This window comes from Xenopus laevis, chromosome 7L (genome assembly GCF_017654675.1).
Source record: "Xenopus laevis strain J_2021 chromosome 7L, Xenopus_laevis_v10.1, whole genome shotgun sequence".
Lineage (NCBI taxonomy): Eukaryota > Metazoa > Chordata > Amphibia > Anura > Pipidae > Xenopus > Xenopus laevis.
In genome coordinates, this window is record NC_054383.1 from 126,237,850 (window position 1) to 126,309,938 (window position 72,089).

Genomic DNA, 72,089 nt, shown 5'->3' on the forward strand with positions numbered 1-72,089 from the left:
AAGTCCTGCATGAATGTGCCAATAGAATACATCTACATATACAGACTGCTTGCAATGCTTAATATGCCATAAATACAATATGGACATGTGTAATGGTAACTTACCCTGGTGGTCTAGTGGCCGGTGGGGACGCCCGCCTCGTGGTTGTTCCTCCTCTGGTGCCGGTCTCTCCTATGGCACTTCCAGGTTTTACCTGCCGGCGAGATGACGTCATTGCGCATTTAGCGAGAAATGTAAAGGTATTTGAAGGGGCTTTGAATAAAAACTCATTGCTCATTGTTAGGTCTAACTTGTTTTGTTCCTGGCTGCTTATTCCTTGTGAATCCTGCTTGTTTATACTGGTATTGACCCTTGCATGCCTGCCTGACTATTCTGAACTCTGCAATTCTGACCCTAGCCTGCCTGACTATTCCAAACTCTCAAATCCTGATCCTTGCCTGCCTAATTATTCTGAACTCTGCCTGTACCGACCCTGCCTGTGTGACGCTATTCCGTTTGGTTCTCCTGAGTTGTTGTGGGTCCTTCCTTCCAAAATCCGTCCAGAACTCTTGCTTGGCTCCTCTCTTATATAGGGAGGAACTCCACGGCGATTTCCGCGCGATCAGACACGCTGCACAAAAATGCAGGCGTGAAGTCGGATGCGACGGAAATAAGATAAGCAAGAGGAACGTCGGATGGTGTCGCATCGTTTGTCCGATTCCACATGACTGTCGGATGTGTCTGCATCCGACAGTCGTGTTGCGTTGGATGAACGCTACGACTTCATCCAACATTCCCATCTCTTACCTTAGTTCCATCACATCCGACTTGACGCCTGCGTTTTTGCGCAGCGCGTCTGATCGTGTCAAAAGGTGGGCAGCCTGATGAAACACAGGGCACTGGCACACATAATAATTCAGCCAGTCACCTCTCATGCGAGTACAGCCAAGATTGTAGGTGATTGACAATCAGTTGGATTGGGAATGATCCCAACTATTTTGACACCCACTCATGGAACTACTAATGACTGTGGGGACAATATTGAGAATGCCTGTAAGCCCATGCCCTTATTTGGAGACATCAATCACAAAAATCTGTTGTGGGAACAGGCGGCACATTATGTGTGGCCGCAAAATTTGGCAGGAATGTCCCCCAGATGCCCCCAGAAGTCAACTTAATTTACTCATTGACTCATTTAGCTTGGTCTTACTTTTCATAGGGGAGTGTATTCCTCTTCATGTTCCAATCTGTCATTTAAACGGATGGTTCACTTTTGAGATAACTGTTAGTATGATGTATAGAGTTGTATTCTAAGAATTTGTAATTTGTTTTCATTTTTTATTATTAAAGGTTTTTGAGTTATTTAGCTTTTTATTCAGCAGCTCTTTAATTTGCATCTTAACCAATCTGGTAGCTAGGATCCAAATTCCCCTAGCAACCATGCATTGATTTGAATAAGAGACTGGAATATGGATAGGAGAGGGTCTGAATAGAAGGATCAGTAATAAAAAGTAACAATTACAATACATGTGTAGCCTTACAGAGCATTTGTTTTTTTTAGAAGGTTTTTTTAGTAGTCAGCGACGCCCATTTCAAAGTTGTAAAGAGTCAGAAGGAAAATAACTATAAAACTATAAAAAATAAATAATGAAAAACAATGGAAAAGTTGCTTAGAATTTGTCATTCTATAACATAATAAAAGTTACCTTAAAGGAAAAGTAAAGTGTAAAATAGAATAAGGCTAGAAATGCTGTATTTTGTATACTAAACATAAACTTACTGCACCACAAGCCTAATCAAACAAATGATTTATTCTTTCAAAGTTGGCCACAGGGGGTCACCATCTTGTAACTTTGTTATACATCTTTGCAAGACTAAGACTGTGCACATGCTCAGTGTGGTCTGGGCTGCTTAGGGATCGTCATAAATGATCAAAACAGGGAAACAAACAAAGCTGCTTGAGTTCTGCATGGCTGGGAAGTAAGGCGGGGGCTCCCCCTGCTGTACATAAGTATGATTGTTTCCCTGCAGTGCAGTTAGGGACCGTCTGACAATTCCTATCCACAGCGGTAAATGAAGGGAGAATTTCGCTGCGTACAGTCAGGTTTCTTATAAAAACAGTACACATTTTTTATTTAAAGTATATTGGAGATAGGTTTCTTTTTCATTAAAGAAAGTAAATGCCCTTTACATGCCCTTTAAACGCTCGTCTGTAAGAGCCCTTACAATATATGAACTAATTATGTCTAATGAGAGTCTCCCTGTAAAAACAGAAGCTAAAAGGTAGAGCCCATTAACATTCTAACTGAAGGTAGAGACTCTGCTGAGACGGCTTCAGTGTATAAATCAGTCCAGTGATTGAATAATAGTTTTCCTTGCACTGAGGGAATGTTTTGTGTTTCCATGGTGACTGTAAGATAATGCATATGATTTCTAGTAAATGCTTTTCAGCTATTCTTGGGGAATTTCCGGAATTGTAGGAATGTACAGGCTCTCTCTGCCCTTTGAGTCTTCAATGTTTTAGGATTAAACTCATCTAAAATTAGTTTCAAAGTGTCTGAATAAATGAGAAACATATTTGTGCAGCCAACACTGAATCAGTTAATCCCATTTAACACAGAAAATTGCGTCACAGCATCCCATCTAATTAAAGCATTCCCCATTATGAACAATGGTGCTTTGGTCTGCTAATGAAAAGGTTAAATGCATTAAATGAGTTAAGATTATTTTAGATAACACAGCTTCTTCAATTAATCCCGAGTCATGATGCATTTAACTCACAAATCTAAGTGGCTTCATCTGTACTTACATATAGTTAACAATTATTATTATTAGTCTACTAGAAAATCATATAAACATTAAATAAACTCAATAACTGGTTTTGCTTCCAATAAGGATTAATTATATCTTAGTTGGGATCAAGTACAAATTACTGTTTTATTATTACAGGGAAAAGGGTAATCATTTTTAAAAAAATCTGGATTATTCGGATAAAATGCTCAGCTTTCTGGATAATGAGTTTCTGGACAACGGATCCCATACCTGTATACGAGTTCATCAAACAAGAAACATTTCTGTAGCATGAAACACATATAGTATGCATCCATGTTGTATGTTCATCTATATATATATATATCTGGACACAAATTAATTTGTACTCTAAGGCCACTGTCGGACTGAGCTGATGGGACACTGGGAAAAAACCCTGTGGGCCCTGGACTCTTGTGGGCCCCACTGGCCCAGATCCGCACCTTCTTCCTACCGCAACCTCCCTTTGTTGGGTGGTCTCGGCAAAAACATTGCGCGCATGTGCACACCAGCGGCTCATTGTGCCGGCTCCACAAGGGAGGATGGAGGGGGGCACTCAAACAGCAGCCCCAGCGGGCCCCGCAGTGCGACCCTTTCTAAGGCAGTTGTTCCCAAACTCTAGGCCTGGACCCCCTAGATAGGGACTTGGGGCTTTGGATGAGGGCTAATATGTATCTGCTCTCCTAGATGCTCTTGAGGAAATGACTGAATAACTAATAACCCTTTGCACCTGCACCAAATAAAATCTGTCCCTACAGAACAGTGATCCAAGAGAACTTCTAAAAACCCTGGCACTTTGCACCAGGTATATATTTTGGAAACAAAAGTGATCAGAGGATAATGGGAAAAACACAGCTGGTGTTGAAGTTTGCACTTTGCACAGTGTCAGATAGGGGCCCGTGCCCAATGGGGCTGCCACCACAGGGACCCCCATATATCCCTGGGCTCCTGCCTCAGTCCTGGGTCCCCTGCACATGCTGGTCATTTCCCAGTATCTACTCCAACCCTGACTATGCACACTGTTTTAAATAAACCCTTGCTGTATTCAGAGGTGAAACCCATCAAGTCCTTCAGGCTGTCCCTACTGGGAGAGACAGGGGTGATTGGTCTAATCTTTCCTCATATTGGGGAACATGCTAGACTAGGGTTGCCACCTTTGCCAGTGGTTAAATCTGAACAAAGGGGGTGAAGCAGCGATGTTGGGGTGGGTGTGATGACATCAGAGGCAGACACAATGATGTCGTGGAGTTATGATGCCGGGTCAGGGTTATTGCATCACTTATATGCAACTGGCTGCATTTCTGTGCAGTTTTCCCAATGTTTTAAATGGAACAGAAAGTTTTGAATGGACAACCCTTTGAGAAGTCCAGTAGAAACCCACACAACTGGAAACCCTACCTCTATCTATTCTGCCCGATGAGTAAGCCCAATCCTTTAACTACAGGTATGGGATCTATTATACAGAAATCAGTTCTCCAGAAAGCTCTGAAATACAGCAATGCTCATTAAGAAAAACGATTTCAAATTTTTGATTGATTTGCTTATTTCTGTTTCTGTTATAGCAAGAAATAAACTGCACTTCATAATAACTAAGCCATGTCAATGTGAGTATCTTGGTATTTAATTGGATTTAATTCATTGGAACTTGGCCAGATTACTGTTTGGTTTTCACAAGGCTGAAAACAGAACAGAAAGTTGAGACCCTTAGAAAAACCGAATTGTTCAGGTCAAAACTGAACAGGTGGCAACACTATGGTAGACTTGTATTACTGTCTGTATCACAACACAGCAAATGTATTAAAGTCCCAAACATATCTTTCTTAAGAAACCTTTTGCCACTCCCCCTTTCAATGTATTTTCACATTTCCACAGAAGATTCATTTGCCAAATATCTACATAGGTTTCCTATATGGAAGACACTTGTCAGCCAGAGTAGGACAGATATTAGCTGGCAGGTTGGGTTTTGTTCTTCTTCTTTATTGTTCCTACTGTGGACATTTTGGTTAAGGGCATTTCTTCTTGCCATTTGTCTGTATTATGATACCACTTCCTGTTCCTGTTGTCTACTTCCTCTCTAGCTGAGAGCAACCAATGCAGCCCTCAGTCCTGTATTTACAATATTCATAAGTGGGAAATGTGAAACCCATAAACAGTCACATATTAATGTATTTACATTGTACGATCATATCTATAATATTGAATTATAAATTAGATATAACCAGCATATTCAGCCCACAATAAACACAAAAGCAGTGTCACACCCTTGACTGATCCTGCTGTCATTGAGCCCTACAGTGAAGATCCCAGTTTCACTACTTGTGCCCATATACAGCGCCGCCATCAGAAATCACGGGGCCCCGTACACCAAACTTTTCTGGGTCCCCCCTGCCCCAGCCCAGCCCCCAAGCTTTGGGTTTTTTCGCATCTTCAGCTTTGGCTCCTTTCGTGACTTTGGGTCTTTTTGTAGCTTCGGCTCCATTCACGCCTTCGGGTGTTCTGTGCTTCAGGTCTTTTCGTGGCTTCAGATCCATTCACAGTTTTGGGTGTTCTGTGCTTTTGGTCTTTTCGCTGCTTCAGCTCCATTCACGACATTGACGGCTTTGGTTCTTCTGCGCTTCAGGTCTTTTCGCGGCCTCAGCTCCGTTCACGGCTTCCGGTCTTCGGGACTTTGTGTCTTTGGCTCTTTGGGACTTCGGCTCTTTAGGACTGTGACTCTTTGGACCTCAGTGCTTCGGACCTTCAGAGGTTCACCGCTGCCAAGGGGGGCCCACCTTTTGACCCTGGCCCAGTACAAATGTAGCCCCTGTGCCCCCTGATGGCGGCCCTGCCCATATACTAAACACCTTCACTGTTGTGCAATGTGCAGTTATCACAAGTTGCTCTCCCAGTTGTCAGTGGCAAATTTAATTAGTTTAATTACTATTTGTTCAAGTGATTCATCTTGTTTGCTTATTTAGAAGCTTTCAGCTCAACCTGTGCCTCTAAGGCCTCCAGCGTTCACTTGTTGAGCAAATAAATCCATCATTGTCACAACTACTTACCCACTTATGTACGGGAAATGATTAATTTACTGTCAAAACAGTCTGAAATTCGGAAGACTTATTTACAATAACTAGTTCAAGTTCAAAGGACTAACATCCGGCACCAAGGCATCCACCCAACCTGCTCAATGACATCAATTGTGGAAATGCACTGACTAACAGGTATGCCATTGCAGAATAACAACTATGAAACCGAAAACATCAGAAATACAGAAAGGCAGTCTCCCATAGATTACATTTTATCCAAATAATCCACAATTTTTCTGTGTAATAATAAAACAGTAGTTTGTACTTGATCCCAACTAAAATATAATTAATCCTTATTGGAAGCAAAACCAGCCTATTGGGTTTAATTAATGCTTACATGATTTTCTAGGAGACTTATGTTATGAAGATCCAAATTACGGAAAGATCCATTATTTGTAAAATTCCAGGTCCTGAGCATTCTGGATTACAGGTTCCAAACCTGTACAGCTTCTGTATTAGTATGCAAAGACAATTATATTTACAAATAACTTAAAAGCAAAATTAAAATGTTTCATGCATGTATTCACATGTATTCAATTTTATATAATTGTTGGTTGAGTTCCCCTTAAGTTTGCTTATACTGCTAACGATACAGGTATGGGATCTATTATCTGTAAACCAGTTATCCAGAAAGTTCTGAATAACGGAAACGCCATTTCCTATAGACTCCATTTTATCCAAATAACCCAAATTTTTAAAAATTATTTCATTTTTTTGTAATAATAAAACAGTAGCTTGTACTTGATACCAAATAAGATATAATTAATCCTTATTGGAGGCAAAACCAGTCCTATTGGGTTTTTGTTTATATGAAACCCAGTAGACTTAGGGTATGAAGATCCAAATTACAGAAAGATCCGTTATCCAGAAAACCATAGGTCCTGAGCATTCTGGATAACAGGTCCTGTACTTGTATATTGCCTGTGAGAGTAGAGCTGCCCTGTACTACAGGAGTTCTAGGGCCAAATGTGTCCATCCAAGGTGTTTAAGGGCTCTTACTCATGAGCGTTTATACCTGCGCAGGGGAGCAAGGAATAGACGCATTTCATTATTTCAAATGGGGCTGTACTCACACAGGCGCGTGTAGGCGCCGAACGCAGGAAAATGCAGCATGGCGCCTGTGTGAGTACAGCCCCATTTAAAATAATGAAATGCATCTATTCCTGCGCTCCCCTGCGGCTGAACGCCGAAAAACGGAGCGCAGGTAAAAACGTTCATGAGTAAGAGCCCTTATGGTGATTAATCGGCCTAAATTTGTGACATCTTTATCAGCCATTGAAAATGCTTAAAAATATATCTTGGAAAGTTGATTAGAATTAGATTTTTCTTCATCGTGCGAAATGGATAAAATAACACATATAATTACCCATATACTGAAAGTATAGAAAATCTCTGCTGCCCACAAAAACACGTGTTGGTCTTTCCCAGGGTGCACTGCCCCAGTGCTGGAATATTGCGTGCTGATGGGTACTATACATATACACGCAGTAGGAACTATTACCAAGCACCCATAAACTGAAGGGTGACACATTTTTGAGTAACTGGAATTCCACTATTTTTTGGCACAGACTGCGGCACTCTATGTGAGTGATTTTGGCGACAAGCCCTACAGCGTGTTTTTGTTGTACCATGTAAGACACATGAATAAACACTTTAACTTTTGTGCAATGGGAAATGGTTCAATATTTAATTAAATTAATTGCTCTTAATTATGATCTATGTATAAGGTAAGTTCTCTATAAAGACTATTTCTCCCCCCCCTCAGACAGGATCAGTTGGCTGCCTATTGTGCATATAAGGCATGGGGTCAGCCTCTGTTATACTAAGACCAATAGGAGGTCAGTGAATGTTGGGGTAACAGATCCTTGTAATTGAAGACAGGCCAGAAGAAGGTTGTAATGATAGAGATATGATAGTGAGCTCAAGCCAGGGAACTATTACAAGTGGTTTTCTTTATCCGAGAGTTACTCAGTGCCAACTGGCAAGTGATCAGATTTTCGGAGCACTTGTTCCAACTCAATATCCCAAGCACAAGTGTAAAATAGCTTCTATTACATTTCACAAACACTATGAAATCAAGGTTTTCTATGTTTTGGGCTTGTTTAAACCAGTGGATTTTAGCATTTTTGAGCTTAAGCCTCCCTTTGTTTTCATATATTAGTCATGGCCCCTTTTTGCTTGTAATAAGGTTACAGATATTTGAAATAATTATGCTATCAATTGTCCTGCTACAGAAGGGTCCAACCCAAATTCCATTCTCAGTGCTCTTTAGTCTGGGTTTTTAATACCCACTCTGAATGTTGTCCTAATTATATTATAATTCGCAAAAACATTCGCCGGCAGCAAAACACAGAAATTCTCTGAGAATCCATGCCATGGGAATTTATTTACCCATCACTAGAGCTTACCTTCTCATAATTCAGAAATACCTGGATAATAGGTTTTCGGATAATGGATCCCATGCCTGTACTTCTAATAGTGACCCTGTAGGTAGCTAAGCAGTAAGTATTTAGAAAGCTTGCGTCTGTGAAGTTTGTAGGTGGATATATTTCAAAGGAAGCTGCTTTATAATTTAGAAGGAAAATGCAAAAAGACGGCTACAATGAATGGGGTATGTATTTAAATTCAGAATGCACTAATTAAATATAAGAATGCCGACAAAATCCAAAAGTTCTCATTACTTTTCACAAGTAGCCCCAACGGAGAAGGAGAGGCAGAACGAAAGCAATTATTCGACCAATTTAGCACATTAATCAGTGTAAATGAATTTAATCAATAGGGCCCTTACCTCTCCCTAATGAAGCTATTTGATTGTATTTAATTAGACAGGAAGGAACATTCACAGTCCCTTGGCTGGAGCTTTCATGAGTAATTTTACATCTAAGAAGTGACATTGACCTGAAATTGGCACATAGTGTAGACTCTTTGCCTGGTGTGAGGAAAGTGCCCATAATTGCTTCCATTGTTTCTACTGTGAATGAACAATAGGGCTCTGGTTTGTTAAAGGGGTTGTTAACTGTTAGTATGATGTAGAGAGGGATATTCTGAGACAATTTGCAATTGGTTTTCATTTTTTATTATTTGTGGTTTTTGACTTATTTAGCTTTTTATTCAGCAGCTCTCCAGTTTGTAATTTCAGCCATCTGGTTGCTAGGGCCAAAATTACCCTAGCAACCATGCACTGATTTGTATAAGAGACTGGAATATGAATAGGAGAGGCCTGAATAGAAAGATGAGTAATAAAAAGTAGCAATAACAATACATTTGTAGCCTTACAGAGCATTTGTTTTTTAGATGGGGTCAGTGACCCCTATTTGAAAGCTGGAAAGAGTCAGGGGAAAAGGGCAAATAATTATAAAACTATAAAAAAATAAATAATGAAAACCAATGGAAAAGTTGCTTAGAATTGGCCATTCTATAACATACTAAGGGGGTTATGTATTATAGTCCGAATGCCAAAAACCCCAAAAAATTGTGTTTCATACTATAAAAAAAACTAGATTTTTTTCAGGATTTCTTATACCCCGAGGATGGAAAAAGTCAGAATCCGAAAAATCCGGCATCTGAGACCTGCCGAGGTTGTATATAAGTCAATGGGAGAGGTCTCAAAGATATCTGCACTGGGTTTTGTGCAATAATCCAAAGATTACGATTTTTTCCCGCACAGGAAATATTTGGGAAAATGTATTGATAAAAAACCTATGCAGATTTGGTCGGAGTATTTTTCACAAAATAATGAGATAAATTTGGACTGATAAATGGGCCTCCACAAGTTTACTTAAAGGTGAAGCACCCCTTTAAAAACCTTCTTTTTTTTTATAAAAGCTTTTTTTAAACACCCATCTGGGCCAGGTGCCTTTTTAAATGTTGGAATTTAATAGCAGAGCAGAGATGTATTTTCCTGAAAACTGGGGGTCAAGCTCACTGTTGTGGTTTGGGCTTAGAGCAATACAACCCATGTGGCAATTTCACTTGATCCAGAAGCAACAGTAGTCATACCTCCTAACTGTCCAGTTTTTAGAATGGACAGTCCCTCTTTTGACAGCTCAACCCACAGTCCCTCGTTTGTTCTGGAAAGTCCCGTTTTCTCTGCACTGAACAGCCAGAAGAAGAAACCAGCTGCCTGGTTCTGAGAAGGAGTGAGCGCAAACACTGAGCTACTTGGGCTGGAAGGCAACTCTTGGCTGAAATTATAAAGGTAGGAGATACATTAGAGGACATATTTTATGAGTGTTTCTATTTGGGAAGCATTTTGGAATATTATTGGCTCCTGTGATGTACAGAACTTACCATGACCAGAAATTAGAGGCAATTTAGGTACAAACAAATTCTGAGATTTGTTGTATTGGAGCCCATGTGCCTTGTGAGTGTTCTATGTTGTTCCTTGATAACTTATATAGATCATTAGATAATATTATATTATATACAGAAATGTTCTCATGATGAATAGATATAGGTTTTATTCTGAGAGGGTGATGTATTGCTATACTGGTCCGGTTTTCTCGAAGGTGCCATTAAACAACTACAGGATCAGAGCAAATACAGTTTCTCTGCCTCTGTCCTGATCACACTGCATGTTTATCTGGAGCCTCTCAGCCTGATACTTAGTACAGGTAGGGGATCCGTTATCCGGAAACCCGATATCCAGAAAGATCCAAATTACGAAAAGGCCTTCTCCCATAGACTCTGTTTTATCCAACTAATCCAATTTTTTAAAAATGATTTCCTTTTTCCTTGTAATAATAAAACAGTAACTTGTACTTGATCCCAACTAAGATATAATTAATCCTTATAATTCATATTATTTAATGATTACATGATTTTCTAGTAGACTTTAGCATTCCAGATAACAGGTCCCATGCCTGTAGTTTCACTTTCATTCTGGGCTGAACCCCACCCTTATGTTTTTTTCACTTATTTTTTTGTTCCCCATATTAGAAAATACAACCTTTTCTAACAAAATATACATACACCACTTAGGGGGACACAGGGGACAATGGGGTTATGCTCCATCCTCCGGAGGCAGGACACTTGAATATTAATTTAAGTGGAAGTGGCCATCAGGGTTACCCCCCCACACACCATACATTCCTTCAGTTTGTTCCAAAGCTGCAAATGGACACTTGAACTTTAACCAAAACAGGCAGAACAGTAAACTTGAGGATTATCTAGTAACCAAACATTAGCTCGGCTAAGGGCGTGAAGTCCTGTGTCCCCCTTTCCAAAAATCTTGTTTTCTCTGTCGTCTTAGGGGGACACAGGGCTTATATTCAAGTGTCCTGCCTCCGAAGGATGGAGCTTAACCCCATCGTTCCCTGTGTCCCCCTTTCGACTACAGAGAAACAGATTTAACGGTGAATATCAAAAATCTTGTTTTCCTATGTACAGTATCTGCATCCGCCATCCTATCATTATTAGCGATCACAGGCAGGGCCAAAATGTGTTTTAAAAGTTTTTTTCTGCTTCAACAAACTTTGGGTAGCTCTGATTTTAACGTAGGGGATGTGATTTGAGCACCCTCTCCAATGTTTTTCTAAAATGCTTTATTGTTTGAAGCTGCATTATACTGTGTAACAAACCTAACTTGCTGGTGGAAATTAGCAGTACGGGTATAGGATCCCTTATCCAGAAACCCGATATCCAGAAAGCTCCGAATTACGGAATGGCTGTCTGCCATAGACTCCATTTTATCCAAATAATCCAAATTTTTAAAAATGATTTCCTTTTTCTCTGTAATAATAAAACAGCAGCTTGTACTTGATCCCAACTAAGATATAATTAATCCTTATTGGAAGCAAAACCAGCCTATTGGGTTTATTTAATGTTTAAATGAATTTCTAGTAGATTTAAGGCATGAAGACCCAAATTACGGAAAGATCCATTATCCGGAAAACCCCAGGTCCCGAGCATTCTGGATAACAGGTCCCATACCTGTACAGGTACAGGACCTGTTATCCAGAATGTCCAGGATCTGGGGTTTTCCGGATAAGGAACCTTTCCACAATTTGGATCTTAATACCTTAAGACGGCTAAAAATAATTTGTACCATTATTTTCTTAATAATCCACACATGTTATTTCCCATTATTTATCAATACATTTTCCTGAAAAATCAGCCAAAAATTCGAATCATTTGAATTTTTTGGATTTTCCACCCTAAAAATCGATTTTTTTTTATTTTTGCCTGAAAACCACAAAATCTTCGGATTTTTGCACGAAACCCAGTGCAGATCAGGATATTTTCGGGACTTCTCGCACTGACTTATATACAACCTCGGAAGGTCTAAGATGCAGGATTTTTGGATTCAGACTTTTTCCATCCTTGGGGTATAATAAACCCAGAAAAATGTGAGCTTTTTTTCACAAAACATTTGGGTTTTATAGTAAAAAAACAAAATATTTTCAAGTTTTTAGCATTAAGACTTTAATAAATAACCCCCTAAAATAACCCAATAGGCTGGTTTTACCTCCTATAAGGATTAATTATATCTTAGTTAGGACTGTTTTATTATTACAGAGAAAAAGGGTAACTATTTCTAGAAATTTGGATTATTTGGATAAAATGGAGTCTATGGCATTTAGGTAATTTAGAGCTTTCTGAATAACGGGTTTCTTGACAGAAACAGACGCTTTACCTGTATCTCTGTGTTCTTGCAGGGACCCCAACTGGAAACATGCTGTTTTCTTTTCTAATATCGGCCTTGCTGGTCGGTGCAGCATTATGTAAGTATAACATTTCTATATGTATCATCAATTTGTCATAATAGTATTTTTCATATTTTATATTCTATAAAAGTTCTCATTTATAGAAAAAATGAATATCAACTCTAATGAACAAACAAATACCTAATACTACATTTTATAACAGACGAATGTCATATTTACAGTGCTGAACCTGGGGGAGTGTGTAAAGGCTGAACTCACTCTCCCTGAAAAGAAGAAAACTGTTATAATATGTGGCTAACCATAACACAGAGGGTTGTAAAGAAACCACATGGGCAACTTTCATTCACACAACATTTGAACATTAATTTAAATGCAATTATTTATAAATGGTGGCACTACTATGCATAGCGTAAGCAACCTCACTTGTGACACATAGGGACAGATATGTCAAGGGTCGAAGTGAAAATTCGAATTAAAAAAAATTGCATTTTGAGCTAATTTTTGTGTACTTCCACTAAGGAATAGCCCAAATTCAATCTGAATTTGAAAATAATGTGAAAATTCGAATATCGAAATTTATCATGTACTGTCTCTTTAAAAATTCGACTTTGACCATTCGCCATCTAAAACCTGCTGAATTGCTTGTTTTAACCTATGGCGAACCTCCTAGAACCTATTTGGAGTCAATTGGTGCACTTTAAAAAAAAAAAAAGAAGTTTTTTTTGGAAATGTGCTGTTACTGTTCGATTCGAATTCGGATGAAAACAGCGTATTCACCCTGATTAAAACTATTTTTTGATAAATTGGGTCATTGGGTCTTTTTTTTATTCAAATTTCGAAGTTATGGGAGTTCCCATTACTTTAAAATTCGACACTTGATAAATCTGCCCCATAGGGGGTTATTTATTAAAGTCAAAACTAGAAAAATTCTAATTTTTTTTACAAATTTTTTTTTTAGTGGAAAAACAACTCAATTTTTTCTAGATTTATCATATCCCAAAGATGCAAAAAGTCAGAATCTGAAAATCTGCCATCTCAGACCTGCCAAGGTTGTATATAAGTTAATGGAAGAGGTCCTATCCTATTTGGAAGTTTCTGTGGTCTGTGCTGGATTTAGGCAGAAAATCCGACTATTTTGAGCTTTTCTGGCAAAAATGAAAAAAATATGCACGATTTGGATTTTCACCAATCCGATAAAGTCAAGCTTTTTAAATTATAAATACGGTCAAATCGTTAGTTTGATCGTACAAGTTAGGGAGGAACTCCACAATGCGTTTGGTGCCGACACGTCGCATGTAAGAACTACATTTATCTGATTGTCGGATGAAAACGCAGTCGGATAAATGTATTTCTTACATGCGATTCTCCTTCACTTCCTGTTTCTGCGCAACCTCCGACGCGTCACATGCGTTTCGTCACATGGCGACGTGTCGGCACCAAACGCATCTGTGGAGTTCCTCCCTTAATCTCAACATCAGCTATAGAAAAGCTTTATAAGAAGTAATAAGGAATAAGATACTTGAATACATTGCATTTGATACCAGAATACATTGCAAATAGATATTGCCAGAATTAGTTAATTGCCTTTTAGGAGCAGAGGCCTGGATACTAGTGTGGCAGTGGATATGATCTACCTAGACTTGATTAAGGAATATTAGCCAGAACAATAATATTTGTAAAGACAGTGGCAGAAACTTTGTAAATTAAGTTCAGTGTTGATAAATGCAAGATTATGTACCTGGGTATACATTAATGCCTGTTATACATTAGATGGTCATTTTTTTTCCAAATAGCATAATCTGTGTATCTCTAGGCAGTAGATACGTAATAAAGTTCTGTCTTGCATAAAAAAAGAGCAACAATTTGAGGGATGGAAACATAATTTTGCCTCTTTAAAGGTCCCTGGTATGTATCGGGGCAGTTTTGGCCTCCAGTCCTTAAAGGGATGCTGTCATGGGAAAAATTTTTATTTTCAAAATGAATCAGTTAATAGTGCTGCTCCAGCAGAATTCTACACTGAAATCCATTTCTCAAAAAACCAAACAGATCTTTTTATATTCAATTTTGAAATCTGACATGGGGCTAGACATATTGTCAATTTCCCAGCTGCCCCCAGTCATGTGACTTGTGCTCTGATAACTTCGATCACTCTTTACTGCTGTTCTGCAAGTTGGAGTGATATCACCCCCCTCCCTTCCCCCCCAGCAGCCTAACAACAGAACAATGGGAAGGTAACCAAATAACAGCTCCTTAACACAAGATAACAGCTGCCTGGTAGATCTAAGAACAACACTCAATAGTAAAAACCCATGTCCCACTGAGACACATTCAGTTACATTGAGCAGGAAAAACAGCAGCCTGCCAGAAAGCATTTCTCTCCTAAAGTGCCTAAAGTGCAGGCACAAGTCACATGACCAGGGGCAGCTGGTAAATCGACAAAATATCCAGCCCCATGTCAGATTTTAAAATTGAATATAAAAAAAATTTGTTTGCTCTTTTGAGAAATGGATTTCAGTGCAGAATTCTGCTGGAGCAGCACTATTAACTGATTCATTTTGAAAAAAACATGTTTTCCGATGACAGGATCCCTTTAAGAAGGATATACATGAGCTGGAGAGAGTGCAGAGATGGGCAACTAAACTAGCTAGAGGGAGGAAAGACTTTAGTTATGATTGTAGACTGTCAAGGTTTAGAAAATGATTTATAAACACACACATGATTTGGAGAGGCTGTACTTGATAGACCTTATGAACGTTTGGCTTCTTTCAACCCAAACCAACTATCTAACCATGTAACCAAATACAGTGTCTTTTTACTTTTTGCAGTACTTGTGAGTGGACAGCGTCTACTACCATTGTTATTATTGACCCTTCTGGTCGGCGCAGCCTTATGTAAGTATAACATTTCCCTGAATGTTAGTGTGAGTCTTACCTCAATTTATTATTACAGAGTAATAGACAAACTCATGGAAGGGTATTGAATATTTATTATTCTCTATGTGTATTGTACATACAATATATACTGAATACACACCAATTTGGTAACCCTGAGGTTTTATTTCTCACATAGACTCAATGGCTTCCTTTTTCTCTGTAATAATAAAACAGTATATTGTACTTGATCCCTTCTGGATAACAGGTCCCATACCTGTATAGATTATACATTCTCAGCAAAGGTGTAACAGCCTGGTGGTCATTAAGAATCTAAGGGGCCGATTTGCTAACATTTGGATTTTTTTTTTTTTTTTTACGAATCAAATATTTTTCACTAAAAATGTGTTTTTGTCAAAATGTCTCTAAATTTTTTTTAGATTTATTTAGTATACAAACCACAAAGAACTCTAATATAAAACCTCATCAAATAAAAGAAGTCGAGGTTCCATAGAAGTCAATGAGAGCTGCACTGATCCAATTGGAAGTTGTTTTTTTAGACTTTTAGGGGCAGATTTACTAAGCTTGAGTGAGTAATTCAAATGAAAAAATTTTCGAACTTCAAAGTAATTTTTTGGGTACTTCGACCATCAAATTGGTCAAATTCGATGGAATCTAATGATTCGAACGATTCAAAGTAAAACACGTTCGACCATTCAACCATTGATAATCAAAGTACTGTCTCTTTAAAAAAAACTTCGACTTCATACTTTGCCACTTTAAACCTACCGAAGTCCAATGTTAGCCTATGGGGACCTTTCCCAGCACTTTTCTAAGTTTTTTTTGGTTGAATAAAAATCCTTTGATCGATCGCTTAAAATCGCTCGAACGATGCGATCGAAGCTTTTGCGCTAAAATCCTTCAAATTCGATATTTGAATTCAAAGGATTTTACTTTGAGGGTCTAATTCGACCCTTGATAAAACCTTTGAGTTTTTCAGATTTTCTTTTTTTTGCCAGACATTGCCAGACCTACTTTTAGACTGACTTTTCTGATCCCTGGATCTGATAAGAATCTGTTGATAGTAAATCTTTGCCATTCTAATACACGGTGTCTCTTTGATCTCGCAGACGGTCTAACTGGAAAGATTCTAATGGGATTGTTAATAGTGACCCCATTGGCCGGCTCAGAATTATGTAAGTATAACATTTCCCTAATACTCATGAGTACAATGAGTGTTGGCAAATTTCATCTGTGCGATAAAAACCTGTCCACGAAGCCTGTCATTGTAGTGTATTAAAGGAGAAACAAACCCTTAATAAAAAAAACCCTACCCCCTACCCTACATAGACCCCCATCCCTCCTATCCCCCAGTCTACCCCAGGCAAATGCCCCTCACTCTTTACTTACCCCTCGGAGCAGATTCTGTCCAGCAGAATTCACGGGTGCCATCTTTAAGCCCCTCGGTAATCTTCGGAATGAGACCAGCGCTTCGTCAAGCTTCGTGAGTTTTGGCGCATGCGCAGTTGTCGCAAAACAGAAAATTACTCTGACTGCGCAAACGCCGCTTTGCTGGACTCATTCCGAAGATTATCGAAGAAGATGGCTGCTATGAACTCCGCTGGACATAATCTGTACGGAGGGGCAAGTAAACAGTTAGTGGAATTTGCCCAGGGGCAGCTAGGCTGGGGGAGGGGAGGGAGGGGTCTGTGTAGGGTAGGGGGGTAGAGGTTTTTTTATTATTAAGGGTTTGTTTCTCCTTTAAATGAATATTTCTCTATGTATGCTTTATAAAATAATAGGTATGCACTGGATCAGTTTTAAGATTTGGACAAATATCATATTATCCACAAATGATTTGCCTGAATCGAATCCTAAATTCAAATTATACCTCAGAAAATTAATTAATAACATAAACAACTGTATTTCTTGGAAGGAAGTTGAACAAATTAACTTAAAAAAGGACCCAGTTTTCCAACTATAAAAAGCCCTGGACCTGATAAATGCCAATGAAGATGCCCCAGTAGCTCCCCATCTTCTTTTCTGCTGATTGCCAGGACATGCTTGGGGCTGTTGCCATTTACTGAGCATATAAAAGTTGTCTGATTTGGTAATTCAGATTCACATTACATGGCAAGCGCTGTAGCATCATCTTCTATGACAGATGTAACCTCACTTACTGCTCATGGTTTAATCATTTCCCACAAACCCTAAGTGGCTGCTGGCACTTAAAATCCAAAATGGGGAGCTGCTGGAGGCAACTTTGAAGGCCTGGATCATAGACCCTTCAGGACCATTGTTAGTGTTGGGCGAATTCATTCTGCAGGCGCAAATTCCCGTGATTCGCCGCTGGCGAATAAATTTGCGAAACCGCGAAAACAGTTTGGTGAATTTTTCAGCGAAGCAAAACGCCCCACATTCGCCCATCACTAACCATTGTCGCTTAGAGCAGGGGTCCCCAACCTTTGTTTCCAAGTGAGCCACATTCAAAATGAAAAAGAGTTGGGGAGCAATGGAAGCCTAAAAGGTTCCTGGAGTGACAAATAAGGGCTGTTATTGCCTATTTCTTAGCCCCTATGTGGACTGGCAGCTACAAGAGATTTTGTTTGTCAGTACATCTGGTTGTTATTCAACCAAAATTTGCCCCCAAGCCTGGAAATTCAAAAATAATTTGCTTTGAGGCCCTTGGGTGCAATATCCATTGGGTTTGTGAGTGACATGAAGGGTGCTAAATGGCAGAGCTCTCGTGCACTCCTTCAGCTAGATCATTGGATTATTACAATCCATCATTAATAAAGGGGGGGGGAAATCATTGTCATTTTGGGTTTGGCAATTGAAATATTGGTGTAATAAACTACCTGTGTGGCGGGGGGCGCCGCGTGGTTCTTAGTCGACGGAGCTGGCGCCATCTTTGATCCTTAGGGCGCGCGCGGCGTGCCTGTGCGCCTCTTAAAGGTACAGGCGCATTGGCACATGTTTTGGCGCAAAATTTGAATGTATTTAAGGCCCATTGTGACTCCCAGCCAGTGCCCGTGATAGAACTTGTATCTAGTGGTTTCCTGAGCCTTGTGCATCTGATCTGTATTTTATCTGTCTGATTACCTATGTTTGACCCAGCCTGTTCCTGACTATTCTGTATCCTGACCCTTGCCTGCCTACAACAACTCTTCCTGCTTAACCCCTTGATTGATAACCCGGTTTGACCCTTGCCTGCCTGACAATTCTTGATATCTGCCTGCCTCGACCCAGCCTGTCTGACGATTCTCTTGCCTGCTCCATTTGTACCGTGACCTTCAGCCCTAAAGACTCTGCTAACAGTCGTGCCCCTTCGCCAGCCAGAACATCTCGCCTTTTACCCCTCGTTAAGTCCAAGTGGCACCCAAGTAAGCTGAGGGCTCCTCCCGAAGCCCAACGGTGGTCACACTACTGGTGAAGCCGAGACCAGGGTGCTTGGCACTTGTTCTGGTATTGGGTGCAGGTCGTGACAATTGGGGCTCACCAGCATTAACATTCTGGATTAAACTATTGAGTGTTTTGCAGTTGTGTTTTGCCACTTGCCATTTACTAGTTGGTTTATAGAATAGTGATGGACAAATTTCTCCCGTTTCACTATGCCGGAAAATTTGAGAATTTCCCGCGAAATTAGTCAATGTGCGTCTATTAATTGTCGTCAACGTCAAAAAACTTTTTGACGCTGGCGAATCATCGCTGCAATTTGGCTGATTTATTCACCGGCAGCGAAACGTGGAAATTCACAGCAAATTTGCGCCTGGCGAATAAATCCGCCCATCACTATTACAGAACGTTAAGTTTAATTGGCTCTACAAATCTGTCAAGGAAGTGCAATGGAAGTTCCCATTCTAATACACAGTGTCTATTTGCTCTTGCAGATGGTCAGCGTGACACTTTAATAAAAGCAATAGCCACTCAGGTCGAAAAACTGGGTTGTAAGTATAATGTTTTCCTAAAACTGAAAGTACCGTGAGGGGCAGATTTATCAAGGGTCGAAAGTGAAAATTTGAAGTAAAAAATGTAGAATTTCGAGCTATTTTCATGTACTTCAACTATAGAATAGGCCAAAATTCTATTTGAATTTGAAAAAAATTAGACTATTCCAATATCAAAACTTATCATGTACTGTCTCTTTAAAACTTCGACTTCAACCATTCGCCATCTAAAACCCTGCCGAATTGCTGTTTTAGCCTATGGGGACCTCCTAGAACCTATTTGGAGTCATTTGGTGGACTTTGAAAAATCAAAGTTTTTTGGGGCAAATACTTTGTTTTGAATTTAAGCAAGTGCGCTAAAACTTTGATTCGAACAATTACGGCCTACTTACCTGAAGTTAAAAACTTTGATTTCTTAAATAAATCTTGATTCGTCTTTTTTAATTCGATTTTCGAAGTTGTGGGAGCATATAGTTCTCTATATATATATATATATAGTTATTTATCAAGGGTCGAATTGAAAATTCGAATTTTCAAAAAATTTTAAAGGTCAAAACAGTAAAATTCAACTATGTAGTTATCCAAATTTGATTCAAGTTTTTTTAAAAAATTCAATTTTGATTTTTGAGAGTATATATATAGTTATTTATCAAGGGTCGAATTGAAAATTCGAATTTTCAAAAAATTTTAAAGGTCAAAACAGTAAAATTCAACTATGTAGTTATCCAAATTTGATTCAAGTTTTTTTAAAAAATTCAATTTTGATTTTTGAGAGTTATCATACTCTGGCCCTTTAAGAATTCGACTATTCGCCACCTAAAACCTGGGAAAGTGGGAGATGTCCAGGGATCAATTTGGAGATGTTTACAGAGTTCCTGACAATCATGTTTTTTTTCTGAGAATTCGATTAGAATTTTTCAGTCGTTTAAAAATGAAAAAATTTGATTATAATAATACATTTAGATTAGTCGAATTTCAAATTGATGGGAGTTTAAAAAAACTCCCATGAATTCAAAATGTAACCCTTGTATAGTGTATACAAAAAAATATACACATACCGAAGTTCTCTTTTATAGAATAAATGGGAAAAATAATCTAATATTATATATAATTCTAGAATTTTAATGTTCTTTTTTTAAAAAAAAAAAAAGACAGTCCAAGAAAGTATTGTATTGTGGATTTAATACATTTATTTGCGATAATCCTTTATATAAGGGGCAAACTGTCCTTGAAAATCATATACAGGTATGGGACCCGGTATCCAGAATGTTCGAAACCTGGGGTCTTCCAGAGAGTTTTCAGCAGGCGGAAGTGGGAAGATTCTTATACCACTGTTATCATTAGCAGCTCTGCTCGGTGCAGGATTATGTAAGTACAGTATAGACAATTCACTAAAAGTCAAGGGTACAGGCGAAGGCCTTTTTATCAAAGGTCAGATGGTGGGGTTTTTTTGGTGGTTTTAGAGGTTTTTGAATCCACTAGTGATGGCGGGCGATTTGTCCCGTTTCATTTAGTCGAAAAATGCTCGAATTTCCTGCAAAATTTACGCCGGTGAATTATGTGTGGCAGTTTCATGCACTTTCAGTTTCATTTCACTGCGAATTTGCACCTGCCGAATTTATTAGCCCATCACTAGAATCTACAACTAGACTGACAAACTATAAGGGGCCGATTCACTTACTTCGAGTGAAGGATTCGAAGGTAAAAAAACTTAGAATTTCGAAGTTTTTTTCGGGCTACTTCGACAATCGAATGGGCAACTTCGACCTTCGACTACGACTTCGAATCAAAGGATTCGAAGTAAAAATCGTTTGACTATTCGACCATTCGATAGTCGAAGTACTGTCTCTTTAAAAAAAACTTCGACCCCCTAGTTCGCCATCCAAAAGCTACCGAAGTCAATGTGGAAGGTCCCCATAGGCTTGCCTAACTTTTTTTGATCGAAGGATATTCCTTCGATCGTTGGATTAAAATCCTTCGAATCGTTCGATCGAAGGAATTCGAAGGATTTGAAGTCGAAGGATTTTAATTCCTAGTCGAATATCGAGGGTTAATTAACCCTCGATATTCGACCCATAGTGAATCGTCCCCTAAAACTACGTATGCCATGACATTCATTAAAAAATGAGAATAAAAAAAAGTATGAATGGAAAATTATGTGCAAAAAATAATAAAAAATAATAATACCTCAAAAACCTCTAAAAATGTAAGTTTTTAGACATTTCCTAGAGAAATAAAAAACAAAAACAGTCCAATAGGATCAGCTCAGCTCCCATTGACTTCTAAAGGACAACTTTTACATGAAGTATTGTATTAGTGGTTTTTGTGATTTTTACACTTAATAAATGTTGAAGTTTTTAGAGTTTTTTAAAAAAAAAATAGGAAAACCACAAATTTTTTGTGATTTGAGGAAAAATCAATTCAGTAAATGGGCCGATAAGCGTTGGCTCTTTTCACCTACAGTGAATACCTGCTGTATTTTTTCTGCTCTTGGGTATTGACAGACAACTGATTATATTAGTATAATAAATACAAGTATAGTGTATTTCCTTCTAGTGATGGGCGAATTTGCGCCGTTTTGCTTTGCCAAAAAATTAGAATTTTTGACACCGGCGTCCGTTTTTTTGGCAAAAATGCAATGGCGTCGCAAAAATGCAATGGCGGCCAAAAAACGGATGCCGGCTTCCATTTTTTTTTATGCCAGTGAATTTTCACAGCTGTTTTGCGAATTTATTCGCCGGCGGCGAATCGCGCAAATTCGCGCGTGGTGAATAAATTCGCCCATCACTATTTCCTTCTATAATCTCTTACTTTAAAGTGTGATTATCTATTTGTTTAAAATGGTCCAGCTGAGCTTTGGTCCAGGTGAGATGTAGAATAGTTTGCTAGTGAAATAGATTTGCATATTAGATGTTAGGGATGCACTGAATCCAGGATTCGGTTCGAGATTCGGCCTTTTTCAGATGGATTTGGATTCGGCCGAATCCTTCTCCCCAGCCGAACCGAATCCTAATTTGCATATGCAAATTAGGGGTGGGGAGGGAAATTGCGTGACTTTTTGTCAGAAAACAAGGAAGTAAAAAAATGTTCCCCTTCCCACCCCTAATTTGCATATGTAAATGAGTGTTCGGATTCGGTTCGGCATTCGGCCGAATCTTTCGTGAAGGATTCGGGGGTTCGGCCGAATCCAAAATAGTGGATTTGGTGCATCCCTATTAGATGTATCTAATTTCTTCTAGGGCATAGCCCAAAACCTTTCACTTAGGGTGTGCAACAGGGTGCAAAGGTTAAAAAAAGCACTTTTTTTTATTATTTTTTTTTATTTATCAAAATCAGAATTTAACTCATTTTCTCAAAAATAATCCGACCAAATCTGCACAGGTTTTCCCCCCTTATTTATCAATACACTTTCCGAAAATTTCCTGTGCAAAAAAAAAAAAAACTGACGAATCGTACGAATTTTTCAGATTTTCCACCCAAAAACTTTTGTTTGGATTTTTGCCTGAAAACCACAAATTCTTCAGATTATCGCATGAATTCCAGCACAGATCAGGATATCTTCGGGACTTCTCTCATTCACTCATATGCAACCTCGGCAGGTCCGCCAGATTTTTGGATTCTGACTTTTTACTTCCTCGGGGTATAATAAATCCCGAAAAATCCAAAATTCGGATTTTATAGTTAAAATTATTCTCAGGCTTTTGGCAGTTATAATAAATAACACCCAATGAGTTTGTTTTTATGTAAAGTCAGTATTGAAGGGATTGTTCACCTTTAAAGGACCAGTAACATCAAAAAAAAATTTAAAAAAAATTCGTTAGTATACATCAAAAAAAAGCCACCAAGGCAAATAAAACTTTAAAATTGCAAAGTGTTTATTAAGAAATAACTTACCAAAACTCCACTTCCGCTCCTCTTCAGAAAAGGCGACACAGCGACCATCAATCTTGCGGCACTGGATTGCTCCTCCCTGGCTATGGACAGCTTGTGAAGCAAGGGACAGAATGGCATTGAGAGGAGGGCTTGGGAAGGGTGCAGAAGCTTGCCACTGCAGTGCGATTTCCACACCAGCAAAGCAATTTATATCGATTTTTTCCCTTTAAAAAATAATCAATGAATTAATTAATTATCATGCACTCCTGGAGTTAGCAAGGAAACATCTACAATGATAGGACACAGGTATTTCTGATAAACACTCAATAGAGTTCTGCTCAAAATCAGTTCTTGAGACCTGGACCCACAATCCACAGTCTGCAACCCGCATATTTACCTGTTTATATCCGCTACCCAAGCCAAACTGCAACTGCTTAATCTGCAACCCAGACTGCAGCCTGCATTTTTTTTTGCTTAAATGCGCTACCCAACTGACCTGCAACTGCTTCATCTGCGACCCAGACTGCAACCCACATATATTGCCACTTGGATCCGCTAAACAACCCGGCCTGCAACTACCTTATCTGCGACCCAGACATCAGCCCGCATATCATCATCATCATCATCATTTATTTATATAGCATAGGTACACAATTGGATCCGCTACGCAACCAAACCTGCAACTAACATAATACAAGAAATATAGGTGAGACCCACATCTACCTACACAAGAAAATCCAACCCGCAACCCACAGTGTACCCACTTTTTTAGAGGGTAACCAGTGGGTACCCAACCCGCTACAGGACCCTCAGTAGTCATTAATACACAAAGAATCTGGGTGCTATTTTGGGATTGGGAGGCTAAACTGACAGAGGTCCTGTTGGGAGTTTTTTTGGGGTTTCCCATGAATTATGTGCCCAATGTTTTAGAAGGGGTGAATTCCATGCCTCAGTTTCACTTACTGTGTTGTACCCCGGAGTCATAGGGCTTTTGTTCAGTGGTTTATACATTATTGTTCTTCATCCAGTTGGGTTTTGCTAGTTGGGATACAGAATCTCTTCCTATTGTAATAAGAACGACTGTCCCATTCTAATATATAGTATCTCTTTGCTCCTGCAGTTGCTCTAACTGGAAGCCTTCTGACATCATTGTTATCATCAGGATTTCTCCTCGGTGCAGGATTGTGTGAGTATAGCAATTCAATAAAAGCGAGAGATTTTCACACATGCTGATTTGTAGTTGGCTGCTCTCCCTACAGCTGCAATCGATTTCGTTTCTATGAAACGGGTACAACCCTCCAATGCAAAATATAAACAACACAGCAAATACTAGTAACCGCCACTTTCAGCTGGCAAATGCCCAGAGCTTGTCAGGCAAAATGGGAGAGCTGAATTAAATTGGCTGCATAGAAAATAATTGGTATGTAACGCTTTCTTGGCCTATTCTGCCAATTAGAAGTTAAGGGTGACCAGCTAGGTAGTGAGCATGGGTTACATTGCGAATCCTCACCCAGGGCAGAGCCTTCGCCAAATGGAAGCTTCCCCTTTAAACTGTAGTTGAACTACAACTCACAGAGGCATAAAAGTGCAAAATAGAATAATGGACGCCAGGAGGTTCTTTAAAAAGGTAAAACAGGAGCACAGATTTATTATGCCAGAGGCAAATGACCACAGGTTTACTTACAAATATACTGAGGACACAGCAGGTGGAATCACTTTGGACAGTACAAGGTTCACAGTCAAACAGGTGCGACTCCCAAAAGATATTGCAGATAGGTGTACATCAATTCCCAGTTCAACCGACGTTGCACAGTGAGGGGATCGGGATCGATCAGGTAGGGTACAGGTAGTCCTTTGCTCACCTAGATGCCTATCAACTGAGGTCCCTGCTCTAAAGGCAAACAGGCCTTGTGGGAAGCTACTCCCTACTACAATCCTCGTTGGAGCGACAACTGCTCTTTCTGCTACACCTCTCTGTCTTTCTCTCCTAGAGAGACTATAACAAGATCTTACTATCTTACCTGGTCCTCGTTCACGGGGTTACCTGGTCCCCGACTTAGCACCAAAGGTGTCAGGTCCCTCTGGGGTAAATGCTTACTGGGGCCTATGGTGATCCCAGGCTCAGTGGGGATTCACCCAGCAGCAGCACCAGGAGCCAAAGAGGAAGAGGCCACTCCCTGCACAACACTATATAGCAGTGTGGCAGGGGAGTGTCATTACACTCTTTGTCCAATAGGTGTGGGTGTTTCACTTTACCAGTTACAAGGGCTTGGCCCAATAACAAGGGAAAAGAGAACTACATACAAAAGGTAGGGGATTAACTCTATAGGGATAGGATATCCTATAGGTCCCTACAGGTATTACCGATTTTGTTTCCCAAGAATGTGCAGAGTGTTGTTGTGAGGTGAATGTCATGGAAATATGCCTCGATTTCACGTATTATGTTGTATTTCTGGAGTCCTATGACTGGTTTATATCATTGTTTTCTGTATCATTGTATGAATCTCTTCCTATTGTAATAACAGAGGCTTTCCTAACAAACAGTATCTTTGCTCCTGCAGCCGGTCTCACTTTCCAGTCTTCTAACACCGTTATGATCTGCCCTTCAGCTTGTATTCTGTGAGTATAACATTTCAGTAAAACTCAGACGTTTTCTCTTGCACATTTTTGAATTTTAAATCTTTTTTTTTTTAAAAAAATGTCATTAATTTAATGATCATAAAAGCTCAAACTACAGTATATAGCAATACAATGTGCAGATTATTCCCTTTTTATTATATAACCATCTTTTACCTCTGTATAATTATACAGATATGGGGCCTGTTATCCAGAATGCTCAAGACCTGGGGTTTTCCAGACAACAGATCTTTCTGTAATTTGGATCTTCATACCTTAAGTCTATTAGAAAATTATGTAACATTTAATAAACCCAATAAACTGGTTTTGCTTCCAATAAGGATTAATTATATCTTAGTTGGGATCAAGTACAAGATACTGTTTTATTATTACACAGAAAATGTGATTATTTGGATAAAATGGAGTCCATCAGAGAAGGCCGTAATTTGGAGCTTTCCTGATAATGGGTCCCATTACTGTATGACTATTGTTTAGTAAAACAGATTTTCCCATTCTAACATGCACTGTCTCTTTGCCCATGCAGCTAATCTATGGGACAAAATGAAAAACATATGGTCAAATCGTAAGAGTCAATTTAGCAAAACGACGTGTAAGTATAAAATTTCACTAAACTGAGGGGGACAGTGAGTGTGGCAGGGAGGTTTATCACATTCAGATTAAAGCATTCCGATTTTTCTAAATTTAAAAAACCTTGAACAAACCTGAAAATATCAATTGCTATCTTATTTATGGAAAAAAACTCAATCTGATGTGCAGAATGCTCCTCCAAGTGTCTTGAGCAGGTAATGGAAGACGTATCATAGTCATAGCCAAAATATTGAAGTTGCAGCAGATTAAATCTTTTCACTCCCCAGATAAGGCGGCTATTTGTGCATAGTTGAATTTTGCACTAGTGAGGGACCTTTACTAATGCTTTTGGTCTTTCACTTGTGTAGAGGCTTAAAGGAACAGTAACATCAACAAGTGAAAGTGTTTTAAAGTAATACAAATATAATGCAGTATTGCCCTGAACTGGTAAAACTGTTGTGTTTGCTTCAGAAACTCTACTATAGTTTATATAAACAAGCTGCTGTGTAGCCATGGGGGCAGCCATTCAAGCACAGGATACACAGTAGATAACAGATAAGTACTACTATAGTTTATATAAACAAGCTGCTGTGTAGCCATGGGGGCAGCCATTCAAGCACAGGATACACAGTAGATAACAGATAAGTACTACTATAGTTGATATAAACAAGCTGCTGTGTAGCCATGGGGGCAGCCATTCAAGCACAGGATACACAGTAGATAACAGATAAGTACTACTATAGTTGATATAAACAAGCTGCTGTGTAGCCATGGGGGCAGCCATTCAAGCACAGGATACACAGTAGATAACAGATAAGTACTACTATAGTTGATATAAACAAGCTGCTGTGTAGCCATGGGGGCAGCCATTCAAGCACAGGATACACAGTAGATAACAGATAAGTACTACTATAGTTTATATAAACAAGCTGCTGTGGAGCCATGGGGCAGCCATTCAAGCACAAGATACACAGTAGATAACAGACAAGTACTACTATAGTTTATATAAACAAGCTGCTGTGTAGCCATGGGGCAGCCATTCAAGCACAGGATACACAGTAGATAACAGATAAGCTCTGTAGAACATAACGGTGTTATTTGTTATCCACTATTTAACATGTACAATATAGCCTTTTTTCAATTCCCACCATTGCTACATAGCAGCTTGTTTATTATTGTAGTGTTTCCGGCTGTTTCCGAGGTTGACTGATATCCAAGTCTTCTGCCGATATTGGTCATCTCGTCTTCCACCACACACACACCCAGTATCGTACGAAAATTTGTTGAGGCCAACAAAGTAATGGCGTTTGCCTTCCCCAACCAGAAGTTGGATTCTCTTGGGCAGCCCCATGAGCACTTTTAAACACTAGAAGAACCTGTTTCCGCTGTGGTTCCAATGCTCATTTACAAGCCCAGTGCCCACAGAGTTCCAGGAGCTTCCTCAATTCGACTGGTTGTAATGGCAGATCCAGTGAAGGTTTCCTGGATTCTGGGGCCAATATCACATTGCTGGAGCCCCACATTCTTACAGCAGCAGACGTTTTACCTGGAAAATTAGCTTGCATTTTTCTGGCTGGTAGCACCAGAAAAGAGATACCAGTGGCCCAAGTCACTCTAGATATTGGAAATGAGCCAATTCAACACAAGGTGGGGGTCATGGATCAGCTACCTGCACCGGTATTGGTGGGGAATTCTGTGGGAGACATCCATTGCAGTATTACACCCTCTGGTCTACAAGGACAAGCCACAGCCACACTGGAGACAACACACCCTAAGTCACTTGGACAGTTAATGACTGACAATTTTGCTACTGACTTAACCACCGTCTAGTGGTTTTCAAACTAATAACTTTAGAGATGCCTTAGCGACTGACCCCACCCTATTATAGAAGAACCCTTCTAGTGGGTTGTAGTAAATCTGATCCAGACCTAGTCATTCAGGAAAGCAATATATTTTAACTGTGGTGGATTAATGCAACTTGCTACCCAGAGACAATTACCCTTTGTCGCATCAATGCTACCTCTGTTGGCAATGCACTCGTCTAGATCTTCTCCAGAGTGGGATTTCCCAGTGCGATTCTGTCAGGTCAGGGACCTGAATTTATGTCTCAAGTATTCCAATGTATTTGGCAAGATGGGGTGTGAAGGCCATCCATTTTACCCCATATCACCCACAAACCAATGGCCTATGTCTAAGATTCAATGGAACTCTCAAAAATATGCTAAACACTTCTGTGGGGATGGATGAAATGGACTGGGAATGCTACCGACCTCATCTGCTATTTGCACATAGGGAAATTCCCCAAGAATCTACAGGCTTCTCCCTATTCGAATTGCTGTATGGCCGCAGAGTGCGTGACCCACTAGAGTTGCAAGGGGAGTACTGGGAAGGAGGACCACAACAAACAAGTACTCCTATTATACACTTTGTTCTCAAATATAGAGAGAAGCTACATCAGATGACCCAGATGGCACAAGAACATCTTTTCCATAGCACAACAGAGACAAAAAAAAAACTGGTCCAACTGACATATACAAGAACGTAGTTTCCAAGAAGGGATCAAGTTCTCCTCCTGCTTTCTGTAAAACATGACAAGCTACACGTGGCTTGGGAAGGCACCTAAGTAGCGACTGCATGATACAACATATGTGGTAACCCCCCCCAGACAACCCTCAACAGTAGAAGGCAGTTCATATTAACATGATGAAGTATCTGGGAGGAACCAGTGTCATTGGTTTGTAGTCTCCCCACTGAAGACAGTGATGAATGTTCCATTCCAGACTTTTTATCTGATCAAAAGGAACCATCCACATCCAGCATGTCATCCTGGGAGAACAACTCAACTCAAAACAATTACAGCACCTGCCATGAACATATGAGAGAATCTTTTCACTCATTTCAGGTCATACAACTCTAGCAGAACATCAAGTGCTTACTGAAAAACACTCTCCGATTTGCTGCCAAACGTATCAAATTACAGATGCAGTGTGTATAGGAATACGCAAAGAACTGGATGAGATGCTATCACTTGGTGTCATGTCCCTCCACACAGGCACTTTTAGACTGGCTTGGTGGGGGGGGCTAACTATCTAACTAACCTGGATTTGAGCAGAGAGTACTGGCTGATTTCACTGACTGCAAAAGCACAGTCCAAATCTGGTTTTAGCACACCATTTGGTTTGTATCAATTCACAGTCATGCTATTCAGTTTTAAAAATGCCCCAGCCACATTTCAACAGCTAGTAAACTCTACTAGAAGGCTGCCAAGACTTTGCACAAGACTATTTGGATGACATTGCCATATACAGCCAGACCTGGGATGATTATGTCAAGCATCTTAAACAAGTCCTAGATAGAATCTGCTCTGCAGACCTCACCCTACATCCCGATAAGTGTCACCTAGGCATGGCAGAGGTGCCTTAGTTAGATCACCGTATGGGTGGAGTGGAGTAAGTGGAGGCCAAAGCCAAATGGCCCACATCCTAAACTCAGAAGCAGGTTCAGGCTTTTCTCAGAACTACTAACTATTACAGAATGTTTATCACAAATTACAGCTAAATAAACCCCTCACAGATCTGGCTTAGAGGCGTTCAGTCATAATCCCACAGATGGTAGCTTCACCCCATTGGCTCCTCAGCCAAGCACATACACCAAATGTCTGAACCTGCGGTTCCTCTCGTACTGAGCAGGATTACTATTACGACAACTCCGCGGCGCTGCGGTATCGTCACGTTTAGGGGGGATTCTGACTTAGATCTGACAAGCCAGAAGCGAGCAAAGACCATACAGTGGACTCCTGAATGTAAAAACAGCTATGAACACCCTGAAATGTTCCCTCTCCAGTTTACCAGTGCTTGCAGCTCCAGACTTCAGTGGACTTTTCATAGTTCAGACAGATGCGTCCACAATTGGAATCGGAGCAGTCATTTCACAGGTGAATCATAAAGGAGGACATCCCATCATCTTATACCATCACATATCTCAACAGAAACGACTGCCTTGTAAAGTGGCCTATGCTACAGTAGAAAAAAAATGCTTAGCAATCATATGGGTATTGAAAAAAAAAATGCAGCCCTATTTATATGGCAACAAGTTTACAGTGATCACAGCCCAAATTCCCTCAGCTGGCTACAACGAGTGCCTGAGGACAATGGAAAGTTACTACGATGGAGCCTTGCTTTACAACAGTACTCTCTTACTATACAATGCCGCGGTAGCAAGGAACATGGCAATGTAGATGGTATATCTAGATAAGAAGAACAGGGGTAAGGCCATCAAGCAATGCATCAGACCCTACCCAATAATGGGGTGCCTTGTGGCATTCCATGGGGGGGGGGCACATGGAGACTTACGTTATGGTGTCCAGCAATCATGCATCTATGTCTGTGTATATGTATGAATCACTCCAGGAGAACAGCACATACACCATCCTGCTTGAGCAGTGGGAGGCAGAACTAATGCCCAACCCTGGGGAAGTGAAGGGTATGACCAGCCAATTGAACAATAGAACTAACAGCAAGGGAATGGGGTCTTAAGCCCTGGGGATTTTCAAAGGGCACACAGAGGACCTGGGTGAATTCAGTTGTTGCAGAATTGTTGGACATAGTGGCTGCGGTGCCACGTCTGATGGAAGTATTGGCTGCTGAACCACTGAGGATCTAAGTTCCGGGAGGAGTTGGTTACTGCTGGAATTGGGAAACGCTGTACTTCTGGAGCAGAGGTGCCAAGTGCTTATACCATTTTGGAAAAGGAGACCCTGCTGGTCTGTGTGAGTGCCCTGGAGTAGGAGTTGGTAAGAGAATTCTCAATTAGTTAACACTAATGCAGCTGGAATTGTCACTGGACCACTTATATCTAATTGCCTGGAGGGAATGCTACTCAGAGACTGAGAGGTTCCTATTGGATAATTGACTGCACTTTAGGGGTTTGCTACTTATGGACTTACCTACATCAGGAATGTTCCCAGTGTGGAAAAATAGTTCCATTTGGTGTTCTAATGTGTAATAAAATCACTACAACCAATTGGTGAAGATGTGAGCCTTGTATGTGACATCACAACTTGTGTCTGGGAGAATGTGAGATATTATAATATTCACATGCTACTTTTATTGGCAAAAAAAAAAAACAAGTTGTAATGGACAAGAACATCATACAATGTGACCAATGTATTTGCTTTATTGAAGGCCTTCTCACACATCTTTGGACACTTCTTGGATTCTTTGACTTAGAACCTTCACAAACATATAGAAGGGCCCATTTATAGTTGCAAGTACAGCTGCAATTCCATACTTTTCCTCACAGTGAGTTGCTAAACCCCTTTCATTATACTGTATGTACTATACTTGCGTCAAAATACAAACTTTGCACCTGTTGCAAATCAAGTGCAGCTCTGCTGTCAGCACATTGAAAAAATCTGGCCGAAAATTTGAAATAAAGAGACGCCAGGGTCCTGTGTTCAATGCCGATTATAGGTTGCCTGAATATGACCACAAATGTTCTTAACCCCTAGAACACAGCAAATCAGACTGTCAAGCATGTACAACAGCTTCCTACTTGTTATTGAGTCACACGGCCCTGAAATAACCTCTCTGTAAAAAGTGGTCCCACAAATGCATTGTCTGAAAGGCATCCCAAGTAGAACATATCCACCTCGACCGCAGAAATTGTCCACTGGGATGCCTCTCAAACAAGTGATTTTGTGCACACTCTTAGAATGTAGCTATGTGTTACGGGCACATCGGTTTCCTGTATATATTTGTACATAAAGTTTGATCCTGCACTGTGAATGTGATATCCAAAAAAGGAATTGTATCCAAGTGTGTCGCCAAAGAAAAGAAAATACCCTCCACCAAACCACAACAATAATGTACAAAGCCAGCCAGTGATGATTCATCCCCATCCCATATCCCAATACAATCATCAATATAGTGAGAGAAAAAAAATTCTACACCTATGGATTATTATCTCTAAAGCTGTAGAGACCTCAAACCAACCCATAAAAAGGTTAGAATAAGGAGGAGTAGAGGGCTTTTATATATGGAGGGTGGAATGAGCTGTCCTTTGTTTCTGAGGAAGTGGCTGGATGCCATGAAATGCATAAAGCAGATGGTCCAATATTCTGTTTGCATCAATGTTTTTACATTTGGAAATAAATAGTTATTTTTAAATTAAGTTGATGTCTTCTCTGGTGCTCTGTTGGTCTTTCATCTCCTATCCCTGAGCCTGACCACTTGAGTACATATAATAGTGGGTGACACCTCAGGGTACTAACCATAACTGATCTCCTCATTGGATCCTATTGCAGCTCAATTAAATGCTCTGATCCTTCCTCTCACTCCTAAAGTAAGCTACTCCTATTGAGGCCTACATCTGCCCTGGGCCCTTCTAACTACCTCATCCAGCAAGTTGTGACCCAGGAAAGAGGTCAAGCACATGGCAACTTTCTCTTATATACTGTATTACATTTTTGCAAAAAATATTGTTGGGTATTGTATTGTGTGCCAGAAAGAAGCTTATAAGATCTTTCATCATATGAATCGTTTCACAGTACAAACTTTCCCATTCTGATGTGAAGTATCTTTTATCTTTTGCAGCTGATGTTTGTGATAAAATTGACAACACATGCTCAAACCATATCCAAAAGGTGGACAAAGCATTATGTAAGTATAACATTCCACTAAATTTAGGGGACAGTGAGTGTTGCCTCATTTCAGTTATGGGTAGATACTGGGGAGCCTGTGATGTAGGTCTCTCACTGAACATAGTTAGTGGTGCACAGATTCTGTGGAAAGCATAGGGACTTCATGCCCCAAAATCCATCACTGTAAGGAAAAGTTAGGGGGTGCTAAAGGGCAGAACGTGGGGAAGGAGTTAGTCCTTCAACCAAGGACCACCAATAGGGCCAACAGGTGCAGAAGAGGGGTGACAAAGGTACAGAAATGAGAACAGGATGGAGTGGGCAAAGATCAGTGACATGATAGCAAGGGGCCGAGAGAACTATAACATTTCACTAAATTGAGGGTACAGAGAGCGTTGCCTCATTTCACTTGTAGAGAGGTATTGAGGAGCCTAGGATGTAGGCCTCTCACTGAACATAGTGGGTGGTGCACAGATTCTGTGGAAAGCAGAGGGACTTCATGCCCCAGAATCCATCACTGTAAGGAAAAGTGAGGGCTAAAGGGCAGAAATTGGGGAAGTAGTTAGTCCTTCAGCCAAGGACCACCAATAGTGCCAACAGGTGCAGAAGAGGGGTGACAAAGGTACAGAAATGAGAACAGGATGGAGTGGGCAAAGATCAATGACATGATGGTAAGGGACTAAGAGGACTATAACTATAACATTTCACTAAATTGAGGGTACAGTGAGCATTATAAAGGCACAAAAGCTGATGTCAGAATGTAACAGGTTTCTTAGATCTCCAATTGTAAAGCACTCACCAGATATGGGAAGAGGCCCAGGTGCACCGCCCTGAACCGTCAGCTGGAGGAGGGGATAACCCTATCATGAAAAAGGCAGGCACTTTAAAGGATCAATCTTCCAGACAGACTTATAAAGTAGTAGGTAGTTTATTCAAGTTACATCAGGATACAGCCTTACAAATTTTGTATCATAAGACACTTAATCATAGAATCTATGATTACAGTAAGTGTCTTATTATATGAAACGCATAAGGCTGTATCCTGATGTAACTAGAATAAACTACCTACTACTTTATAAGTCTGTCTGGAAGTTTGATCCTTCAAAGTGCCTGCCTTTTTTCTTGGTACAGTGAGCATTTCCTCATTTCACTTATAGAGAGAGGTACTGAGGAGCCTGGGATGTAGGCCTCTCACTGAACATAGTGGGTTGTGCACAGATTCTGTTCAAAGCAGAGGGACGTCATGCCCCAAAATCCATCACTGTAAGGAAAAGTTAAGGCTAAAGGGCAGAACATGGGAAAGGAGTTAGTCCTTATAAGCCAAGGACCACCAATAGTGCCAACAGCTGCAGAACAGGGGTGACAACGATCAGTGTCGTACTGGGCCGGTGGGGCTCCTCTACCATAAAGGAATGAACTGCACTCACACAATTGGAGTTTGGAGGGGTCCCCCGGGGACTGCCAGGAGCCTCTGTGCCCCCTGAAGGCTCCAGTCCGGTACAGAAATGAGAACAGGATGGAGCAAGCAAAGATCAGTGACATGATAGGAAGGGGCTGAGAGGATGAAGACTCTGAGAGTAGGGGTGTAGAACCAGGTCAGAATTAGGCGTGAGCAAGAAGACTGGAGCAGGAGGACTAGAATGAAGACTCTGGAATGCAACAGTGCGGACGTAGAACCAGGTCAAGATACGGTTTGTCAAGACAGACTAAAGCAGAAGGACTGGAGCAGAAGGGCTGAAACGAGGAGCAAGACCAGACAGTGCTAAGAGCAGGAGGGGTGAGAGCACAGGAGCTAGGAAATAGGCTGCAGTGCTCTAACCATAGTTAGTGCTCAAGCACAGGATATGAGGAGGGCTGGGCTTATATAGGGAAAAATCAGCCCTAATTGGGGTAAACCAGGGACCCAGATGAAACACAAATGAGAGCCGGTGGTTTGGGAGAGCAGCCAGGAAGTCCCAGGATCAAACCCCAGCAGAGCATGACTATCACTTCACAATGGAACAAGGTGGCTGAGGGTTTGGGTCATTCTGTGAGTTTGGGAAGGTAGTGGTGAACCTGGTGACTGCTGGCACAGACAGACTAGCATGGGTTGCTTTCAATATGTGGATTCGGGTAACAAAATATGTATACATTTATAGTTATTTTTCAAAATTCATATAATATTTTATACTCCAACTGAGTGAGTTTATGTCAAAATGGAGGTGTATTTTCCCTTTAATGGAAAAAACATCTTCTTAGCAGCTTCTTCATGATGAGAATCTGTTTATAATGCGATTAAACAATGTTTTTCATTCTAATCTACACACCTCATTGCTCTTACAGCAGGTCCAGTAGGAAAAGCTTTAGAAACTTACACAATTCCCTTTCTGGTCTTCGTAAAATTAGGTAAGTAAAACATTTCCCTAAACCAAATCCCAGTTGGATGCCTTTAAAGTATTTCATTCTGTTCATAGTGCAATTAAACTGACTTTGCCATTCTAATATACTGTGTCTCTTTGTTGGCAGGCATAATTGTTTATTTAAAGGAAAACTATACCCCCCAAACAATGTAGGTCTCTATAAAAAGATATTGCATAAAACAGCTCATGTGTAAAACCCTGCTTCATGTAAATAAACCATTTTCATAATAATATACTTTTCTAGTAGTATGTGCCATTGGGTAATCATAAATAGAAAATTGCCATTTTAAAAAATAAGGGCCGCCCCCTGGGCTCGTAGGATTCACTGCACTCACAAACAAACCAAACAAACCATACATGTTAGGTCACACGAGCCAATTAACAGACAGAGTTGTGTCTTTTGCTTCCACACTTCTTCCTGTTACAGTTAGAGTTGAAGTATTTCTGGTCAGGTGATCTCTGAGGCAGCACACAGACCATCACGAAATGGGGGCTCAAGGCAAGAGATGTAAAAGGGCAAGATTTACTTAAATATATATTCCAGTTTGGTAAGATTCTTTAATATGCCACTTAATATGATATGAACTATCTGTTGCTTAAGTGTTCATTTTGGGGGTATAGTTTTCCTTTAATATTGCTGGCAATCTCATTATTGTGTAAGTATAACATTTCCCTAAATCTAAAGGGGTACCCTGAACATTGGCTCATTTCATCTCTAAAGAAGTCTCTGCCCAACAGGCCACTTAATAAATGACACTAATGAACTGTATAAATTGTGTATTTCTATACATACGTAATGGGGTGGTTCATCTGTAAGTATGTTAAAGAATGGTCAATTCAAAGCAACTTTTCAATTGGTCTGTATTATTTATTTTTTATATATTTTTTTAGTTATTTGCCTTCGTCTTCTGTTTCCAGCTTTCAAATAAGGGTCACTGACCCCATCTAAAAAACAAATGCTCTGTGAAGCTACAAATGTATTGTTATTGCTACTTTTTATTACTCATCCCTCTCCTATTCATATTCCAGTCTCTTATTCAAATCAATGTATGGTTGCTAGAGTACTTTGAACCCTAGCAACCAGATGGCTGAAATTACAGTAGTAAGTAGTACAGTAATTGCTGGAGAGCTGCTGAATAAAAAGCTAAATAAGTCAAAAACCACAAATAATTAAAAATGAAAACCAATTGCAAATTGTCTCAGAATATCACTTTCTACATCATACTAGGGGGCCGATTTACAAAGGGTTGAATATCGAGGGTTAGTTAACCCTCGATATTCGACTGGGAATTAAAATCCTTCGACTTCGAATATCGAAGTCGAAGGATTTTAGCGCAAATAGTGCGATCGTACGATCGAAGGATTATTCCTTCGATCGAACGATTCGAAGGATCTTAATCCAACGATCGAAGGAATATCCTTCGATCAAAAAAAGTTAGCCAAGCCTATGGGGACCTTCCCCATAGGCTAACATTGACTTCGGTAGCTTTTAGATGGCGAACTAGGGGGTCGAAGTTTTTTCTTAAAGAGACAGTACTTTGACTATCGAATGGTCGAATGGTCGAACGATTTTTACTTCGAATCCTTCGATTTGAAGTCGTAGTCGAAGGTCGTAGTAGCCCATTCGATGGTCGAAGTAGCCCAAAAAACACTTCGAAATTCTAGCCCTTTAAGAATTCGAAATCGACTATTAGAGAAAAACTTGAATTAAGTTTGACCAAATTCGATTCAAATTTGATTCAAGTTTTCGGGTCATTTAAATTTGTTCAAGTTTTATTAATTTGATTTTATTAATACATTTCGACTAGCCACATTTCGAATTCACGGGAGGTTATTGGAGTTTTTGAAATTTGACCTTTGATAAATGCGTCTCCCCGGTTTCTAATTTGGTTTGAGTCAGAATTCAATCAAATTGGAATACTGCGACATGTTCAGGATACCACTGAATCCTGAATTAGTTACATCAATTTATTATATACAATACATATTTTATAGAATAAATGAATACCACCCATTACTAAAGAAACAATGCATGCATAATATTAGATATAATAACTGAATCATTTCATATGTACAGACAAAGTATGGATTTAACTCTTTTAAAGTCGTTTTTTCCTTTTTGCTGCTTTATCAGTCCCTACTCTTCTGGGAAGGTTCCACTAGATGTTGGGACATTGTTTTTGGGAGTTGTCTCCATTCAGGAACAAAAGCATTAGTGGGGTTGGGCACTGATGTTGGGGATCAGGTCTGGCTCACAGTTGGGTTGAGGGGTCTGTGCAGTCAGGTTCCTTACCATCTCAGCAAACCCATTCTAGATGGACCTGGCTCTGTCCATGGGGGCATTTCCCAAAAGTGCTCACAAATTAGGGACCCCACAATTGTCATTATATGATGTAGTAGCCCCTGAGTCAGCAATGAAGGCTGTGGCTTAAATGACAAATTCCACTCATAAGAAGGAGCAAAAACCTACTTTTGCCATATACAGGTCTGGGATCCATTATCCAGAAATTTTAGAATTATGGGAAGGCCGACTCCCATAGACTCCATTTTATCCAGATAATCCAAATCAAATGAATTTTTCTGTGTAATAATAAAACAGTCGCTTGTACTTGATCCCAACTAAGATATAATTAATCCTTATTGGAAGCAAAACCAGACTATTGGGTTTATTTCATGTTTACATGATTTCTTAGTGGTATGGAGATCCGAATTATGTTATGACCCCTTATCCGTAGGTTCTAAGCATTCTGAATAACAAGTTCCATAACTATAGTTTGTCATTTTTTTTATCTATGTGTCAGATTGCACAAGGGCAGTTGCCAGCAGCAACCAATTATTTCTGTATAATTCAAGCTTAACAATGAAAGAAAATGCCTCATTGGTTGATTCTCTTCAGCACAGCTATTTGTAGCACCAATTAGTGATTTGGTTTCATTGTTCTTCATAAAGCACAAATTTCTTATTGTTTGCTCTGAGTAAATGAACTGCAAATTAGCCCAGTACATAGGGAATATCTTACAATGAGAATTTATTGATGCAGGGAATGGACTGGTTGTCATTATGGGGTCAGAAAAGACTGAATAAGTGCAAGTGCTAGAACACTAAGGGGCACAAGAAGCACTAGCACCCCAGGAAAATCTGGATCCCCCAGCTTGGCCTTTGATAATTAAGCACCTTTCTATGCTATTTTGTTATTATACCACCATGTCATATGACTTCTGAGCCTATCCAGTGGCTGATATCATATATATATATATATATATATATATATATATATATATATATATATATATATATATATATATATATATAGGTATGGGACCTGTTATCCAGAATGCTCGGGACCTGGAGTTTTCCGGATAGCGGATCTTTCCGTAATTTGGGTCATAATGCCTTAAGTCTACTAGAAATTAATTTAAACATTAAATAAACCCAATAGGTTGGTTTTGCCTCTAATAAGGATTAATTATATCTTAGTTGGGATCAAGTACAAGCTACTGTTTTATTATTACAGAGTAAAAGGAAATCATTTTTAAAAATTTTGATTATTTGGATAAAATGGAGTCTATGGGAGACAGCCATTCCGTAATTCGGAGCATTCTGGATACCGGATAAGGGATCTTATACCTGTGTGTGTGTGTATATATATATATATATATATATATATATATATATATATATAAACACAAAAGTGAGGTGCACACCAGGAACTTTTTCAAATAGTTAAAAAAGTTCAATTTTATTTAATGCATTTAAAAAAAAAGGTCCGTGAGTGCGATTCTCTGTCTACATAGTATCTTATTTTCTGGCTATTGCACACAGGCACAATATACCTACTATACGAGTAGTGCCGGCATATATTGCTCTATGTTCTCTCTCTCTCTCTCTCTCTCTCTCTCACACACACTCTCTCTCTCTCTCTCTCTCTCTCTCTCTCTATATATATTGTTCCATGTCAGTTGTTACTAGTAGAGTTACAGCATTTTCTGTACAATTATATGAATTAATGCTATAGTGCAGCAAAACAGAATTCTCCATTCTTTTTGTTCTTGCAGTAGCTCTTATTGGAGATCTTCTTTTAGCTTTGTTACTGTTGGTTCTTCTGATCATCACGGCATTATGTGAGTATAACATTTCATTATATTATATAAAGGTAGAAAAATCCTTGGGGCAATAAAAGCATGTCAACCAGGGCTTTCACTGGTTCATTTATATATTATATATTATATTGTATATTTTTCTTTGCATAGACTAAATACAATATTTTTGTATATACATACACGCTTATGTAGAAGTATTTTCAGTAGTATAAAACAAATGAATATAAAACAAACGAAATAAAGACGTAATGCTTTTAATTTTAGTTGAATTGTTAATTTACACTTGCTAAAATTGAATATAATCTCTGTGAATTAAGAGTTGCCCATTGTAATAATGTTTCTTTACTCTTGCAGGTGGTGTAAGTAGAAATCTTCTCATAGGGTTGATAATTGTGGCCCTTCTGGGCTGTGCAAAATTATGTAAGTATAATATTTCCCTAAATCTGAGGGGTACAGCTCATTTCATCTATAGAGAGGGAGAGAGAGGGTCAGGCCCTTTACTGAAATCGTCCAATCATTTTTTTGTATTTGGGTTTATATGTTACAAACCCACAAATGGTATTACTCAGTAATCTGAAGTCACATGGTATTCAGGGTCTGAAATAAATTTGGCCAGGAAATACATTTCCAAATTTTCACAACTTTTAGTAAGTTATAGCATGGTCTACTTTGAGCAATTTTTCATTTTTATATTATTTGCCTCCATCTTCTGCCTCTTTTCAGCTTTCGAAGTGGGGATTATAATGGTTAAACAGTTGAGAAAAAAATAAATTTTTCAGTTCGAGAGAAAAAAATTGTGATTGTAGGAAAAAAAAACCCACCATAAAAAGCGTGATACTTTTGTTATGCAGCTCTGTTTATTTTTATTTATTTTCAAGTAGAAGTCGTACATAAATGGTAATGTTAATCACATTGATCTACTTATTTTCAAGGAGGCTGAACTGAAAATCACAAAGGAGACATTTTATGTAAAAAAAACAAGAATGTACAAGTGCATTTTACTCATTTAGATATAGAAGGAATTCAAAAAGTTGTGTTTCTGATTACTTTATTGAAAATTCCTGCAAAAAACCTACTAGTCCCGCCCATCTGTTCCACTTCCTGTCCACTGAATTATCTGGCTGCGCAAGGAAGCCTCAGCCCACTCAGCACATTGCACTGTAGGACAAGAACCAATCAGCAGCTAGGCTGACCTGATAGGGAACTGAAGCCTGTCTTTGCTTGTGTGACTGCAGGGCTGTGATTGGCTGTCCCCCTCCTGTTGTGCTTCTGGCAGGGACCGTTAGGACACGCCCACAAGTCATTTGAAACACATACAGGGACCAGTGAACATCTATAGGGAGCTCCAATAAAAGGGCCATTTGTAAAGATATTAATTTCTACCACAATGTGAAACCAACACTACATATTATTCATAATTGCCTTCAAAATTAGGGTTTTTTTAACTTAACCTATATGTGTCCTTTAAATATTTTAATGAACTGGAGGACAGATTCGCTGTTCATAAAATGCCTGTAGAGGCACATTTATCAAGGGTCGAATTTCGGCAAGTTTTTTCAAACTCCCATAAATTTGCATGAATTCAAAATTTGAATATTTTAAACTTGCACTAATTTAAACGACCCAAAAACTCGAATCAAATTCACTCAAACTTGAACTTTTCGGAGAAAAAACTCTAATGTCAGGAAGGATGCTAACATCTCCAAATTGATCCCCCCACCTCTCCCACTGATTTAAACAGTCATTGGTCAGGTTTTAGGTGGTGAAAAGTCTAATTTGAATTTTTAAAGGACCAGAGTATGATAAATCTCGAAAATCAAATTAGAAATTTTTAAAAAACTCAAATTGAATTTGGATAACTCCCTAGTTGAATTTGACAGTTTTGCAATAAAAACATTTCAAAAATTCAAATTCCAATTTGACCCTTGATAAATCTGCCCCTAAGTGAAGGCTGTGACAGTAGTACATGGGAAGACACGGGGACGATGCAGAAAAAGTGGGAAAAAATGATTGATATAGAGGCAAACAAGGAGGATAGAATGACAAAGGGATTCGTACAGCACAGGGGAATACATGGGACGGGGGGCTGAGAGGGTAGAGCTAATAAAGACCACTTGTACCCTATAATAAAGGCAGTAACATAGTGCACAACCAGAAAACACAATTTATAAAGAAAGAGCAAAGCAAACTATAACAATCATAAAATAAAACATGCACTCAGTAGACAAAGGGAAGTCTGAATGACCTGTTTTCTACCAAGGGAAAATATTTTTCATTTTATATGAAAAAAGATTTTCAATTTATAGTTATGTAGAGTCTTAAATGCTATTTGTTCCCAGGTTATATTTTGGATAAAGTAATAGGAACATTGTATTGTACAGTGCTATTCTAATAAACAGTCTTTTTGTTCTCGCAGATGGAAACCGTGAACATTTGACTAAACAGCTTGAAAAACTTACCATGTTTGAAAAATGTAAAATGGCTTATAAATATATCAAACAATTAAGTAAAGTAGGTAAGTGCAGTGAGTGCTGGCTCATTTTATCTATAGGCAATCAGAGGGGGCCCTATCCATACGTATATTATGGGGGTTATTTACTAAACTCCGAATGCACAAATCACAAAAAAATCTTGATTTTTTTTAAAAAATTTAATTTTAAAAAAATCATGAATTTTTCGGAATTTATTAAACCCCCGAGGATGGGAAAAGTCAGAATCTGAAAATCCGGCATCTCAGACCTTTCGAGGTTGCGTATAAGTTAGTGGGAGAAGTCCCAATGATTTTTTTGATGTGCGCTGAGTTTTCGGGCAAAATTCGGAGTCTTCGGGTGGAAAATGCGAAAGAATTGTGAAATGAAAAATCCGAACAAATCGTGAAAATTTGAATTTTCCTCATTTCTGCAATGTTGCACCATGAAATTAAAATAGATTTAAAATGGAATATTTACATATTTGAACTACAGACAAAAATATTTAGGGGCCGATTCACTAACTTCGAGTGAAGGATTCGAAGTAAAAAAACTTCGAATTTCGAAGTTTTTTTTGGGCTACTTTGACCATCGAATGGGCTACTTCGACCTTCGACTACGACTTCGAATCGAAGGATTCGAAGTAAAAATCGTTCGACTATTCGACCATTCGATAGTCGAAGTACTGTCTCTTTAAAAAAAACTTCGACCCCCTAGTTCCCCATCTAAAAGCTACCGAAGTCAATGTTAGCCTATGGGGAAGGTCCCCATAGGCTTGGCTAACTTTTTTTGATCGAAGGATATTCCTTCGATCGTTGGATTTAAATACTTCGAATCGTTCGATTCGAAGGATTTAATCGTTCGATCGAAGGAATAATCCTTCGATCGTTCGATCGTACTATCTGCGCTTCGAAGTCGAAGGATTTCAATTCCCAGTTGAATATCGAGGGTTAATTAACCCTCGATATTCGACCCTTAGTGAATCGGCCCCTATATGTACGTCAAGTTGAACAAAAATCTGCATAGGCTTAAAAATGATTTAGAAAACATATCTAAACAAATGTCATGGAGAAGGTCAAGGTGTTGTTTAAACAAACCAGGGATAAAGCACCAATCAGGGTTGAGTTGTTAAAATAATGTCTTAAACCATTATCAAATATTTCAGAGAATATGCCCCAACCAGGACTCCAAGGGGTATATTTATCAAAGAGTGAAGGTACAGATCACCACCAGGGTCGTAACTACAGAGCAAGCAGACCCTGTGGCTGCAGGGGGGTATAGGGCCCCATGAAGCCCTAATCCATACACAATTTCAATAAATACAGGTAAAACAGGTCAACCTCTAGTCTAGACATTTTAGGGGCCTGAAAAAGAATTTACTGTGGGGCCCAGTAATATCAAGTTACGCCACTGATCACCACACAGTCCACTAGAGTGAAGTTCCACCACTTTCCATTCATTTCTATAAATGTTTTAAAGACATATTTATCAAAGGGTGAACTTATTACTTACCAGTTTATAAATACTCTATTAAAATCCCATATTGATGGACTGATGGACAATGACTCTGCTCACATTTTTTGTTATAGCTACTTGTAATTATTTATCTTTCTGTAATATTCATATTCCATGCTGGACAAAGGGGCGGAGCCCCGAAACTTTGCACCACCGCAGTAAAACTTTTGCAAGGGCTTGCCCTGCAGACACAAGTCTCGTGTGCCGATGTGCTTCTTTTCTATAAAGTACGTTGGGAGGTTGCCGTATCTTCCAATCACTGGGCACCGAGCGAGCCTTATTATCTACACAACGGGTGTGCGAGTGTCCTCTTTAATTGAAGCACTGTTCATATTCCAGTCTCAAATACATGCATAGTTGCTAGGGGAATTTGCAAACTGGAGAGCTGCTGAATCAAAAGCTGAATAACCAAAAAACACAAATAATAAAAAATTAAAACAAAATTGCACATTATCTTAGAATATCATTCTCTACATCCTATTAAAAGTTCAAAGGCGTACAACCCCAACAAAATAAATCTATTTGAATTCCAGGTGGTAACACTGCAAAATGTGGAAAAGACCATAGACAAAAGGAGGATGTATAGACTGTATTTTGTACAAATCCCAATGTTCTCTTATGTATATCTTTTATTTATCTCTTATATAAACTTTAACAAAAGAAGCTATTCAAGTGATGCATTGCACATTTACTAATTCATTATAGGAGTGTATGCACAAAATGTTTTTTTTTACAATATTATCATTTACAAAGGTCAAACTATCCTTGATTATTATCTTCATTTATATGAACCTGATAACGGAGAAATAATATTCCCATTCTAATATCAATTATCTCTTTACAGTGCCTCACAGGCGTGTGATAATATTGTTGATATCGGCTGCTCTAATTGTTGTAGAATTATGTAAGTATAAGATTTCCCAGAAACGAAGGGGGTTATTTACTAAACTCCGAATGCAAAAATCACGATTTTGGACTTTTAAAAAATTAGAAATTTGTCGGAATTTATTAAACCCAGAGGATTGAAAAGTCTCAAAATCCGGCATCTCAGACCTGTCGAGGTTCATGTAAGTCAATGGGAGAAGTCCCAATGAGTTTTTGATGTGCACTGGGTTTCGTGCACTGGGTTTCGTGCAATACCCCGAACTTTTCAGAGTTTTCAGGTGAAAATTCCAAAAAAATTTGAAAACCTGATTTTTTCCTGCAAAGCAAATTTTGGGGAAAATTTAATAATAAATAAGCATAAAAAACCCAAGCAGATTTGATCGGAGTTTGTAGTAGAAAATATTGAGATAAATTTGGACTTTGATAAATTACCCCTTAAGGGTACAATGAGGGGCAAATTTACTTATGGTCAAATATCGAGGGTTAATTAACCTTCGATATTCGACTGCCGAATTGAAATCCTTCGACTTCAAATATCGAATTTGTTCGATTCGAAGGATTTTAATCCATCGATCGAATGATTTTTCTTCGACCTAAAAATTGTTCCAAAGCCTATGGGGACCTTCCCCATAGGCTAACATTGACCTCGGTAGGTTTTAGGTGGCGAAGTAGGGGGTTGAAGTTTTTTTAAAGAGACAGTACTTCAACTATCGAATGGTCGAATATTTAAACGATTTTTAGTTTGAAACGTTCGATTCGAAGTCGTAGTCGAAGGTCGAAGTAGCCAATTCGATGGTCGAAGTAGCCAAAAAAACCATTCGAAATTCTAAGTTTTTTTTATTCTATTCCTTCACTCGAACTAAGTAAATGGGCCCCTGAGTATTGCCTCATTTTATCTACAGGGAGGGAGAGAGGTGTCCATCCAGCAACAATTAAAACAAGCAAACATTTCATTAACATGGGAAAAAAATGACTTGTGTGGATTAGATAAGCCACACGTAGATGAGCACTGTGTTGTAATTAATTTAGCGCCCAGCGTTTCTCAGGGACTTATTTGATTGGTTGGACATTACAATTCAGCAATGCTGTTGCTTAAACACCCGACAGTAAAAAATTTAATTTGACTGGATGTATCACTCAGATTACTCAAAAAAACACTGTGAATAATGTCCCTGTTCATTAAAATGATTGAAAATCTTAAAAAAATCTTCCTGACATTTAGGAAATCTTTATAACTACGGCTAGTGTTGGGCGAATCTGTCCTGTTTTGCTTCACTGAAAAATTAGCAAAGCAGCGAAAATTCACGAAACGATTTTTCATGCGCAACTTTTTTGCCCCAATGCATTAAAGTCAATGGGTGTCAAACTTATTTTGACACGTGACAATTTTTACACAAGTGTCTTTTTTTATCCAAGTGCAATAAAGTCAATCTTAATAACTATGGCTAGTGATGGGCGATGTGTCCCGTTTTGCTTCACCAAAAAATTAGCAAAACTCTGAAAAAATTAGCAAAACAGAGAAAAATTTGCTAAACGAATTGAATTCACACGCAACTTTTTTTGTCCAAATGCATTAAAGCCAAAGGGCATCAAGATTGTTTTGACGCACGGCGATTTTTACATGTGCAACTTTTTTGTCACAGCAAGTTTTTTTTTGGCAGCAAATTTTTTTTTAAATTCTCTTTATTTAGAATTTTTCAAAAAGTCACATGAAATACAACAGTGATATACAGAAATTGCATCAAGAACAATATCATGTTATGAAATCAGGCAATATACACAAGCATAATGTGAAATAAAAAAATAAAAATAAGAGGATACTAAGGAAAAAAAGCAAAAAGCAAAAGAAAAAAATAAATAAATTTACATATACAAAAATGGATATCAACCAAAGTAAACCTGACAGTATCAAATCATGTATTATAAAAAAAACCTTCATACTCCCATCAAACCCTCCCATCAGAAGTGCGAAGACCAGACAAGTTCCAACCAGACCATGCATGTTGGTAAACCTAATGTCTACCGTTCCACAGAGTACACACATCAGTAATACTAAAGTTGAGATTTCTTAAAATTCTCCCAAGGTTCCCATATTTGCTTGAATAAATCTATGGAGTCAGAAATAATAGAGGAAAGATAGGACAAGGAATGTATGTGATCCACTCTATTTTTCATTTGTGACACAGCTAAAGTTGGTGAGAGCCAGTTAAGTGCTATTGTCCATTTTGCTGCTGCCAGAATTTGGAACAGTAATTTGTTTTGTAATTTAGTAAGTTTTCTAGAGGGAAGACAAAGGAGCCCATTTTCAGGGTCAGGGGGAATTTGTGTACTGAAAACTGCCGAGGCTATGCGAAACGTCTCTGTCCATAGTTGAGCTACCGCAGGGCATGTCCACCATGAATGAAAATATGTTCCTCTCTCTTGACAGTTCCTAAAGCACATATCTGGGAAAGTTGGAAGGTACTTTTGTTTCTGTATAGGAGTAGTGTACCATCTCATAATTACTTTGTATGCAGTTTCTCGGATACCAATATTAGGGGAGAGATGTCGAATTGAATCCCAAATCCTTTTCCATTTGTAATGTGAAATGGTGACTGAGAGATCTGTTTCCCACGCTCGTGCATAAATTGGTGTGTTTGTAGGGCTTATATCAGTCAGTTGGGAATAAATCTGTGAAATACTATGAGCAGTATATTCAGGATGACGACAACGGGATTCGTAACCAGAACTTTCTAGTGTGGGCTTGAGAGAAGATTGCTGAGTATAAAAATGCATCAACTGGTTATAACGATACAATTCAGAGTTAGGAAGTTGATAGGATTCTTGTAGTGAAGTACATGAGAGAAATCCTCTAGGAGTAAGCAAGTCCTTGATACTAGAAAAGTTATTATCCGTCCACCATGTAAAAGAACATGGTACTAATCCAGGAGAGAAATCAGGATTACCTGTTATAGGTTGCAAATTGCTGTGAGAATCATGCTGAAGAAGTTTGTATTTCACCACTTTCCATAGTTTTAGATGTAATCGTATAATTGGGTTGTCTAGCTTATAGTGGTTCAAATTCTGGTTGGTGAGCCAAAGCAAAGCTGATGTTCTTATTGGTGCAATAGTAGAATTTTCAAAGTCCACCCAGGGTACGGTATTAGGAGGTGCTTGCCATAAAATCGATTGTGCCAGTCTTGCAGCTCTATAATACTGGATAAAGTTTGGTACATTAAGGCCTCCTTGATTATAAGATCGGTATAGGGTAGATTTGTTAGTGCGATGCCGTTTATTGTTCCATAAAAATTGGAAAGTAGATCTCTGCAATTTATCAATATCTTTGCTCAATATAGGAATAGGCAAAGCACAAAATAAATATAGGAGCTTCGGCAAAATCACCATTCTGATGGAGGTTATACGACCTAACCACGAAAGAGGCAGTCTACCCCAGTCAGATAGCTTGGATTGTAGCTGTCGGATCAATGGTGGAAAGTTAGCATTATATAGCAAAGCGTAACATTTAGTAATTTTGACTCCTAAATATCCCAAAGATCGTTGCTTCCATTGAAACGGAAAATTCAACTGTAATAACTTGACTTGAGGAGAAGGTATATGTATGGGCATAGCTTCTGTTTTATTTATGTTAACTTTGAGACCCGAAATCTGTTGAAAGTGATCTAATTTCTGGAACAAATTAGGCAAACTAGTCAGGGGGTTTGTAAGTGTCAAGCATAGGTCATCCGCGTATATAAGTTTTAGCGCCCTTGGTGTAGCCTTTAATATTAATCTCTTCACGTATAATCCAAGCAAGTGGTTCCACAGCAAGAGCGAAGAGCAGGGGAGAAAGAGGGCATCCCTGTCTGGTCCCTTTGTAAATATTGAAAGCTGGAGATGGAATGTTGAACATCTTTATCGAGGCTGTTGGGTTGTCATATAAAACTCGTAAGCCATCTATAAAAGGACCGGAAATATTGTATCTGGGGAGGACATTGAAAAGATATGACCATGACACAGAGTCGAATGCTTTGTAAATGTCTAACATCAATAATAGGATTGGAGACTTTGTTAAGTTGGCATTGTGTATTATATTGATTAGTCGACGTATGGCATCTGTTATTTGTCGTCCTGGGATGAACCCAGATTGATCTGGGTGTATTAGCTTCGGCATCAGTTTATTTAAGCGGAGACTAAGAATTTTAGAGAATAGCTTCACATCAACATTCAAAACCCATATAGGTCTGTAGTTTTGTACTCTAGTTAAATCTGTGTTAGGTTTAGGTAAGAGGGATAAGTTGGCCTTGAGCATTTCAGGTGGTATAGAGTGTCCTGCTAACATGTTATTGAAAAGTACTGTAAGGTGTGGTATTAGATATTCGTGAAACTTCTTGTAATAACTAGCGGGTAACCCATCAGGTCCAGGGCTCGATTTGTTTTTCAAGGAGTGAATGGCGTTGCTAATTTCTTCAGCAGTTATGGGACTGTTAAGAGATTCTTTTTCAGAAGAAGATATTTTAGGCAGTTTGATCTGATCAAGATAATCATCCCTCTTTTGCCTATCGGGGAGCAAGGTGGCGGAGTAAAGGTTTTCATAGAACTTGTGAAATTCCTGTAAGATATCTAACGGTTTCTGGAGGTGGGTGCCAGATGGGGTGGTAATATCAGTTATAGGCTGGTAGCCTTGTTCTGCTTTCAATTTATTTGCTAAGTGCCGATTAGGTTTATCTTTTAATAAGAATAATTGCTGTTGCGTCCATTTAAACGCTCTCTCAGCTTTCTCTTGTAATAATGTCTTCAGTTGTTGTCTAGTGCTGATCAGTTTTGCTAAGGTGGAGGTAGAGGATGTCAGTTTATGCTCAGATTCAAGTCGTCCTATTTCACTTTCTAATAGGTTATTTTTTTGTATAAAGGTTTTCTTCTTTTGTGTTGCCAATCGTATGAAGGAACCTCTGATGTATGCTTTGTGAGCGACCCAGACGGTACCCATAGAAAGTTCCTCATCTATGTTATTTTCCCAATATTCTTGTAAATCATCTATGATTGTAGATGTGAGAGTGGTGTCAGTTAAGAGAGATTCATTTAAGCGCCATGCATGTCTGGTTGGAACGGCCTGGGAGAGGGAACATGTAACCATTACCGGGGCATGATCAGACCACGTGATCGGAAAAATATCCGCTAGAGTGACTTGCTGCAGGGTATGTTGTGTCACTAGTATATGGTCAATTCTGGAATAAGAATCATGTACCGGGGAGTAAAACGTAAAATCTAATTTAGTCGGGTTCAGTGAGCGCCAGGAATCCACTAATCCACTTTCCCGGAGAAAAGTTTTAAGTAGGGATGTCGCGGACTGTTCTGCGGCGAACTTGTTCGCGCGAACATCGGCTGTTCGCGTCCGCCGCAAGTTCGCGAACATCGCACGACGTTCGCCAATAGGCGTTCGCGTCAAGATCGTTCGACCATTCGACCATTCGATCGCTAAAATCGAACGATTTTCGTTCGATTCGAACGAAAATCGTTCGATCGAACGATTAAAATCCTTCGATCGTTCGAATCGAACGATTTTCGGATGTTCGAAGTTCGCGAACTGTTCGCAGTTTTTGCCGGTGTTCGCGAACACATTATCGGCGGTTCGCTACATCCCTAGTTTTAAGGTATGTAGGTGCCGCTGCTGAGCAACTACTAGGGCCCGATGAGCGGTCTAGGTTGGGATTCATTACCAAATTAAAATCTCCTAAAACAAACACTAAGCCAGACATATGCGTTTGCAATAATTGAAAAACTTCAGAATAAAACTGTTTGGCTCCTACTGAGGGTGCATATAAATTCAAAAACGTGACTTGAGTACCCCTGATACTACCAGTAAGTAGTATATAGCGGCTTTCGGGGTCAGAGAATAATTGGTCAAGTGCAAATTGTACGTGGTTGCGAAAGGCTATGGCTACCCCACGTGCCTTCGATGAAAAGGTTGTGGCATAGATGTGGGAAAAATATTTATGTAAGAAAGGTTTAGGCCCAGTGGTAGTCCAATGTGTCTCTTGAAGAGCTATCACATCCGCTGATAATCTATGATAATATTGCCCTGCCATTTTTCGCTTGACTGGGGTGTTGAGACCCTTAACATTATGCGTAAACAATTTTCAATGCCATGTTTGTCAATAACAAAACTATCGAATAGCATTACTGGATAAGGTCTGAGCACAAATATAAAACCCATAATAAGTTGTAATATAAGCAGAATATGTGTCACTAACGTGAGAAGGCCATACAAAAACACTATGAAGACGGTCACAAGGTAAAGCATAAGTAATAAAAGTAGTACATAAGTCATCATATAAGCATATACAAGTGAAAAAAAACACAGAAAGGCCCGCAAATAAACAGCTGCAAATATAATCACGTCTGTCTTGTACGGTATGCATAGAGCATTCAAATCTTTAGTCTTATCTGCCTCATAAGTCATTTTTAAGTAAGTAAACAGAACAATGCAATGAGTTGGCAGCAAATTTTTGAAGAAGTTCCGCAAAAAAATTCACAGGTGGCGAAATGCACTGCGAATCCATGCCTGGTGAATAAATTTGCCCATCACTAACTAGGGCAAAATTTACCCATAATTCCCCAGTCTGGAATTCCTAATCTATCTGTCTCAGTATTTTAAAGCTGAAGGATTTCACATTTACAAAGACTCCGTATAATTAAATAAATAAGTTCATAGGTCAATAAAACAGAACTTTCCATTCTAATTATATATATATATAAATATATTTCTTTTCTTTTGCAGTCAATCTAATGTCAAGGCTGTTAACTCTATCTTAAACATTGGCCCTTCTTGGCGGCACAGTATTATGTAAGTATAACATTTCTCTAAAGTAGAGGGGTACGTGGGGGCAGAATTATTTAAATTATTTGAGTTTTCCCCAATAACTTGAAAATCTTGAACGTGCACTTATTTATAAAGAAGCGCGAATATTAAAGACACAATCAATGAAAACCAGATTAAAAGTAAAACCCGATAACCATAAATATGCACTATAGTCTTAATTTTCAATGGGGCTGTTTGGACTTGATTTAGAAAAATGTCATTTTAAAATGGTTTTAATTTGGAAAGTACACCTCTTGTTGACTTTAAAGGACCAGTAACATCAAATTTTTTTTAAAAAAAATTCGTTAGTATACATCAAAAAATAAACACCAAGACAAATAAAATTTTAAAATTGCAAAGCCTTTATTAAGAAATAACTTACCGAAACTCCACTTCCTGTCCTGTACAGAAAAGGCGACACGGCGACCATCCATTGTGCGGCGCTGGATTTCTCCTCCTTGGCTCTGTCTCATGTTGTATTGACAGCATGTGAAGTGGCTGCTGCATCAGGGAGCGTGGTTTCCACTGAACAGGAACCCGCACTGTGTGTCCGCTTGCAGTTTAGCGCTCGATAGCACGGAAAGCAGCGCATGTTGAGAGTGGCTACGTGCCAGTGACTGGGAACTCCGATCAGCCTGCTGCCTGGAACTACAAACATCCACGATGTGGCCCAGCTCCAATCTAAACAGCTTCCCCACTCTACAGATGCGTTTAGGTCATCTGCATTCATATCACTTACAGTCTCGTAAATGAGTTCTTATTTTCTCTAAACTGGTGTAACCACAACACAATCTTGTATACAGCAAAAAAATGTCTACAGCATGTGTGGTTTTGTGTCGACATTGACGCACAACATAAAATGCTAATAGAGCTAACGTGGTTGTTTGTAAAATGCAACACGGAAAAGAAAACATCACGTGACCCAAGTGTCAATGGCATCGTGCCATGAGTGGAAAATATTTTTAGTGAAGATGGTTGGAATCAGCTCTTTTGAGCACCACCAGATTTACTACATGATAAAGTACCTGCTATGGGCAGGGTATGACAATTTCTCTATGGGAGCAGCTAAAAAGGAGCCTCATGGAGAGACTGGGCAGGAGAGTTGAGAGGAAGTTTAGTCTTGACATTGAGCTCTGGATCCATCAAAGGATTTGGAATGATGTGAAATGTAGACGTTCAGAGTTGGCAGAAGGAAGCATTTTTTAATAAAATATAATATTAATTGCAAAAAGCTGATAAATAAATAAAAGCTAATAAATAAAATAAAAAATATTAGGAAGAACCCAGTCCCCAACCCCGACGCACCCTATGCTACACTAAGGGGGTTATTTATTAAAATCCAAATTTATCTCATTATTTTATAAATTACACCCATCCAAATGTTCACGGGTTATTTCCACTTATTTTTTAATCCATTTTCCCGAAAAATTCTAGTTCAGAAAAAAAGAACTCAAACTAATCATGAAAATCATGCAAAAATTTTAATCATACAGATTTTTTGGATTTTCCACGAGAAAAATCCAATTTTTTTCAGATATTTGCATGAAAATTACATAATCTTTGGATTAATGCACAAAACCCAGCGCAAATAGGGTTGCCACCTTTTCTGGAAATAAATACAGGCCTTCCTATATATTTATCTTTTTTCCCTATTAATAACATTGGGATCACTGACCTTCCTATATATTTATCTTTATTCCCTATTAATAACATTGGGATCACTGACCTTCCTATATATTTATCTTTATTCCCTATTAATAACATTGGGATCACTGGCCTTCCTATATATTTATCTTTATTCCCTATTAATAACATTGGGATCACTGTCCTTCCTATATATTTATCTTTATTCCTATTAATAACATTGGGATCACTGGCCTTCCTATATATTTATCTTTATTCCCTATTAATAACATTGGGATCACTGACCTTCCTATATATTTATCTTTTTTCCCTATTAATAACATTGGGATCACTGACCTTCCTATATATTTATCTTTATTCCCTATTAATAACATTGGGATCATATCACTGGCCTTCCTATATATTTATCTTTATTCCCTATTAATAACATTGGGATCACTGACCTTCCTATATATTTATCTTTATTCCCTATTAATAACATTGGGATCACTGGCCTTCCTATATATTTATCTTTATTCCCTATTAATAACATTGGGATCACTGGCCTTCCTATATATTTATCTTTATTCCCTATTAATAACATTGGGATCACTGACCTTCCTATATATTTATCTTTATTCCCTATTAATAACATTTGGATCACTGACCTTCCTATACATTTATCTTTATTCCCTATTAATAACATTGGGATCACTGACCTTCCTATATATTTATCTTTATTCCCTATTAATAACATTGGGATCACTGACCTTCCTATATATTTATCTTTATTCCCTATTAATATCATTGGGATCACTGACCTTCCTATATATTTATCTTTATTCCCTATTAATAACATTTGGATCACTGGCCTTCCTATATATTTATCTTTATTCCCTATTAATAACATTGGGATCACTGACCTTCCTATATATTTATCTTTATTCCCTATTAATAACATTGGGATCACTGACCTTCCTATACATTTATCTTTATTCCCTATTAATAACATTGGGATCACTGACCTTCCTATATATTTATCTTTATTCCCTATTAATATCATTGGGATCACTGACCTTCCTATATATTTATCTTTATTCCCTATTAATAACATTTGGATCACTGGCCTTCCTATATATTTATCTTTATTCCCTATTAATAACATTGGGATCACTGACCTTCCTATATATTTATCTTTATTCCCTATTAATAACATTGGGATCACTGGCCTTCCTATATATTTATCTTTATTCCCTATTAATAACATTGGGATCACTGACCTTCCTATATATTTATCTTTATTCCCTATTAATAACATTGGGATCACTGACCTTCCTATACATTTATCTTTATTCCCTATTAATAACATTGGGATCACTGGCCTTCCTATATATTTATCTTTATTCCCTATTAATATCATTGGGATCACTGACCTTCCTATATATTTATCTTTATTCCCTATTAATAACATTGGGATCACTGACCTTGCTATATATTTATCTTTATTCCCTATTAATAACATTTGGATCAACCATCGTTTTTAAAGGCCAGGCTGCTAAAATACTGGCCAGATGGCAACTGTAAGCGCAGATCAGGATATCCTTGGGACTTCTCCTATTGACTTATATACAACCTCGGCAGGTCTGAGATGCCGGATTTTGGGATTCACACTTTTTCCATCCTCGGGGTATAATAAATCTCAAAAGATTTGAGGTTTTTTTTCACTAAAAATTCACATTTTATATTAAAAAAACTTCGAGTTTTTGGCATTCAGACTTTACTTAATAACCCTCAAAGTGGTTAATGTAGTTGAGCAACTCCATTATAAGTGCTAGCTGTGAAATAGAAATGATTTGCTCAAAAACACTATTAAACTCTCTTAAAGATGCACCCCCATACTTCCCATCTCTATAGATGATGGTTTTTCAGAAATTAGATCACATATTTTTATAATTTGTACTGTCCAACTGCATGTGCTGTATTACACAAACTTACATTATGTCAATTGCTTCCCCCACCCCCTGCATCTCCTTCTTCACCTGCCTCACCTTCTTCATCTTCTTCATCACTACCTACACCTGCAGCACTGCCTGCACAACCTGCACCCCTGCCACAAGCACCACCCACACTGCTGAAGGGTGCAGGAACCCAAACAGAGGAGCAACGGGGGGCAATAAACTCACTGCTGGAGAGACTGGGGAACCTGGAGCAGCAGATGGAACGCATTGAGGAGATCTTGGTGCAGATGGTCAACAATCCTCCACCCCCAGAGTGATTTATTTTCATCATCATCATCTATTTGCATAGCACTTCTTTACTTTTAATTTATCTTTATCATGCAAGTAAAAAATAGATTATTTTAATTTAATATCTTTCTTCTCCTTCTCTAAACATTTTTTTCTAAGAGAAAAATAAAAAGTACATAAAATCTTTTGCACTTTGGAGTTATTCTATATTTCTTGAAGGTGTTTGAAGGTTTTTAACGCAAAAATGAGTATTCTCAGTTTCAGTCATTACATTACATCGTATTTCAGATTTAATACAATTACACATAAGTACAGGTATGGGACCTGTTATCCAGAATGCTCTGGACCTGGGTTTTCCAGATAATGGATGTTTCTGTAATTTGGATCTCAATACTTTAAGTCTGCTAAAAAAAATCATTTAAACATTAAACAAACCTAATAGAACTGCATCACCTCCAATAAGGATTAATTATATCTTAGTTGGGATCAAGTACAAGCGACTGTTTTATTATTACACAGATAAAGGAAATCATTTTTTAAAATTTGGATTATTTGGATAAAATGCAGTCTATGGGATATGGCCTTTTCGTAATTCGGAGATTTCTGGATAACAGGTTTTTGGCTAAAGGACATCATACCGTTCATTAATTTTAAAGTTTGGGATACAAAGCACCTAGCTATTATCTGTTGGTAATGGATTTTTATTATGTTTTTTTGTAACCAAGAACAGGTATGGGACATGTGGGGTTTCCCGGATAACGGCTCTTTCTCTAATTTGGATCTCCTTACCTTAAGTCTACTAGAAAATAATGTAAAAATTAAGGGTTTTTTTAACTCAATTTTAAAAAAAAATTTGTGGGAAAAAAACGAATTATTTTTCGAGATTTATGATAAATGTCACGGTCGGCACCCAACACCAGAACAAACACCAGGCACCTGGGTCTCGGCTCGTGCTTCACCAGTAGTGTGACCACCTTTGGGCCTCGGGAGGAGCCCTCGGCTTACTTGGGTGCCACCTGGACTTAAACGAGAGGTGCAAGGCTATAGGTTCTGGATAGGCAGAGGGGCACGACTGTAGAGCAAAGTCTTTGGACAGAAGAACGTAGTACAAGGCGTTAGGAAATAGAGTAGTCAGATCAGGCCGGGTCGTGGCAGGCAGAGAATAAACGTAGTCATTCAGGCAAGGGTCAAACCAGGACGTCAATCAGAGGGTTAATCAGAAGAGGTAGTCGGTATACAGGCAAAGGTCAGGATCCAGAAGTCAGAATAGTCAAAATAGCCAGGCAGGGGTCACAACAGGAATCAAACAGGTTCAGGATATAGCAACAAATAGCACAAGGCTCAGGAGCACCAGGAAACACAATCCTATCACGGGCAAGGTCAAGGCCCTAATGGGCTTTTAATAGTGTTTGAATTTCGCGCCATTGCACCTTTAAATCTCACAAGAACGTGCCGCGCGCGCCCTAAGACGCCGGCGCCTGCGGCCTAATGGAAGCCAGAGTCCAAAAATTTGGCATCTTAAACCTGTTGAGGTCATGTAGAAGTCAATGGCAGATGTCCCTATTCCAGTTTGAAAATACTGTGGTCTGCGCTGGGTTTTTTAGATAGATAGATAGAGTAGTTATAAATCTTCACTATCATAATTTGCACAATAATTTAGAAGTCGTTAGCGGTGTTGATATGTTTTCTTTTGATAGAGACACTAACTTCTGGCAGGTAAGTTCTATATAAAGGAACACATTCCCCAGTGCCCCTTATACAACCCAAGGCAGGTCATGAAGGAGATAAACTACAAAGGTCAATAAACCATCTTACAAATCCACAGAAGCCTGACATGATAACGCCGACTAGATCATTCCCCATAAACCCTTTGACATCAGCTGTAACCACAGAGGACATAGAAAGTTATAAAGATGGGTCAGTTAGGGGGAGATTTGGGGTGAGTGCTTATTTGTGCCCTGGGTACCCCTGTAACTATAGCAGGGTGACACCCCAATGTTTCTATATATCTGTAACCTTGTTATGAGCTAAGGGGGCCCAGTCTGAAGGCCAGTTAGGGGGAGATTTGGGGTGTGCTTATTTGTGCCCTGGGTACCCCTGGAACTATAGCAGGTGTCTGTTACCCCAATGTTTCTATATATCTGTATGAGCTATGGGGGCCCAGCCTGAAGGACAGTTAGGGTGAGATTTGGGATAAATATGAATTTGCTGTACCCATTTCATGAGTTGGGACCCTGTCTAAAGGTTTAGTGAAAGTAGGGATTGAAAAGATTGAGAAAGTTTTAGCAACTAACTGCACTAGAATGTACCATGAGTACCCTAAATTCCCAAGGTCTTTAGTTGACTTGGCATGTTGTCCCATGGCAAATGAAGTATGTAGGCACCTATGTAGAGACACCCCCGAGGCAAAGCCAGAGACAGGACAATCTGTAATCTGATCTAGAAGAACGTGGGTGGCAGCATCAGCTGCTAAGCATTTATATAGAATGTGTATAAATGGATCCTACACCTAAGTCCAAAAGATAAAAACATGGCAGTATTACAGATTTGGAAGCTGAGCAAGCTGTGTGATTATATGTTAGGGAAATATTATGGAATAGAATAAAAAGACTGAAAGAATGAAAAAAAAAACTATTTGTTGGCAGAGCAACCCCAGAGGAACCTCAGTGTAGCCACCAGGTTCTAAATGGATTAAATGGATTCTACAGCAGTTTATCTCTTTCTATTTCTCTATTCATGCCTGACAGTGTGTAGTCATGTTGTGGTTGTAACTTCAATCCATTTCTATGTAACCCAACTCTGTGTTAATCTTACCATGAAAATCCCTGAGGGGGAAATCCACTGACATTCAGCTCTTCCCAACCCTAATCTTCTCTGCACAAATTGTACAATAAACACATTTGTTGTAAAATGGATTTGTAGAGGAAAGGGAAATAAATACAATTTCCGTCAGGCTTTTTGCTCTTTGACTAATGCTGGCCATAGATGCAAAGATCTGATTGTACGAATCATCGTACGATTGGACTTTCCCTACCGACCAGCCACTAACCATTCAGATCAAATAAAGTAGAAAAGAACAGCCAATGTTCTGCCCCTGACAGCAATCGTACGATATCTATGTCCAACCAAAGCTGGTGACAGTCTCCCACTGAAAATCACACGATCGACAATACACGCAGAGATATTATCAGCAGCCGACAGAAATCTTTTAACCCGTCTGATCGACCAAACGACCGATCTCCGCCGGACGAAAAATGTCGGGACTCTCCACACACGTTCCGAAAATCGTACGAACCCTCGATTCGTACGATCAGATCTTTGGGGAAAATTCACTAAAGGACGAAGCGCCTAACGCTAGCGTGAATGCGCCAGCATAGCGCATTTTCGTTAATTTGTTGATTCACTAACGGACGCTGGCATAAATTTGCTAGTGTTACTTCCTATGAGTAAGTGCCCCAATAGGCACGAAACGCGCTAGGTCTTCATGTCCTAATAAATTTTTCTACTTTTTACATTTGTTTCTTTATTTTTGGAGATCCTCACATCCTTTTGGATACAGTGTTTTTAGTGTTACTTCACACCCTTACGCCTGGCGTATTTGCGCAACGGACGTAACTACACAAATTCACTGACGCACGCATTGTACTGAGCGCTACCTTTTACGCTAGACTTCCTTCGCCACCTCAGACCAGGCGAAGTACAATAGAGTAGATAGGGATTGCTTCAAAAAAAGTTAAACATTTTTCTAAGTCCCAAAAAACGCTGGTGTTTTTTCATTTTTTATGGGCGATAGGCTGAAAAAGATCAACATTTTTTTGGGGGCTCCCCTCCTTCCCCCCTACATTTCCTAACTCATGGCACCTTAACTATACAGTGGGCACATGTGTAGGGCAAAATAAACATTTTATTTGCTGTTTTGAAGGTTTCCCAGGCATTTGTAGTGCTGCTACGTATTCCTCCATTGTAACTTCAATTTGGCGCCGTATGCAAATTAACCATCGCTAGCGTAACTTCGCTTTGCTTGGCAAATTAACGCTAGCGCAACTTCGCAACCTCACGCTTCCCCTGAGCGCAACTTCGGATTTTAGTGAATTTGCGTATCGCTAGCGAAAATACGCCTGGCGAAGTGTGGTGAAGCAGATGCTGGTGCAACAACGAATCTTAGTGAATGTCCCACTTTGTGTCTATGGCCAGCTTAATGTAAATAACAGTTTATTTGTCTAAAGTGTAAATGCAAATACAGCGTTTCTCATTGGCCACAGTCGTATCTTTAGAGAATTAATGTGACACAACGAGGCTAGTAACAGCTACTTGGCTATCAAAAGGATTTAATCTGTAGCCGGATAAAAGGATTGATTTTAGATTAAAGGTGGTGATGTTTGTCAGATCTTCTTGCAAAGCTTTTGGGTCATAGTAACTCCTGGTCCGACTGAACCACCAACCAAACAGCTAATCGACTGTTAAGGTGGCAATAGTCGCACTGATATCGTATGAAATGAATTCTCATATAATATTCAGTGAGTATATGGTGGCAGACAAGCCGAGAAATATGTAATGCTAACTTGGCAAGGCAGACCAAAAAGGGGTTAATGTCCAGCTAGTGGTTAGAGCAGGGGTCCCCAACCTTTTTTACTTGTGAGCCACATTCAAATGTAAAAAGAGTTGGGGAGCAACGCAAGCATGAAAAAAGTCCCTTGGGGTGTCAAATAAAGTCTATAATTATCTATTTGGTAGCCCCTTTGTGGAAAGGCAGCCTACAAGAGGCTCAACTTGGCAGTATACTTAGTTTTTATGCAATTAAAACTTGCTTTCAAGCTTGGAATTCAAAAATAAGCACCTGCTTTGAGGACCCTGAGAGCAACTTCCAAGGGGTTGGAGAGCAACATGTTGCTCGCGAGCTACTGGTTGGGGATCACTGGGTTAGAGCTTGGGTTACATGTGACTCAAACACCCCAGGCCAGGGCCTTCCCTAAGTGGAAGATACACAGATACACAAGGCATATTATGTTATTATTTCAAAAATATAAGTCAAAAACACAGACTTCACACATTGAAAATAAATGCTAGAATTGTGCAACCACAACATCACCCTTGGTAAGTGTTCCTCTAGGAGCTGTGACAAGTCAACCCTTAGATACTCCCCAGTCCCAAGCCAGATTTAATGGGGAACTATTGCAAAACTTGAAGTACAATATAAGCTTCATCCTAACGAAATAAGACATTTTCTAAATATAATCAATTGTAAATTCTGACTTATTTCTGAAATAATTAAGTCACTATTCACTCTCCTCCTCTCAGCATCTGTCTGTCTTCCTTCTCTCTTCATGGAGGAGTTGGGAGTCAGATTTTGGATTACAGTTAGGTCTAATACTGTTTGGTGATTAATGTTTTATGTTATGAATTCCTTTGGTGAAGCAGAATGTGTAAGTGCGTTACTGAGTAACTTTATTCTAAGCGCTCCAGAAGATTGAGGAGATGACAGATCTTGAGAGGGCAGCGGGAACATGCAGGAGAGTATAACTGTTAGTGGAAAAATACTTGAGGTGGCCATAGACATAACAATTACGATCATTCCCGGAATACACACGTGTAGAGCTGAATCGCAAGATATACCTATAGAAACAATAGAATTCTACCTGTTTCTGATGATTCAGCACTAACAATGGTTTTGGTGCCTTCAAAGGCGCCAGATTAAAATTTCCCACCTGGACCGATCGATGAGCCGACTGATATCCCTTTATCTTAAAAATGCAGGTCAATTAAAAAGATGCTTAGACTTAGCCATTCTATAACATACTAAACGTTAACTGAAAGGTGAACCACCCGTTTAAAAGGCAAATTTACTAACCTCTGAAAATTTGCCGGCGACGGCTTCACTCACAGCGTAACACTTCGCCAGGCGTATATTTGTCAGGACAACGATAATTCGGTAAAACTCAAATTTGAGTCCGGGGCGACGAACGCTGGTGAAGTTGTGCTAGCGTTACTGCGCCAAGTGAAGCAAAGTTGCGACAGCGTTGGCTAATTTGCAAACAGCGGGAAGTTAAAGTTGAATGGACGTATATGTTGCAGCAAATACATTACATTACACAAGTCCAGGGAACCTTAATAAAATAAAGTTGTTATATTGCCCTACACATGAGCCCAGTGTATAGTTTATGTGCCATATGTTAGGAAATGTAGGGGGGAAGCCAGTTACCCCAAAAAAAATGATGCTCTTTTTTAGCCTAGCACCCTGAAATAGGAAAAGACGCCAGCGTTTTTTGGGACTTTTTTCAACTATTTTTTGAGGAACTCCTATCTACTCTATTGCACTTCACCTGGTCTGAGGTGGCGAAGGCAAGTCTGGCGCAAGAGCTAACGTTCAGTAAAATCCGCAACTTAGTGAATTTGCGTAGTTACATCCATTTGCCAGAGCGAAAATTTGCCAGGCGTTAGGGAACGAAGTACCGATAGAGTCTATCTCCTTTTCACCCGCTTTAGTCACTTCGCCCTTTAGTAAACTTGCCCCTAAGTGATGACAATATCTGTCAGTGATCCGGGGTTTATAGATTTAACTGCCTAATACATTTATATTCAAACATTTGTGGAAGGTTTGGAACATATTTTATTGGGGTTCCACCCCCCATTGGTAGATTAGTTACATGACACAGGAGTGACACCGCTGAGTGACTGCAAAGGGAAATGTATTATCACAACAAACCAGGCAGGGTCTTTATCAAACCACAATAATAATGTTTTATTTTCGGTAATTCAGCTGCTGAGTGATAAAAGCCCTTCCTTTCATTTACAGCTATAGAGTAAAGTGTTGCATCAGAGTTGGAGGAGGGACCATATGAAATATGTGACATGAGGAAGTCAAACGAGAGTTCAACGAGAAAAGACTCCCTTCTCCTTAAGGTTTTCTATAGAAATAACAAGAGTGTGTCTTGTCCTCAGCACAATCCACTCATATAAACAGGACCTGGAACTTGGACAATCCAAACCAACCGGGAAGTTCCTGAGACTTCTCCTAATCCAGATCAGCTTGCGGCAGGGTTGGGAGACCAGGGAAGGGTCCATGGAGCTGTACCCTGCACGTATGAAGAAGCCCATAATTCTCATTTGGAATCAATTTTTCTGTTTTGTCTGCTGGGCGTCCCAGGGCATCAAGGCGAGGCTTGACCTTCACATCTTCAGGTAAGCAAGGTGGGGAGGGGGCTTAATATACACATCAAACATTTTATTTCAGGGGGGCGGAGCCTAACCTTTCATGTGAGCGGTGCTTTTGCTCCGGAGCTCTCCATTCCATAGCCCACAAAGGTGCACAAATCGAGCAAACCCCGACGCTACTCAGCACATTTACTACAGCCTATTATCCCGTGAGTCAGATGGGTCCCAAAAACCCGAAAAACGACTCCAAAAAGGTGTCGGAGTTCTTTGCAGAACGTAACACCAGGCAGTCCGGCGCCATCTTGGATCATCACGCAGATGTAAATGCGGACTCAGGACCGACAGCTTCCCCGGTCACAGCGGCTGAGATTAAGAGTATGCTTACGGAGCTCAGAACAACACTCCAGCATGACTTTAAGGTTTTTTCCGCTGAAATTAAACGCGAGGTGAGAGACCTCGCGGAACGCACCGACCACTTGGAACGCAAAATGGCGGAGTTCACAACAGCACACAATGCAGTTGCCAACACGCAAAAAAATTATGGAGAAAGAAGTGGCGCGCCTTACTGATAAGGTAGCGGACCTTGAAGATAGGTCCCGGCGCTGTAACATCCGCATAAGAGGCATCCCGGAGGATGTCAAACCGGAGGTGCTTGAGGCCTACTTTATGGATCTCCTTCAAGCTCTATTACCGGAGGCACCCCTGATTGACCTGACCGTTGACCGCATTCATCGGGTCCCTAAGCCCAGGACGGCGCCTGAAGCAGCGCCCAGAGACGTCCTTACTAAGCTGCATTTCTTTAAAACGAAAGAACGAGTCCTGATGTTGGCCAGAAAACGGGACACTTGGCCAGATAAGTATAAAACTCTGGAACTATTTACAGATCTTTCTATGGCTACCCTCGCTAAACGGAGAACTTTCCTTGAAACCACGAGATCACTAAGGGAACATAAAATTCCCTATAGATGGGCCTACCCTACGAAACTTATTGTGCTACGGAATGGAGCCTCCTATACATTTGCTTCACCTGATGAGGCTAAGAAAACGACGTACAAATGGATCCACAGAGAGTCAGCCATAGGAGACAAGTCTGAAGCTCCCAATCAAGCCGGACCCCCTTCTCCTCAGACGCGCCTAGACACAGATTGGGATACTGCTTAGACCCTGATGTTCCCTATCTTTAACATAGTCACTCCTTTTTTGATGGCTGAGAAGCCTACGGGACGTAAATGACCCCGAGTCTGGGCTGGGGAGGAACACCACCACCTGCTCTCCTCTCCCCCACACTATCCCTGTTGTTATACAGGACCCTCAGCAGCGATGACAACACTGCGACCGCTGCCGTTACTGGACACTATTCCTCCAGTTGAGGAACAACAGTTTGCTATTTCAGGTTATTTTTTGGTTATGCTTTTACTATACTGTTATACTCTATATCCTCGATGTGACACTGCAACCCAGGCTTGGGTATTCAAATCTTTTACACCAGCTCTGCCTTTCCCCTATACTGTAGTTTTATTATGGGTAAATAGTACTGCTTGTTTTCCTATGTATGATAATGGGACGTTTTTTTACACATAATGTAAGGGGTCTTAATACCTCCCAGAAACGTAATTTAATGCTGAAAGAGGCGAGCAGATTACAGGCTGATATACTGTTCATTCAAGAAACCCACTTTTCTAAACGCAATCCCCCTAAATTCTATTCCAGAAACTATCCGCATGTTTTCCATTCATGTGCCAATACCAAGTCTAAAGGAGTTTCTATGTTTTTTTCCAAACATGTCACGTTAGATGTGCATAAACATCTATCAGACTCTAGTGGCAGATATCAGGTAGTGATCTGCTCGCTCAATTGTCAGCTCTATACCTTACTAAACCTATAGGCCCCTAATGAACATCAGGACAAGTTTGTGTATCAAATGTTGAATATGGTTCATGACATGACGAGGGGACGCCTTGTGGTAGCAGGGGATTTCAACATGGCCTTAAACCAATCGCTTGATACCCAAAGACCACTGGGGAAATTCCCCCCTCCACTCACCTTACGTACAGCTCATAAAATGGAGGAGTGTATCTCGGAAAATGCCCTGTTTGATGTCTGGAGGGCATACAATCATAATGCTAGGGAATATATGTACAAATCTTTGAGGCATGACTCCTACTCTCGGATTGACCTGATTTTAGCCGATTCCCAAACCACTAACGCATCAATGAATGTATTCATTACGACCAGACCACGCGCCTGTCATTGCAGACTTTAAGGCGCACCAAGATCAGGTTCGATCCGGAGTCTGGAGAATTAATGACTCTCTGTTGGCCAACCTAGATCACAGACAAAAGATAACAGATCATCTGATTGACTACTTTAGAATTAATGAAGCCCCAGAACTAACTCCACAAGCAGTGTGGCTGGCTCACAAAGCAGTACTCAGAGGTGAATTAATTAATCTCAGCAAACAAGTGAAACGGTCTAGAGAAGCTCAACAGGAAATGCTAGAAAAACAATTAAAACCAATTGAAAACTCCCAACTCTCTGCTTCCTCCCCCAATAGGCAAAATAATTTGCAAAAACAGGCAGATGATATCAGGATACAACTCCACAAAGTACAGCTAGCTCCAACGGAATATAGACAAACTACTCAAACTCAAATATTACACCAAGGGCAACAGGGCGAATAAATTACTGACACATAGACTCAAAAGTATGGAAGCTCAAACCCGAATTAAATCTATTAATCATAAAGGTAACCTTCTTACTAGCCCGAAAGAAATAGCTGAATCCTTTGTAGAATATTATAAAGGGCTCTATAATCTGACCCAAAATTCCCAAGAACATATCCCCTCACAACAAAAGATTGCCTCCTTCTTAGACTCGGTCCAACTGCCCTCAACAACAGATAGAGACCCTTAATGATCCCTTTACAGAGGAGGAAGTTTCAGCAACGATTAAAACCCTAAAAAACGGCAAGTCCCCAGGTCCAGATGGATACTCAAATGATTATTATAAGACATTTGCGCATATATTGGTACCTAAACTCACTAAACTTTTTAACTACTGGGTTGAAACCAACACTATTAGCCCAGAATCTCTTGCTGCTCATATAGTCACCATCCCGAAACTGGGTAAAGCCCCGGATAAATGCACTAATTACAGACCAATTGCACTAAATACAGACATTAAGATTTACGCCAAAATTTTAGCATCAAGACTTGCCCCACTACTCCCAACCTTAATTGACAATGATCAAGTGGGATTTATACTTGGTAGACAAGCCCCCGATAACACCAGGAATTTACTAAACTTAATTCACATTGCTGAAAGAGAGTCCACTCCATTCCTGGCCCTGTCGTTGGATGCGGAGAAGGCATTTGACAGGGTAAACTGGTCTTACATGCATAAGGTCCTAGAAAAAACTGGACTTCAGGGTAACTTCTTAAAAGCCATACTGCTTCTTTATACTAAGCCGTCTGCTAAAGTAAGAATTCCGGGTGCCCCCTGTCGCCCCTTATATTTGCCTTAATGGTAGAGCCTTTAGCAGCGAAAATACGACTGCACCCGGGAATAGAGGGACTAAAGGTTGCAGCCGCTCACCACAAGATTATTCGCTGACGATATTATCATGACCATCACTAACCCAAAATTGTCATTGCCCTATGTCATGAATGAGCTTCAGATTTTCCAACACATTTCTCATTATAAGATCAATCAGGATTAAAAACAAGCCCTCTCATTAGGTCTGCCCCATTCGGACATAACTCAAGTAAAACTACAATACAGGTTTGACTGGAACACCACATATTTTACCTTCCTAGGTGTTAAGATCCCCAAAACCCTGAGCCAACTATTTAAAATAAACTACTTACCTTTACTACAATCAATCAAGGCAGACTGCAATAAATGGCAAAAATTGGAAATTTCATGGTTAGGTAGAGTTGTTACCACTAAAATGACTATACTACCGCGCATTCTCTACTTATTTAGGACCTTACAAGTACAGGTACCCCAGACTTTTATTGCAGATCTCCAGAAAACAATTTGAGACTTCATCTGGGATGGCAAGAAGCCCAGAATTGCTTTACAAACGCTTCAACTCCCCACATTCTCGGGAGGCTTGGAAATCCCCAATATCTCCTTATACCACAAGGCGTCTCTTCTTGAAAATGTAATTAGATTACACAGTGCTTTAGGAAATAAAAAATGGGTAGATATCGAGATTTCTTGTTTAGCGGGATATCGAATGGCAGAACTGTTATGGATACCACTCAAGGCTAGGCCGCCTCTTCCTGGCAAACTTCAGACCATAGACCTTCTTTTGAAATGTTGGGATAGACTCCACAAACGCTATAGCTTTGGGGAGTTTCCGTCTACTCTTACACCAATATCTGCAATTAAATTGCTGATCCCAAATATACACCTGAACGAGTTCATTACTAAGGGCATTACTTTACTAGGGGACCTTTACTTTGCTAATAGACAGAGACATTTTGCTGACCTCCAAAGAAAATATCAATTATCGGACAATGCGAAATTCCCACTGATGCAAATGAACCATCTACTGCAGTCACATCTCCAGAGCCCTAAAACCATCAGAAGATCTACACATATGGAACTTCTCTGTAGAGAAAGTGTGTATGGAAAAGGAGTGTTATCCGACTGTTATAAGTTACTCCTGCAGAAGGATCCTGAGCTTAAACTCCTTTACCAAATGAGATGGGAACAGGACTTAAATGTCCATCTCACCCCTTAACAATGGGACAGAGTATTTTTGGCATCCCAGGGTGCCACGAGATGCACTAATCATATAGAGATAAATATAAAAGTGTTGTTCAGATGGCACCTTACTCCTGTGAAGATTCACAATATTAACCCTAACTATGTAAACAAATGTTGGAGAGGTTGCGATACCCCTGGTACTTTATATCATATGTGGTGGGAGTGCCCTCAAGTATTGTTGTTCTGGAAATCGATATTTACATTCCTACACGCTGAGCTACACTGGACTTTACCTTTTGAGCCTCAAATAGCCTTGCTCAATGCTTTCCCTTCTTTTGTGAGACCGCCACAACGGAAGTTACTGTTCCAAATATTTACTGCTGCTGCCACAATTATATCGAGAAAATGGAAACTGAACACTACCTATTCTCTTCAGGAGCTATTTCCACTAATTTCCACTCATGAACAAATGGAGGAGATGGCATCCACCAATGAAAACAAGAGAGAGGCCCATGATGACATTTGGTCACCTTGGCAGCACTTTAGGTCGAATATCCAAACCGCACAGCACATCTTGAATCAGACCCATTCCATATCCCAATCCCAATCTGGTGCAACAGATATATCACATTAAAGGGGGGAGCACCCCTTCGATCTGCATACAATATCTATCGGATCATTAAAGAGCATAACAGTTTTTTTTTCCCCTTTTTCTATGTATTCCTTTGTTTTCTTCTATATGTTTCTATGCTTATTCCTTACTGTGATCTCACTATAACCAGAATAATGATACATGACTCTGTTGTAATTTGCACTTTTATACTTTATTGAACTCGGAGAATTGTGTACCAGTTATACAGCTTTTCTTATTATCGCTGTCTGTGACATTCAATAAAGCATTTCTCTGGTTAAAAAAAGAAAAACATTTTATTTCAGGCACTTCCTCATAAAGGTTCATAAACATTAAAATAAATGAATGAAGGGGGAATAAATAAATGTAAAATTTGCACAGGTGTAAACAATTTCTAGTGCAAAATTGTAACTAGTCTGTGAATGGATGGATAAACATTGCCATCAGATGTGAGAGATATAGGAGAGCTATAAAAAGAAGTAGTTCAGCAAGAGTAGGAGGGCGGAGGTTGGAAAAACTTCTATACAGGTTTGGGAATAGTTATCCAAAATGTTCGGGACCTTGGGTTTTCCATTAGGATCTCAATACCTAAAAAAATGATTTAAACATGAATTAAACCCAATGGGATTGTTTTGCCTCAAATGAGGATTAACGTTTGGATCAAGTGCAAGTCACTGTTTTATTATTACAGAGAAAGCAGAAATCCTTCTTAAAAATGTTCATTATTTCATTTAAAAGGAGTCTTCCTGTAATTCAGAGCTTTCTGGATAATGGGTTTCCGGATAATGGATCCCATAACTGTATTTATGTTGTGTATTAAAGTGCATGGTAAGGGGAACAGTGACTGGCAGAGGATGCTGGGTGCTGTTGTGATTGTTGTGACAAGTATGGCTGCCAGTTTGTGATTTTTGTCGACGTCGATGGGCAAAATGAAACCCAGAGTTTGTTGTTCATTCAGAGAACATGGGGACATTGATCAACCTGAATTATTTTTTTTTTATGTAGAAAGCTGAGCTTTACTCTTTTATGCAGGTCAGATCTATGCAACCAAGTCTGGAAACAAAAAGACTGGGCACAAGAATCAATACAACATTCAAACTCCCCAAATGGTCCAGGTGCACCAGACCCTCAGATCTAAGGCCGGTCACGTGATGAGTGAGATTAGTCACATTATTGCAGAAATTACACCAATAGACTCCAACGGGGGAAAACAATTGTTCAATAAATTTAGCTGAATTTTTGCTTTTTCACGAATTTTCAGCAAAAAGGGTCAGATTCACCCATCAAATACCGGTGACAAAATCTGAGCAATGGGTACTCAAGGAACTCACAAAATTATAATAAAGAAAACAATTTTGATTTATAACATAATTTCTGAAGCTTTATGCTTTTTGTACTTAAAAAGGCACCTTATCAACAAAGTCTTAACCAAATTGTGTTAAGGTTAAGACCCATTTCAGTGGTGTTAGTAGATGTTTCTGGGCCTCATACAGGGTTGGACTGGTGGGTGCAGAGCTCACCGGGGCTGCAGCGCCCCCACACCCCCCTACAAGGGTCTCCACCACGTGCCCTTCCCTGAGCACAAGTAAACTAAACATACCGGGGAAGAGATATCTGCGGCCTGTGGGAGTGCCAACGGGGTTCAGGTCTGGGCAGGAAGATGGGCCCAGTCCAACCCTGGCCTCACAGCAAATTTAGTCTAGGGTCCCCAAACATAGGTAAATTGACCTATTCTGCCAATATATATTGCATATATTGGCTCATTAATTAAGGCCTTGTAGGGTCCCCTACACTGCTGGGCCTTTGCTCATTTACTCAAGTGCAAGATCATATACAAGATATATATTTATCACCCAAGATGCTACCAAAATTCTTATTCACTCTCTCGTCATATCACGTCTAGACTACTGTATCTCTCTTTTAATTGGCCTTCCCCTCCAGAGACTGTCACCTCTCCAGTCCATAATGAACCCTGCTGCGAGGCTCATACACCTCAGCAACCGCTCCTCCTCTGCCTCGCCATTCTGTCGATCCCTGCACTGGCTTCCACTACTCTTCAGAATTAAATTCAAATTAATGACCCTGACATTCAAAGCACTTCATAACTCTGCCCCACCCTACATCTCTGAACTCATCTCTATATACTCAGCCAACCGCTTACTACGCTCCTCTACTGACCTGCTACTCAACTCTTTTCTCATTACCTCCTCACAAGCTCACATTCAAGACTTTACAAGGGCTGCACCCCTCCTCTGGAACTCTCTCCCACGGTCTGTCCGACTTTCTCCCAACCTTTCTGCTTTCAAAAGATGTCTTAAAACGCTCTTATTTAGAGAAGCCTACCCTCACTCTGCTTAACTACCAAATGCAACACCACATACAGAACTACATCTCTCACCTACTCAATTCTGATCTTGCCCACTCCCACACCTTATGTCTTATTCCCTTCCCTTTAGATTGACAGCTCCTTTGCACAGGGCCTTCCTCGCCTTTTGTGATGTATGTAACTCCATATGTTCTATTTAAGCAATTAATGTGATTTAGTTGTATAAACACATTTACTTTACAGTGCTGCAAAATATGCTGGCGCTAAATAAATAAATGTTAATAATAATAATAATAAAAAGTATGCTTGTGCTATTCACAAAGGTATGTAATTACTCACTGTGTTCCAGGAGCCAAATACAGAGCTGATACAATCCATGTGATTAACAACTGCCTTAAAGTGATCTTACACCTAGTGACTCACATTCTGATGCTGTTATTGATGCCATTTGCACACAAACCTAAATCTGATGCTTTACAAAACTTAGCACAACGTCCTTATTAATATTTAATATTACTTCCCATCATTTATTGTCTTCAATTAAGAATTTTAATAAAGGCATTCAATGTGAAGGATGTCGAGTTCAACACTTTAGATTGATTCACCTAAGTTAGAAAATAATAAGTTTAAAGAACTCAGAAGGTATCACTTTCTCTTTTTGTCCTAAATGCAAGTCAAATAATGCTTTGTTATTTCATTATATGTGGGAATACCTGTCCATTTCGCAGTTATGTGGGTAAAATTGGGAATTTTAATTAAGACAAAACTGAACATTGATATTGAGTTATCTCCTGGATTTGCATTACTTGATTATCAGGTGAATCCTTCTGCTAATTTTACTCCTAAAATGAAATATTGGAATCAATATAAATATTTTATACATCTGGTCATTGCAGCTACCAGTAAATGTATTTTTTTGTATTGGATTCAGGAAAACTCCCCAGATCATCTGCATGGATCATCTGTTCAGATTCATTTAGAATTGTATCAACCTTCAATTATGAGTTATTCTTTACTCAATTTAAGTTACATTAATTTTCCAGATGGAACAAGAAGGAAGAAGTCCCCCTGATTACCCCAGTACAAGAGACCAGGTCAGTCTTTATTGACTTATTAAAGCCCTAAGCCAAAAGATAATATTTTAAATTATTCTGTTTACACTGCAAATAATTCACTCTACAATATAAAATTTAATTCCAGAACAAAAAAGTATATTTTTAGTTGTAATATTGGTGTGTAGGTGCATCTCAGGTCATTTTGCCTGGTCATGTGATTTCAGAAAGAGCCAGCACTTTAGGATGGAACTGCTTTCTGACAGGCTGTTGTTTCTCCTACTCAATGTAACTGAATGTGTCTCAGTGGGACCTGGATTTTACTACTGAGTGCTGTTCTTAGATCTACCAGGCAGCTGTTATCAGGTTGAATTCCCATTGTTCTGCTGATGGGCTGCTGGGGGGGAGGGGTGATATCACTCCAACTTGCATTACAGCAGTAAAGAGTGACTGAAGTTTATCAGAGCACAAGTCACATGACTGGGGGCAGCTGAGAAACTGACAATATGTCTAGCCCCATGTCAGATTTCAAAATTAAATATAAAAAAAATCAGTTTGCTCTTTTGAAAAATGGATTTAAGTCTACTGGAGCAGCACTATTAACTGGTGCATTTTTGAAAAAAAAAAAACATGTTTTTCCATGACAGGGTAAGGGTTAAACTTAAATTGCTCCTTTGACCTGAATAGCAAGAAATACATCCTAAGGGAGGACAAACCACAGGCATAGAATGAGGGTTAGAGATGCTTTGTTCTTCAAGAGACTCCAGTTAGTTGGAAGGTGCAGGTGATGTTTTAACTTATTAGGGAGTAATTGGCTGTTGTACAATGTTAGTTCAAAAAAAATAAGAAACGTTTTTTTGTGGTAGTAATACAATTTATTGGCTAACAGATATATTTAAGTAAAATAAAACTGTTAGGGACTGCCTAAAATAATGGGTAACTAATTCAGTCACCAACAGCTGCATTTTTATATATATATGTGTGTGCAGAGCCGTCATTAGAAATCATGGGGCCCGTACAACAAAATTTTCGGGGCCCCCCACCCACTCCACACCACACTTAAAACACCACACAGACATCAGCGCTA

The 72,089-nt window shown here is 39.4% G+C and overlaps 1 protein-coding gene and 1 long non-coding RNA gene across 7 annotated transcripts; one reads left to right on the forward strand and one right to left on the reverse strand.

The window, feature by feature from the left end:
• Window positions 1-9,968: 9,968 nt before the first annotated feature.
• LOC121395698 lies at window positions 9,969-55,294 on the forward strand. 6 transcript variants are annotated; one of them, XR_005962625.1, is made up of 17 exons: window positions 9,969-10,053; window positions 12,512-12,577; window positions 15,346-15,411; window positions 16,521-16,586; window positions 19,281-19,337; window positions 20,583-20,705; window positions 24,331-24,396; window positions 26,371-26,436; window positions 33,008-33,073; window positions 35,374-35,436; window positions 39,506-39,571; window positions 39,905-39,970; window positions 41,967-42,065; window positions 44,378-44,437; window positions 51,176-51,241; window positions 51,666-51,971; window positions 54,964-55,294. XR_005962625.1 is itself a non-coding variant. In XM_041569962.1 (16 exons), exons 2-15 carry the CDS (start codon window positions 12,529-12,531, stop codon window positions 51,208-51,210), a joined length of 948 nt encoding a protein of 315 aa, XP_041425896.1. In that variant the 5' UTR covers window positions 9,969-10,053; window positions 12,512-12,528; the 3' UTR covers window positions 51,211-51,241; window positions 51,666-52,895. The 6 variants fall into 6 exon arrangements, 4 of the variants coding, with proteins under 4 accessions (XP_041425896.1, XP_041425897.1, XP_041425898.1 ...); XM_041569962.1 differs by lacking the exon at window positions 54,964-55,294 and having other exon boundaries at window positions 51,666-52,895; XM_041569963.1 differs by lacking the exon at window positions 54,964-55,294 and having other exon boundaries at window positions 35,377-35,436; window positions 51,666-52,895.
• On the reverse strand, window positions 22,951-24,934 carry LOC121395710. The gene is made up of 3 exons (XR_005962634.1): window positions 24,895-24,934; window positions 23,232-23,434; window positions 22,951-23,109 (listed from the first exon to the last, which is right to left on the reverse strand). It is a non-coding gene; the product is annotated as an uncharacterized LOC121395710 (long non-coding RNA).
• Window positions 55,295-72,089: the final 16,795 nt, after the last annotated feature.

Coding starts and splice junctions, on each gene's coding strand:
- LOC121395698 (XM_041569962.1), top strand. CDS start 12,529: ATGCTGTTTTCTTTTCTAATATCGGCCTTGCTGGTCGGTGCAGCATTA. Junction 20,706..24,330: donor TCTGCTCGGTGCAGGATTAT/GTAAGTACAGTA, acceptor TTGCTCCTGCAG/TTGCTCTAACTGGAAGCCTT. Junction 24,397..26,370: donor TCTCCTCGGTGCAGGATTGT/GTGAGTATAGCA, acceptor TTGCCCATGCAG/CTAATCTATGGGACAAAATG.